Source organism: Amphiprion ocellaris, chromosome 13 (genome assembly GCF_022539595.1).
Source record: "Amphiprion ocellaris isolate individual 3 ecotype Okinawa chromosome 13, ASM2253959v1, whole genome shotgun sequence".
NCBI lineage: Eukaryota > Metazoa > Chordata > Actinopteri > Pomacentridae > Amphiprion > Amphiprion ocellaris.
Genome location: NC_072778.1, coordinates 5,900,444 through 5,972,034, shown reverse-complemented (window position 1 = coordinate 5,972,034; position 71,591 = coordinate 5,900,444). Strand labels below are relative to the sequence as shown.

The window sequence follows — 71,591 nt, the reverse complement described above, 5'->3', positions numbered from 1 at the left end:
ACAGAGAGTTTGTATCGTAGTACTTTCCTGCACAAATTACCCTCCTGAAAAAATAAAGAAGGTAATTTTTTGTACATGTTCTGGTCCTGTAGTGGATTATTGTGCTAACATTTTGGAACAATACAATCACTCGATAACTGGAAGCTGCCAAATGAATATGTTGCAGTGCAATTTATCATATTCTCTTCTTGTTTATAATCTACTATCACCTTGCTTGCTTTAATTTGGCACAAGCAAACCAGACTGTGGAATAAAGAAAAAAACACTACTCTTGTACTTTTGGCATCTACATAGTTACTACATACTACTACTGCTACAGTGGGAAATAAACAATCTGGCTGGTTTATATTTCTTTAAACCAATCGTAGTTGTCTTGGGCAGGGCTAAACGAAGGATGCGGCTTCAGTGTTCTCTCAAAATAGTGACGGGTGGAATTGTTGTGGTGGAACATTTGCATGCAAGGAGATGAACGCTGTCATTAAAATGTATAATTCACCCAAAAAAAACAGCCCTGCTGCATGATGCAAATCCTCCACATAACTTCAGATTTTCAGTGTGACATGTTGCTAGCATGAAGGTGATTGCTAGGGGGATTTTGAAAACAGTTACAGAGAGTGGAAGAAGTCATCTCACGAGTATATAATAGCAGACTTAGTCGTATCCTGCAGCCGGTGAGTCTGACTAGCCTGCTAGTGAATGCATTACCATGAAATGCGATACAGATACTTATTATGCAGGTAAAATCACTTCATGAATTACATTATAGTGTCTCGGCCCCCAATATTTGCACTTGTTAGATCGATTCGTGACAATAATTTTGCAACTGCAATCATAAAATCTTTTCTTGTCGAGTGGCGAGACCTTTGGCGCTGTTTGAAATGTGTTATATTAAAAATAATAAACAGTAACCTGACCTCACTAAAACATCCTTCTTCCACCTCAAAAACATCGCTCACTTCCGTCCATCCCTCTCCTTTTCATCTGCAGAAACTCTCATCCATGTATTCATCACATCCAGACTTTATTACTGCAACAGTCTTCTCTATGGTGCATCATCCAAAATACCCAAGAAACCTCAATACAGCCAAAATTCTGCTGTTCACCTCATCACCCATGACCACACCACCTCCATCTTTTAAAACCTCTGGCTCCCCGTTCCTCAGCAAATCACCTACAAAATCCTCCACAACCTGACTACCCCCCTTCACTTGCATGCTCCTACTCCACTCTGCTGATGCTACCCTCCTACACCGTACCATCCAGACCAAATACTGGACCTTTACCAGACAGGGATTTCTCCATCACCACTCCTATCCTCTGAAACTCACTCCCCAAAAGCATCAGAAAATCCTCCTCACTCTCCAGACGCATGAAATCCATAAACACATCTTTTCAACACTGCCTACAATTCGTAGTCGCTTTTTTGATATACTTCCGCAGTGCAAGCATTATGTATTATACATTTTTGTTATTTCCTCTTACTCCACTGCATCATCTCCCACATTTCTCATCATGTGTATTTTTCTGCAGTTTTTAACAGAGACAGTTTAAATCTTACTTGTTTGGTATTTCTCAAACTGAAGAATACTTTTGAGGCAGGTCAGGTCCTTCCAAGTTTGGTCTTTAAAAGGTCAGGCAAGCCGTTGAGTGCTCCAGTTATTTAAAATGCATCACACAGGAATTCTTGAACTTTCTCTGAATGATTGAATCAGTCCTTGGTAGAACTTGGAGGATCCAAGACATCAGACCATGTTACGGTGAGTGCAGAGGCTCTAGTGCAGGGAAGAGATTACAGACAGAGGAAGTTTTAGAATGCTTTATTTACAGAACAAATAATTCCAAACACTGAAAACTAGGAAATGGAACCGGAAGTATAACTAGCTTGACGCTACAGAACTAAAGAGCCCCTCTAGTGGGCTGGCAGTACTTTTCGTTGTTCACAGTCCCACGTCCAAAGCAGAGTGGCGTCTCAATATAAGGAGGAGCAGGAGGAGCTTGATTGCTTGACTCACACCTGTACACAATCCACCAATCATTGATTACACACAGCTGCAGCAGCCTCCTGCATCAGCACACACCTGAGAGTGAGAGAGAGAGCGAGAGAGGGAAACAATAGAGCTAGAGGAGGACAGAATAGAGCTAGAGGAGGAGAGAATATAGCTAGAGGAGGAGAGAATAGAGCTGAAGGAGGAGAGAATAGAGCTGAAGGAGGACAGAATAGAGCTAGAGGAGGAGAGAATAGAGCTGAAGGAGAGAATAGAGCTGAAGGAGGACAGAATAGAGTTACAGAAAGAGAGAATATAGCTAGAGGAGGAGAGAATAGAGCTGAAGGAGGACAGAATAGAGCTGAAGGAGAGAATAGAGCTGAAGGAGGACAGAATATAGCTAGAGGAGGAGAGAATAGAGCTGAAGGAGGAGAATAGAGCTGAAGGAGAGAATAGAGCTGAAGGAGGAGAGAATATAGCTAGAGGAGAGAGAGCACTGCTGCTGACCACAGCCTCAGGCTGTGGTCAGGACAGACCAATGATGTAGCACCCTAGAAATGCAGCTGTTAAGGATCATTCCTCAACTTTGAGAAGCAGCTACTGACTGTTTGAAAGTGTTCACACACAAACCCGATTTGCTGAAGCAGAGTAAGAGGTACGGGGTTAAAGGGTTAAACTGAAATCTCTGCCATGACTGTGACAGTCTTTTGGGCCACTGAGTCGCCCCACTGGATGCTCTCTGTCCAGCAAGGACAAGAGTATAAAACAAATTCGCCAGCTGGCTTTATTATTTGAACCCATGACCTTGTCTAACCTTCACGTATACATTAGCTTTATGCTGCAGCTGAAGTATAGTGAATCTAGGCTTTGAAGCTCTACCAGCTGTCTGGACTTGTTCTGCAGCTCTGAAGGGAAACCTGTTAGAAATAGAGATCTAAGATCATTCTTTTGGCTTCTGTGGTTATAATCAGCATGGTGTAATCTTGTGACCCAGGCAGAGCAGATTAAACACAGGTTCTGGATGGGCTCTTTATAGAGGTCACATCGTATTTTGGGAATGCAGCCACCCTTCAATCCCTTCCAATCCATGTTACATCAAAGCAGCATGTCCTCTACCCCTCAGCAGTGTACAATACGCTGCAGTGTGCACTGGCCTCCATTCAAACCCCCACTAATTACCTCCAAAGCTTAGTGGGGATGGTCTGTTGTTTGGAAACACTTGTTTCTTTGGTAACTGTGTAAACCATGTATGGTGTGCTAAAATAAACAACACAGAACTCCCTGATCGATGAACAACTGGAGATTACAGATTGTAGAGGAGATTGTGGAAATTACATTCTCTGCTCATGGCTTTGTAATCTGATTTGAGCTCAGTTTTAGTGTTTTTTCAGCAAAAATGTGCCTTGAAGAGTTTTGGAAAGCGTCCAGGTACAGTACAAATAGAGTTCATTGCTGAAAGGAGAATATTAACGGTATCAGTATGGCTGTACAGTTCTCACAGGGACTCTGGGTGTAGTGGAGATCATAAAGAAACGTACATGAAAAGACATCAAAGTGCAATCAATCACAGTGAAAATTTGTGTAGCTGAAGGAACAGCTTCCATGGTCATGTGCTTGTTTAAAATACATACTGATAAATACAAGATTTTTATGTTGAAATATATACACAGGCTCTGCAGATGCTGTGAAAACCAGCTGTATGGATGGAACACGTTTACCTCCTGACTCCAAAACCCACAAGTCCCAGCTCCACACCCAGACGCCTCTTCCTCTCTTTTACAGCCAGACATTCTCCAACCTGTCTGGGGTCCAAGAGTCAACCACCTCCCCTTGATACCAATCCATACGGGTTAATTGACAATGAAAATACCTGGAGGGAAAACAGACATTTTTTCAAGTCAAGATTTAAACCCAGCCATATAGGATTATTATTTAAAAAAAAGCCATGAGCATGCCGCAGAGAAAATAGCTTGGCCTGCAGATGAATAGGTATTCTTTCTTCTGCTCAAATGTGTTGTTTTTCTTTGGGGAGCTTGCGGTCCTGAAGTGCTTTGGACCTCAGCTCAGAGGCAATTTAATGGATGTACAGCAGCCACAGTGTGCAGAAAATAGTATTAAAACGTGTTCCTTATGTTTTGATACCAAATTCATGCTTCAGGCTAACGCACAGTGTGCATCGGTGGCCTTAAAGTAGCCGGCTGCAGTGACAAGCATGGCAGCTTTTTATTTTTTTTATTTTTTGGCCACGGCGATGAGGAACGTCGTCCAACCACTTGCCTCAGCGGCGCTCTTACAGTCGCCCTGGAACATTTGTATCCAGGAAACATTTGAGCAGATTTATTACCCCGATGCTGAAAATGTTGTTCATCTTTCCTGACTAAAAGTTAGTCTTGTGCATTACCACCCTTAAGATTTGGCTTGTGGATTAAATTAATCAACCCAATACAAAGCTAAGACACACACAATGAATATGACGTACATGGAGAATGACAGCTGAATGCACGCTCACTCTGCTCACAGATCCTCTTCCAAATCCTTTATTACTGGAAGACGGATAAACAGAATCTGAATAATGTTTTTTGTCCCTTTTAGCCTGTCATGCTGTGCAGTGTTTTATCTGCTATTGACCCCCACAGTCTGTCCAAAGCACTCTGGGTCCAGATTCAAAAACACTTCTTCTCAGTAGAATTGTACTGAAAGTATTTACTGCAGTGAGGTGCAGCACAAACCACAATGTGACCTTTCCAGCAATGCTAGTTGCTTCTCTGCACGACAAAGTGTCAGAAAGATGGGAAAAAAAAAACCCACACAGCTCTCTACAGCCATCAGTGTTGTTGGTGTTACTCATGAGTTTCTATATGTTAAGAAGTACAGGGGGTCCTCGACTTATGTCGGAGTTCCATCCCCACAGATCGATGTAAGTCGATTTTCGCTGGAAGTCGGAACTCCGGCGAAAATGCAAACAAAGCCATTACATCCATCACAATATCGAAGAGTCTGACTTAAGCTTGGGAGCCATAATGAAGGGAAAAAAGTTAACGAATGTAGCACAATCCAAGGTGGCGTACAACCGGCGAATGTAAATAAAGCCGTTATTATGGTGCCGCTTGACATATTCGTCCGCTCCGCTCCGCTCGCCAACTAGTTCTACGTAACCAGTTCTGACCTAACAATGAAACACCACAGGTCAAGGACACTGTAAACCAAGGACCCCCTGTAGATATATTAACATCTATAGAGTGTTTGCATTGCATATGCATTAATATATGTTAGCATGTCTTTATAATGGTATTTTAACACAAGAAAGAGTGGAACCAGAGTCAAAAAAAACCTCTGCTAATTATCTGCTAATTTCTTCATTCATTTTCACTCACATAGCAAAACAGTCAGCTGGGGGCAAATAGGGTACTGACTGGGAAAACATAAGTGAATAAAATAATTATAATAAAATGTTTAACAAAGGCACTAAACACATATTTCCAATTTCTATGCTGTGCAATATCCCATTGTCATGGTTTGGCTATTTCAAGACATCAGAGAATCTATTAATATACCTATATATATTAATAAATTTACAATTTCACATTACAATTTTTATCCCTTGGCATACAGGCTGACATAAAAATCTGCAAGTATTAGCATACGAAATCATAGGAGATCTTGATGACCTTGACTGTTCTGAAAAAAAAAGACAAGATAAAGAAGAGCTTAAAACTAAATGAAAAGTTGTAAAATTACAGTGGAGCTAGCCAAGGGCTGATAGGGTTAAACATCACCAGAAACCATCCAGCAGCGAGTGGGTCTTTGTTCCCATGCCACTGCAGATACACATTTCTCTCTGTAATCAAGGGTTTACTCACAGCTGCTTGTTGTGACAGCGTTGCGTCAACTGTTTTGACAGAGGCTCAGCTGAGCTAAACTATTCAACCATTCAGCTCTTTCCTTGGTCTGTGTTGTGCTCATCGACGGCATCCTTATTCTTAGAGCTGATCAGCTTTTTGCATACACAGGAGGCTCCAGAAACTAAAAGTACACCAGACATGTTTGCCCTGTTTTTAGGATTTTACCGCATTCTGAGCTGTCAGCAGTTAACATGGAGTTGTTGTTATTTATAGGTGACTATGCTGTGCTTTTACTGGTCACTTGAGATCAAATTGGTCTGTATGTATCCCCTGAACTAAAATGGGTTTGACACCCCTGTTCTACATAATTGAATACAAACAAATAGATGCCTGAAACAAGCAGGAAAATACAGTCACTACTAAATCTAAACCACAGAAACATGCTCTACATTCTGGTAAGCAGTAATGTGAAGTATCTGTGAGTATCTCGATTAGGTCTAACTGCACTCAGCTGCAGAAGGAAAGACAGTTTTTAATTTTCTAAATCCCTGTTGTCCGTCTCAGAGTGACAGAGCTCAGCCGATGTGACAGTGACATGTGTACATTCGATTTTACGGCCTTTAGCTCATCTCACTGTTTGTGTTCTTGGGCCTGCTGTATTTTTGACAGTCCTGACATGTAGACATCATGAGAACACATGGGTTAAACCTGCTGTCCTGTCCCATCTGTGCTCTGAAGAGGCCTGTAGAGTTACAAAACATGAGGTTTTCTTTGGTCAGCTCCAGCGACTCTCTGGTGGTGAATCACTGAAAAGAAGTTAAGACGGGTAGCTTAGAGAAAGTACCATCTTACATCTGCCTCGTCTCACGTCGCTCTGGTTTTTTCTCCGTCCTTCATTCTTTTGTATCGCGGTTGCCATTCGTTTGGAACGTCTCGGGATCGTCTTTTCCATTCCCAGACAGCTGGAGCGAGTTACTGGCGGCCTGGCGATCGAGCCAGCGGGGGAGAAGCAGATGGTTCAATTCTCATGTCACCCTGTCTGCTTGGCAGAGACGTCGGGGAGCAAGTGGAGAAGGATTTACTCACACAAACAGAACGTATACTGGATATACATACAGATGCACACACAAATAGGATCCAGCACAGTCACGGATATGTGTGTGAGAGCTTTCACACACATTTTTTCCATTTACATTGGAGGCTTTCACTTGACGCGCTCATCCAAAGACACTTTAACAGAGCAGCAGCAGAATGAGCTGCAGTTCAAGCCACTAGAATAAGGAGTAGAAAAGGTCTAATCCAGAGAGTCACAGCAAGTATTGTGTCAGATATCACAGACATACAAAGGTATAAACATTTTGCAAGTGTTTACACTGGCAGATCTATTCTTGTCGGGGTGAAAAGGGCACGAAAGCAGCATTTAGACTGTCGTGAAACACAAAAACCCTCAATTGGAAGCCAGAACAATGCAATACCTAAACATTGGGTCACAAAGTAGCTGTGTTTTCTTTGATTGTCAACAATTTCCTTTTCATGGTGGATTAATTTTGGCACTAAAATGTCAGACAAATTGTGAAAAAAGTTGCCGCAACCCACAATGGCGTCCTTAAAATGCTTGTTTTGGTCTAATCAACAGTCTGAACCCCCTAGATGTGCAATTTTCAGTGATTTTACAGAGAAATAAAGACAAAGGCAGCACATTTTTAAATTTTAGATGCTGGAGATTGTCAAAATAGTCCTCAGATAATGTTTTAGAATAGAACAGAATAAACTAGAAGATTATTGTTTTCAATTTCTCAATATATCCAGAACACACAGAGGAACCGAAAAGACATTTCTCTCACACTTTTGTATTACCGCCATACATTTAAAAAAGGATCAAAATATAGTAGAAAAAAATGAAGTAAAACATATAAAAATCAGCCAGTGAACTGGCAATTGTGCAAAATAGGACGGCTCATTAAGTTTTCTGTCTGTTGATCAGTTGCATCAGCTTTAGTTAATTTTTTTTGGTGTCACATGCTACACTCAACGTTAAAAGTTACCAATCAATATCTGTATCAGCAATGAATTAACTTATTTATTATGCAGGGCATTTATTGTTGATTTTGGAAACAGAACTGGACCAAAAAGTTCCATTTAATGTAAACTTTCCAGAGCTTTCAGCTACATCTTGAAGCCTTCATCAGTCCTTAAATGTGGAATTTGGGACATGTGATAAACAGGAAAGTCTCCATCCGCTAGTGCAGGCCACAAGATGTGTCAGATTTTTGTGCCAATGCTGAAAATCTGTCTGCTTTAGTCTTGGGTTAACTTGAAATTTAATGTATTTGTGGTTGATATTTTCATGTATTTCTTCAAATGCTGTCCTTAAAAACACATACACTACTGTTCAAAAGTTTGGGGTCACTTAGAAATGTCCTTATTCTTGAAAGAAAAGCAGTTTTTTCAATGAAGATAATATTAAATGAATCTGAAGGCTAATTGATGATTAGAAAACTCTTGTGCAATTATGTTAGCACATGAATAAAAGTGTGAGTTTTCATGGAAAACATGAAATTGTCTGGGTGACCCCAAACTTTTGAACGGTAGTGTATATTTACTGTACAGTAGGTAAAACACAGTGGATACCAGTTTCTAAATGATCCTAAGAATGAACTGTACACATTTTAACAGTTCTTCTAACTTATGCAAAGAATGCAATTTGCTACATTTTGCAAAACATCTATAAAATAATATTCCCAGTCACAGATTGTGCAATGTGTGTAAATGAAATCTGAAATAAACTGAAATAATCATGTGAGATTTTTTTAGAGGCAGTGTTCATTTTTTCACATTGTTTGTCAAACAGTCAAAAATCTCAGAAATGTTCATTTTCCAATCACAAAAAACACACAAAAGCTGTAAATCTTCACTTTATTCTGTGAAAATATTTTTTTCTTTCATTTTCTGCTTGAAAAACGATCTAAATGATAAATCAGTTCTCCAAAAACTTTCCCACAGAACTTGACGGCAGGTCTACAGTGTTGAGACAAATGCACCAAAAACCTGCTGCACTCCGAGACGTATTAATATTTAGCTAATTACGATCATATTTTTCACATTGCTGCACACGTGCACTTTATTCAGAGCATACTGTTGGAGTCGGTGTGGCTGTGCGGGAGCCAGATTCTGGAAAAGCCCTGAATTACTTTGGAGAGAGACAAAGTTTCAGGATTGTTGAGTTCAACTCAAAGGCTTTTTTCTTTTCCTTTCTGTTTTTTTTTTTTTTGAAATTTTCAGTTTGTTTTTACAAAATGAACCATGTTACGATTCAGGGGCAGCTCAGCTCCAATAATTGTTTGCTGAATGTTTTTAGGTTTGTTGTCATACCTAATTCTGGCAGAAGGGTCGGCTGCATTCCTGCGGTGCACGACTCGGTCATCGTGCTCATCGGGGCCCAACTCCAGCTGGGCAGGAGACTACTGTTTCTGTGTGTGTGTGTGTGTGTGTGTGTGTGTGTGTGTGTGTGTGTGTGTGTGTGTGTGTGTGTGTGTGTGTGTGTGTGTGTGTGTGTGTGTTACTATTACACACACAGTAGGTGGGAGGTATCTGTAGCAAGAAGACCCTGCTGACAGCTGCAGACAGGTGGGAAACCTTACAATAATATTGCACTGGAGTTAAGGGAAGGGGTGTGTGTGTGTGTGTGTGTGTGTGTGATGGAGTGAGTGCATACATGCTCTATGTGCATATGTATCTCGGTGTCAGACTGAGAACTTGTGTTCATAAGTCAGTTGACATATATGATACCAGTTAGCCTGCATACCACATGTACACTACCGTTCAAAAGTTTGGGGTCACCCAGACAATTTCACATTTTTCATGAAAACTCACACTTTTATCCATGTGTTAACATAATTGCACAAGGGTTTTCTAATCACCAATGAGCCTTTCAACACCATTAGCTAACACAATGTAGCATTAAAACACAGGAGTGATGGTTGCTGGAAATGTTCCTCTGAACCTCTATGGAGATATTCCATTAAAAATCAGCTGTTTCCAGCTACAATAGTCATTTACCACATTAACAATGTCTAGACTGGATAATTACTTTTCAATTACATTTGGCATTGAAACTTGTTTTAACATCAAGATTTTCATTTTTACTGCATCAAACTATCAACTATCAGCTTACTTGATTACAGATAATTGGTATAAGTGTCATCCTTGAAAAAATACATGTGGTTCCACCCATTTTGTTGAAACAAACAACAATAACAACCTTTTGAAATTGAAAATATCAGCACAAGTTGTTGCAGTGTTGATATATTTTATGTTCTCTTTCACAAAAAGCAAAGAGAACTTCAGTTTAACTTTAAGTAAATAAGCTTTCTCTGTTTAAATGGAATTAATCAGAAATGACCCTCCAAAAGATGCTGAATCCTGTTGTTTTTCTTTATCTCTGTGGACGAATGAGTCCCATGTTGGTCGTAAAGCTGTGAGGGCTTCCCACAGAGGTGTGAATCAAATTCCATGGGAAACATTGAATTCTTGTCATTTTTCTGCATTAGATTTGTCAGATGTATGGTTGTTGAATATCGGGACATAATACGCATATCAGACTTCAAAGTCCCTGCTGGTCGGAGCGTAACACTTGCATGTGTTTTATCCAACACCCTGCTGCTGAGGAATCTTCACCTGTGCACCGAGTTCATCCTCTCATCTTACCTCTTCATTACGACGTGGAGGCAGCAGCTCTCGCCGGCCTGAAAACTTCACATGCAAGATTACTCAGTCATGCCGACATGAGTCACATCAAAACTGAAGTGAAAAGGATCCCTCAGAAGTGGCTTTTTTTGGGGGGGTGTTATCTGCAACTCTGAATCTGCTTTGCAAATGTGTGCAGGACGTCCATAACTGAGCTGTCCCTCGCTGAGATTTTTATGGTGAGATAAAAGAAAACCAAGGAGGATATCTCCAACTCAGCTAACATTCCAACTTGGAGGATGGTGTTGACTGCAGCCCACTAATTGAAGACACATTTGAAAGATGTATCGCTGTGTGCCAAATGGGCCTTCACTGACCCGGCAATCCCTGATGCAAGAGGGACCTCCAGTGGCCGGGGTGCTCCTGAGGAAAACAACCGTCTGAAATACAGATATAATGTTGAACATGTACCTGTGACTGAGTGGAGTTCACCAGAAATCAAACACAGACGTGCACCTACATCACTGGCCTCAATTTTTACAGAAAATTTTAATTTACAGTATGTTCCGGTGGTTTAAGTTTCAGACAGCTGGATTGTGAAGTTCGGTATTTCCGAAAGACAAACTTTTTTTTGTTATGCATAAACTCAACTCACTAGAAGGCTGTCTGAAGAAAAGAAAAGCATTACATTACAAAGGATTGTGTCTTTTTTTTCCTATGGGAGTATATGTAATTAGAGCAGCGCCAAATAAAACAGGTCAAGCCACAGGTTTATACAAGAAACTCTTCTGAAGTTGAAAAAGGTGCATAAACTAAATAGACAATCCATCCATCCATCTGTACACCGCTTAATCCTCATTAGGCTCATGGGGGGGCTTAAATCTATCCCAGCTGACTTAGGGTGAAGGCAGGAGACAACCTGGACAGGTCACCAGTCTATCACAGGGCTACATATAGAGACACACAATCATTCTCACATTCACACCTATGGACAGTTTAGAGTTACCAATTAACCTCAGCATATATTTGGACTGTGGGAGGAAGAAGGAGTCTAAATAGAACAACAAAATACAGAAACAAAAGAAGAAATAAATGTAAAACATCTAATTTTTGATCATGTTTGCAGCTACATTTCTATATCTGAGGGAATACAGGCAATTTCTGTTTTATAAAAGGGGCAGTGAAGTGGTCTGGGTTTATGAGACTGACTGTTATGATGTGACGCTGCCGCCCACTGATTCATCTGTTGCTGCACAAATTTTCTCTTCTGGTTCATGTCAGGTATAAAAGTGTGAGGCTGAGAGGAGGCTGACTGAACTTTTTAATGCCTGGCTTTACCACAGCTTTCATCGTGGCGTCACATGCTGAGGAAGAGCGTCCTGATTTAAAGAGTCCTGACAAAACTTTCTCTGCACACATGATGTTTGCCCAGCAGGAGCCAGACAGCAGCAGCTCAACTGTAGCTTTGATGGTCAAACAGAGAAAAGGCCAAGAAACACATCCCACCTTCTCTAATGACCTAATGATGTCTGACAAAAACCTCACCCAGGATCCATTGTGGCCTCTCACTTCTTGTCTTTTAAGGTGCCAAACCAAAGGCTTGATGTCTGCAAACAAGGAAGTGAAGAGAAAAGAGAGGAAAGAGAGGAGAAGAAGAAAAAAAAAGCTCCAAAACAATCCTGCCCTGGCACACAAAAGGCATTTCAGGTCTGAGAGAAAATAGATTGCAGCTGTTGCTGCCAAAACCTGAAGAGGAAATGTTTACAACCCCGTGCACCTTGTATATCACACTGGTGCCAGCAGCACGACCTGAAATCTTGCTGGTTTTGCATCCAGGAAGAAAATCAGTAAAAGAGTGACAAAGGCCATGAAAACAAAGACTGCAGGCAGAGTCTGGCATCATGTTGTCAAGAGGTCAGATCTAAATCGAGCTCTGCATCCCTTCCAGGAATAGTCTGACATTTTTGGGAATTTGCTTATTTGCTTTTTTGCAAAGTTAGATGACAAGATGGATGTTTCTCATGTTTTTGTGGTCAATACGATGCTACAGCCAGCAGACAGTTAGTTTAGCACAAACAGTGGAAACAGCAAGTGTGACTCTGTCCAAAGCATTATAGCCAAAACTAAAATTTATTAGATTTTTTTTTATTATTTCAAGCTTACTTCCAGCAACATGCAGTGAAATTGAAACATTATGTTTTTCAGAAGTTAACATTCAAGCAAGCAAGAATAATAACTTACCTGCTCCACATGCAAGACTGGTTACTCATAGACATTCAGTTTATCCTTTTAAAAACTCATTATTTTGTCTTTTGGTTTACACAACTCAACTTTTTGCATGAATGAAGAATGAGAGACACCAACAAACCATGTGATAAGTTATATTTGGTTTGTTTAATGTACACAAAACTGGAAAATGTGATAATTGGTGAGTAATTAGAGATGCTAGCGGGCAGGTTTTTTTTTTATAGCACCAGATAAATCCAGGTTAACTATTCCCCCCTTCTCTTTATGCTAAGTTAAGCTAACAGCCTGCTGGGGACTGCCTAATAGTACCCTTCATCCTCTCATCTGATTCATGACCAGAGATCAAGTGCATTTCACAGAACTTTGCAGTATTTCTCTATAAAGGATTACATTCTTCTTTGGATTTCTCCTGTCAGATATAAATGTCAGAGAATGAGAATCGTCCCACCGTCAACTTTTTACCCTCTTTTCACATTTCATCTGTCTGTGTCATCGGTTCATGAATGAGATCACGAGACGTCAGTTTAATCGCCGAAAATCGAATTACAGCTTTCACCTCCGTTCATCTGGTCAGCAGGTCGTCCTGGAAATCACAACAGCGATTCATCAAAATTTAGCAGGAACACTTGCAATAATGACAGTGTAATAAAATGAGAAACGGCCGTCATAATATCAGTCAAAATGCCTTGCCAATGTAAACACTCAATGGAGTGGAAAGAATATTTCTCAGCGTAAAGCACATCTGTCTTCCAGACCATTGATATTAGGCTTGATACGACAGTAAAGGGAGGCTGTTCCTCCCGGCCGGCCGCAGCTGGAACGACCTTGCCGCTGTGCTTCACCTGTGGACTCGATGGTCCGGGCGGCTTCGGCAGCCGTCTGGGGCTCATCGCTGCTGCCACACACACTCACAGCGTCACCCTTCAGTCACCCCGTGGGCTGTAAAATAAGCCGCCGCCACATGCCAGCCAGGGGTCAACGGCGTGTCAACATCTTGCCTCCGTCAAGCAAGAAGACCCGCATACACACATGTTTGCGTTAAAACACCAACCGGGTTTCCTTCCAGCGCTAAACCACAACTTCTACCTTCAGCTAAACCCAAGTCCAAAGCCATAAACGCTCCTTGAAGAAATGAAGACCGGCCAAAGAGACCTCACTGGAGAAGGAAAAGTCTCACTGGAAAACAAAACAGCCACTCAGACGGTGCTACACCTGACATCCGCCATAATTTGTCCACAGAGAACCTGTTGACTCCATGTTAAGGAAAGCTACCATCTAAAGGGCAGAGGCAAAATGACTGTCCTCTGTTGTCAAACCATTTATAGCTTGTTAGAGGACACACATACTGATGTGCAGTCCTGGTTAACAACATTGTGCCTCTGTATTCTCTGTGCCATCTTTCTATTGCATTAAGACATGTTTAACTTGTTGTCAATAACAAGCAGTGTCTGGAAAAATGTGGTAAATTGTCTTTATGGGCAAGTTACCGTACTTCGTGCAAGGTAATATCAAGTATCAGGTTGGCTATGACTGCAAACAAGATCTATATTCTGTATAATAGTAGAAGTTTGCCTCTTAATGAAACATCTTTCCCCACTATCATTATCCTTAAATCCTACCAAAGCATCTAACATAGCTTCATAGTTGTTAACACCATTGTAAAACTGTTGTAATTTTGTCTGATATAGTTACTTACTAATTTGTCTTTGCTTTGTTGTCTTATTGCAACCATTTGAGCGCTAATTCACATGTGAAAGAATAAGTCTTTCTTCACAGTTCACAAACATTAAAGCAGCTATTATCAACTTTTTTGTTACAGCAAAGTGATCAAAGTAGTGAGGAACTTAAAAATTACCAGCTGAGTCTTTTTAGTGAGTTTCATCTCACTGATTAGCTGTCTAATACGTAGCTTTAAGATCTGATTCATGCTCAACACTTTCACAGTTGCTGTAAATGAAAACAGAGTTTGAAAAGATCCTCTGTACTCTACCTGCTCACCACTAAACAATGCACAGACTCGCTGTGTTTCCATATGATTGTGATGTGAATTAGATGCAAACTTTTGAAATGTTGCAAAAAAAATTTAATTAGACTTGTTTCCATTAACTGCTTTGTAGTAATAAAACTCTAGGACCTGTAGTGAGAACATGGTGCTATGAGCTACGTTAGCAATGACCGTAATAAGACAAGTAGAAGAAGCCAGAAATAAAACCAGCTGTTGGCCAACTGCTAAAAAATCTTGAAGATGAGGAAGAAACAAACAAAACTTTGGCTGTCTACCAAAGCTTGTGTTGGCCACGTTTCATGCTGTCTGAAGACAAACACGTCAGTCAGCTGAGTTACCTTTCACTGTGTCCAAACTTATTCAGCAAAGGTGTTTCCGTCACTCATTAACTCTTTATTTTTAATTTTTTTTTTTTTTGCCATTTCCATTCCAGCATTGTTTTAAAAACATCATAAAGACACAGTTGGAATCTAGCTGCTGAACATAGTGGAGCATTTAGCAGACAAAGAACCAGATATTTCCCTCAGGATGTGGTGGAGACCAAAAACAGAGTTTAAAGAGAGTAAATGTTGGACAGAAACAGCTAGATTCTTCTTCTCTGTGCTTCCCCGGTGGTGGAATGAGTTACCACACTATGTTCCATGTGCAGAATCCCTCTTAGTCTTTAAGAAAAGACTAAAAATCCAGCTTTTCACTGAACACCTTTGCACTTGACAGACTGTAAAAAAAAAAAATCCCATTACCTCCCACATTGCCTGTAGGCACCAAGGTCCTATTATCACACTTGACCTTGTTTTATGACTCTTATCCTGGTTGTTTTCTCTTGACTAGATCCTTGTTTGTGTTGTATCTACTCTCAGATGTATGTGAATATTAATGTTGCTCCACAACTGCTAACAAGTTCAACTTAAAAGGTGAAGACGTGTCAAACTTGCGTTCACAAGTTAATTAAAGCTTCACCACTAATGTCAACTGAACCAAACAAAGCTCACTAATCTGAAAAGCCTCTCATGTGCTGTGTTTGACCCAGAACTTGCTCTTGAGCGCATTGCCAGGTTTGCATCTTCGCTATTTGTTTTGTTTACGGGGAGGATTCCTCCACAGGTGACGTCATTGTTTCTTTAAGGCAAGAAAAGCTGGGTGTTTACGTACAGCTTTGTGTCGCGAGGTTGCTCGCAGTTCTCAGCATCAGCGTCAACACTTAGGATCCTCTGTCGCCAAACAAGGCCCACTCAAAGTCCTGACACCTAACCCCTGAGTGTGTTTACTCACGCCGCCGTTAAACATTTACATGCTCATCCAAACAGTGTCAGATGGAGAGCCGAATCACCCCGCTCTGTTTTACATTAGCATGCAAGCAAGCAGTTCGCCTCCTCCGCCGAAGAGGTAAAAAACTCCCAGAGCATCCATGATAATCAATCCGGCGAACCCAAACAGCAGTACACACAGAGGACACAGGAGTAAACAACTTTCAGCTCACTTGGACTGAAGTCTCGTCTCCACGAGGAGCGAATAAGACGTGACTCTGTGTTCGCAAACGTTTTGTCTTTTAGTTTAAGCTCTGAACCGCAAACAACTTTGTGTATTTTGCGAGCAGAGACAGAGGGGTATTTCTCCAGCTCTCGTAAATGTTTAATAAACACTTTCTATTCACAATAACTGAGCTTTTTCCAAACACATGTGGCACTCTTTTATAATCCATATAAGCCGTGGACGGCACATGCTTGTACCACATAATCTGTGTTTGTATAAGCAAGTGCACAGACAAAAGTCACACGTGGAAATACGAGTCTCCTGGTCTCCATTTTAACAAGTCTCACTTTTTTAATGGGTATATCCTGGTGTTAAATGTCTGTAATGTGTTTTCCCTGGCTGTGACGACGCTCGGACATAAACATGCTATTCTTGCTCTACCTATAATTGTTCTATTAATAACACCTCTAACGTCTGAGTCTCGTTCTGCATGGAAGGGTGCAGCAGTATTTACTGTGTGCGAACGCGACCTGTTTCCAGCTGCCACACGTTGTTAATCTCTGGCTACACCTCAGCCGTTCACAGCCCATTTAGGTCAGACTCTTTTGGCGCTTGGCAGTCAGAGGGCAAGTTGCTGCCGCTGCCACCGATGTCCCTCGTGGTCAGGGGCGCCGCCGCAAATCCGGGGGCCACACCTTTCTGACGAGACGTACAGTGAAGCCACGTCTAATTGAGGACGGCATCGCCTCGCCCGTGTTACCTCTGCCCCCAACCTCGGCGTTACACTACCCTCTAAATGCACGCACACATCGCTTTGCAGTGACATCCAGGCTCTTTCAAGGACGGGGTTCTTAGAGATGCACATGGACCACCCACAGACAGCTGACAGAACGGGTTATTGCAAATTTAAGGCATTTTGTCAGATGCTGCAAACCAAAAAGGTGTACAAGGTATCATTTTTCATGGCAAACTATTGAATACGCAGACTGCAATCTTGTGAGATTATTAACAGAGGATCCATTCTCAGTTTTACATAATACATTAATGAGATGAGTATTTGTGATCCTTGGAGCTATGTTGTCTGGGCCAATAGTCCCTGGTAGGGTCTCCTAAGGTAAATTGTTTCCTGAGGGAGAGACCAGACAAAGAGCGATTCAGAAAGCCTCGATGAAAACACAAGAAGGAGAAGCCGCCACCTCACCCGGGTTAGGGAACTGGGGCCTTCCTCTGGAGCCAGGTCTGGCAGTGGAGCTCGATAAAGAGCATCTGGTGGCCGAGCTGTGGGGTCCAATGGGGCTCAGTTGGGTACAGCCCGAGCTGCTGCTACTTCGCGTCAAAAGGAGACAGTTGAGGTGGTTTGGACGTCTGATTCAGATGCCTCCAGGGAGACTTCCTTTGGAGGTTTTCCACGCCTGGGAGGAGACCCCCCGGGGTAGACCCAGAACTCGCTGGAGGGATTCTGTATCGTGTCTGGCCTGGGAAGGCTTAATGTACACTTAATATGTGACGTGAAAAAGTGAAAGTGACTTCAGATATCTTGGCTCGTTGTCTGTAAACTGCCGTTGCATTTACACCACATGCGCATCATATGGTTTGCATAGTGAACGTCATTAATGTGAGCTAAATAACCGCGCTCTCATTTCAGATGCTTGCTGACAAGAGAAAACCCAGGCGATAAGTGAAAAGATGTGCTGATCAGAGGTAGAGATGTAGCAGGGGGGGAACAATCAGCGGAGCTTCATTTGGGTCAAAACAACAGGTTTGTTGTTTCCTCTGCGCACCAGCTGCTGGTTTTCCTGCGAGGATTCACTGGCAAAACAACAAAAGAGAACATTCTCAGGTGCTTATGCTCTTGTTAGTGGTGCTGATTACAAGGTCTGAATAATGGACAATTACTGAAACATGTGACCAGACAACTCCAGGCACATGCAATGGGCACGTGTGACAGAAAAGGCAGGACAAGCAGCGTGTTGTATGTTTATGTTTTAATTCAGTCGTATATCACTGTGAACAATAGTGGTAGAAATACAATGAATGCGTGGTTTTCACAGGCTTGTTTTTCCAAGACTGTTTGTCTTTTTAAAACAATGACTGGGAGGCGAGCTGACCACACACACAAACATCTAGTAGTTATCGTCTGGTTTGCAGAAGGTGGGAAGAGAAGGTAAAGAGGATTTCAGGCTCCAGGCTTCTGTCCTCATGGAGGTTTTTGGTGTCCGTTGATAGGGCTCCCCGCCTGAGGACAGGAAAATAAACTGTAAGTGAAGATGACCAAAGGCAATAAACAAAAGGGGGTGCAAGAAGAAGACATCCGAGTGAGAAAAGGCCTTCAGGAAAAATGTCCCAGTTAGTAATGAAAGGTCAAAAGATCGCAAATTATTCTTTTATGCAGCATTCATATTCATTTTTTCTCTCTCTATCTTTCTGTACTTTGTTTTTATTGTATTCATAATCAGGTTTTGTTTTTAATAGTATTCTTTTTGTTTCTATGTAAAGCACATTGAGCTCCTCCTGTGTATAAAATGTGCCATACAAATAAAAATGCCTTGCCTTTCCTTGCCTTAAAACTAGGCTTAGATTTAATTCTGGTTCATTTCAGTCTTCGTATTTTGCATTAATGTGTCTTTCAAAGCTGCACAGATCTTTCTAAATTTATTCTGACTCCAGGGTAGAAATTCAAGGAGGTGAGGAGTCACATGCTCCCTGCAGCTTTCGTTTTGCAGCTGATCGTTTTGAATATTTGTTTTTGATTTGCACTGAAACTCTATCCATCCACTTTGTTCCACTCATCCAGTCTTTTTACAGTGGCAGCAGCTCAGGTAAACACTTGAGTTACTTGTTTAACTGCACAACCCTACTGATACACTATACAGTACTTTATCTAAAAATGCAATTAAATGCAACTGTAAAACATTTTAATTAGGTCTAAATCCACAATGGAAGGCAATACAGGCAAAAAAAGAGTGCATTTTAAAAATAGATCATAAATATTGTAATATGGAAACATTATTATGTAAAAAGGATCAGGTATTTTGATATGAAAATACACAGTTTTTTATTTACCAAGTGTCAAGTATCACTGATACACACTGTAGTATTGTAACACCACAAAGAGTGAAAAAATGTATTGAAAATTTAGCGAGTTGGGATGTTTTTGTAATTGTGAATGGACAGACATGCATTAGGAGGTGCAGATGTTTCACAACAATGAGATGGCAGCGTTGACACATAGCTGCAATAAACAACAGCGACTAATGACACACCTATATAACTATATCTAGTGCTGTTAGCCTGTTAGCTGAAGTCAAACCAATTTACAGCAGCTACAACATGAAGCTAAAGATCTCTGATGGTTTCTGCTCAGGTGTGAGGCTTTTTATCCTTGAAATACAAGAAAAGATGGGTTAAAATGATGCTTAAAATGATGCTTCTTATGCTGCTTCACAAAACCAGTGCTGCACAATTGAGCTAACAGCAATCCAACATTTATATTTCAAAGCTGAGCAGGTTAATTAACCTTCACATCACAAGAAGATTAACTTTTCAACCATATTTAGCCCAGATATAATCAAGACTCCATGATATAAACCATCCTGACTGAGATGCACTTCTAATGTCTCTTAAAATGTCAGAAAGCTTTCCGTTTTCCGTCTGTGTCATCTAAGAACGATGCTCATGTCCACACAGTGTGAATCAGCCGTTTGTATAAATTATGTCAGAGCTGGTAATGTGTTCTATCATGGCTGTATCCTCCCTGTCTCCGGCGGTCCCTGCTCCTCCAGCTAAATTTCCTCCCCTCTCGCAGCTCTGCAGGGACTGAAAGGAGGAAAAAAAACACTCAACATCATCTGCACTCAATCAGAATAATTATCCAAAGAAATGCACTGCAGAGCCTGTGAGAGGTGAGGGGAATGAAGCACAGAGGCTATTGGCAACCACCTCCCTCCAGTCATTATTAGTCATCTCTTTGCTGCTTTGGAAGAGGACCCGGACGGCTTGGGAGGGAGCCATGTGCAGCCGACAGACAGACAGTGTAAAGGCCTGATGTGACTCCGGTGCCCAGAAAGTATCAGCCGTCTCTGAAGGCTCTGGCAGGCCGGCAGCTCCTCTGGGGACTGGCAGCGAGTATTAGCCTTATGTTCTGTCTGTCAGGCTTCTTCTTATCCTCAGTTTTTAAAACACTGAAGTTGTCTTTCTGATGATGTAGGGGCTTTAAAAAAAATCCCCAAGGCACCCAGCAAACACCTTTCACTATAAAAATCCTGCAGGAGGATGAAGTGTTGGCGGCCCTGTCAGGATTTGTGAACGCTTCCTGAAGGAGCTCTTTGAGGGACATTGTGAGGTTCCTGTCTGATGGCAAAATGGCTTTGCCACTGAAAGTTCCTCAAAGCCCTCAAACTTTTCAAAGCATATAGCAGGCAGACAGAAAAAATAAAAGTCTGATTCGACTCCAGTGCCCATGAAGTATCAGTTTTATGAATGTCCTGGCAGCCGTCCAGGTCCACAGGGGACTGGCAGTCGTCCTCACCTCAATGCTGCTGTGTTTTGAACCAAAGATTTTAAAAGATTACAGCAGTCACTCTTAAGGGATCATTTCTATAATCCAAAGGCAGCTACTTGCGCACTTTGTCCTTAAAGATAAATGAATCATTCTGACCACAGCTCCTGACAGTCTTCTCAGAACATTTTGAACATTTCCCATTCAGATTCCTTGTCCCCAATTTCTCTAAACTCTTCCGGAGATGGAAGCTGAAGACTTGACGGATGTTCCCAGTTCGACTTCACATGTTTAGGTTTACCAGAGCTGTCCAACAGCCTTTTCCATAATCTGATCCAACACTAGGCAGTGATCAGTTCACAGCTCTGCTCCTCTCTTTGCTCCAAAAAGATGCCAGGTGCACTTGAAGGGTTTGGAAGCAGAGTGGTCTCACCCACTTTCTCAGTTTTTGAGAAAAATGGGTTCAAAGTTTTGTGTTTTCAAGAATGGTCTAACATTTAACATTTGACGCGCCACTGTAACGCTATATTTGGGTTGTGGGTTAGACCACTCTGCTTCTAACCCTTTCACTTATGGGCCACTGTGCCCAACATGTTGTCCATTACGGCCCAGCTTTATCTAGCTGCTATCGCTCCACTTCCTTCCCCACCAAAGAGGTGAAGTTCAACAAACCAGTCACAATGCTGTGGTCAGGATGCCCCGGTGCCCCCATTTGCCTACTGCCTGACTTGCAGAGCACCCAGGATTAAGTGTGGACCTATTCCTTGACTCTGGAGTCTTTATGCTAATCAGCGCTACGCTACACTCTATCAAGCTCACTGGCTGCTCGCTTCAGCTTCATATTTAACAGACATCGAACTCTTCAGAAGAAAACCAATAAGTGTATTTTGCAAAATGTTGAGCTTTCAACAAATGCTCATATGTAAGAGGTACGAACTCTCCCAGCTGAGGTTCCTCGTGACATGTTTTCTAATTGTGTATCTTCCAACAGCCGATCAAAGAATCTTAAAGCAGCTCACAGTGACAATGAAAAGCTAAATCTTTCACGAATAGGGCTGATTATTTTCAGTTTTTAACTATAGAAACTCAGGTATTTAGACGTAACAGATCACATTCAATCAGTTTACATCCAGGTTTATACTTGGTTTTATGTGGCAACACATCAAGGACCAGACAATCACTAAAGTGAATGTTGTCACTCCATCCAGCTTTGAGGCAAATAAGGTTGATTTGCAGTTCAGAAAATTTAGTCCTGTGTCTGAAATCCCCATCAACATCCTCATACAGGCTTTACCTGGCACTTCTGGATGAGTTTACACATTTAGATTTTGGACACTGGAAGTGATATACAGCAAATGCCACAGTAATAAAAAAGAATTACGAATTAGATGCTGTAAAAACTATGATCAATTGTAAACAGGTAATTAGACTAACACCAAGATGCAACAAACCTGTCATAACTGACTTTTCCTAGTGTGGACTGGGTATGCCTGATAGTTTAATTACTACATTGTGTTTCCTACGAGGACTTTATGCTAATGTTTACTGTTTAACCACACCGTTTGGTTTTCTGAGTTGTAACCATAGTAGTACAGACTAAATACGAGCAACAGTCCTTATAGGTATATAGCAGGTCTTAAAACTATAAACAGGTAAAATTTCTATGCTCAATTTTTACCAAGACTAACAGATTGTTTCATCTGTTAAATTAAAAATGTGAATTCCTGTACTTTTTTTTGCTTATGTGTCCTCTGGTGGTGTCATCTTTGGATAACCACACTCCTCTCTGCATGTGATCTGTTTGAATGTATGGACAAGTGTCTCCTTGTTCAGATATACAGCAGCCAGGCCAAATAAAAATAATGATGAGACTTCTGTGCAGATGTCTGAGTTTTCTGGAACACTTCGTGGCACCGCAACACGCCTGCAGTGAACTGGCAGCTGTGCCCAGATGAATATCTAAAAAACGACCCTGTGTTTTGAAATTCTAATGTTTCGCCCCAAGATCTGCACTTATCTCCAATCCAGAGATTTTAAAACTCAGGTAGAAAAGAGAGATCTGGCATTAATTAAAAAAAAAAAAAAAACAGTACCCCACGGCTAGCTTTAGGGATCCTCACGAATAAAATAGCCATGAAAACAGGCTGTCCTTACCAGATAAATAAAAGAACTGTTCGTCAAATCTGAGGCCAAAAAAACAAACCTGTGCAGAGCTTTATTTGTTCGTTAATCAAGCCATTTTTATGTTTATTGTGAAGTGATTAGAGGCAAATTTACCAGAAGAAAATGTGTCCGTTTTGAGGTCAGATTAACTTGAGTAGAACAGGACATCATTTGGCCTCATGATTAACGGTTATATCCCATAATCACAATGTCTCCTGTTCAATTTCAGGCCAAAAGGTCTATGTTGCATGTCATACCCATCTTTCTGCCCAAATAAAGGCAAAAATAATACCTCATAAACATACAGGAACAAGAGGAAAAACACGAGAGACTGGAGGGAGCAACCAAGTTAGCTTACAGTTCATGTATGCATTTTTGGTGCAGCACAGTGACTGTTTCAAGTGGCAAATCAACACAAACACTCAAATTTGCACGACTGAGCCAAAGTTATAATTTACTTCACTGTCCGTCTGAACACATCTTTACAGTGGCGGTCAGTAGGGACGTGACGAGAACCAAAAACAAGGCTGGGCTTGTTTTTCTTTGGGCCACTTTCCACTGCAGGAGCCTGTGGGCCATTTTTAAAACTTCGTGCATGTTCCGACCACAACAGCCGCCCATGTAGAACTTCTTTTAGGGCTGAAAAAGTACCTACCTCAGGGTACTCCCGAGCGGTGCTGAGAAACGGGTGTACTGGGCTCAACGCTGATTGGTTAAACTCAAAGAAGACGACAAACTACAACTTTCTGCCTTCTCAATGTCATCGTCAAGTAGCTCTCTTCAATGTAAAGTTAACAAAAAAAGTAATACAACAAACCTCCATTTTTCTATTTACTACTTGCTTATTGAACTTAAGTTCGGCGAAGTTCAATCGGCATATGTTTGTCCATCTGTTTGTCTGTCCGTCTGTCTGTGCGCAACACTACTCAAAAACGGACAAACAGATTTGAATAAAATTTTCAGGGAAGGTCAAAAATGACACAAGGACCAACTGATTAGATTTTGCAGTGATAGTTATATAAACTAATACAACAAACCTCCATTTTTCTATTTACTACATGCTCATAGAACTGAAGTTTCGTCCAGTAACTATTTGTCGCTGTTTGGGTGCGATCAAAGCTTTCAGATCCTACAACACAATGGAAACGAAAGCCTGAAAGAGCCAATCACAGGGCCACACCTGTAAATGTCTGCTGCCACATTGCAAAACCATCAAGCTCTTACAGTACTAGATATACTGGACAGTAATAATATCAGCATGTACAATGGTGTGCAGATACAGCAACACATTCACTGTAATGTGTGGAAAATAACACACTGGAGTATGCAGATATTTTGTATTTAAGTCAATGATCAGGAACAAGTTATAGATGACTGAAAGCCAGAACACACACAGTATGATCAGAATCTGTGACATCCCCGGAGCTCAGAATGAATGAACGCTTGTTTCTTCTTGAAACGGAAACTACGAGTTTATGGAGATACCCTCTGTTCTTTATAGAACATTCTGCGGTCATCCATTGATTACATAAAGTCTTTAACTCATCATTAAATATCAAAGAACAACAGTGAGAGTATCAGAGTTCTGTGAGGCCTCTGGCTGAACGGCAACTCCTGTAGGGAGTGGCAGTCACGTCCAGATGAATATTAGCTCTGTTTTTTGATTTCAAGTCCTGAGACCAGCACCAGATTTCTTTGAAACTTTTAAAATAAGGATCCACATGAGGGTTAGAGTAATGTACAAAGAGAGCCGTTTGTATTTTCCTAAAACTTTCTGTCAGGAAACTTCAAGCTTCAAAAAATACTCATTGTTGAGCTCGAAGAAATACTCTATGTTTTTGATTTTGATAATAAATTAATCTACTTTCCAGCAAAATGACAAACATTTTGGGGTTATAACTTGTGCTTTTCTTTGACATGTAAGAAACTCTCTTTTCACCGTGCAGAAATTCTACCACTTTTCACTCTTTTCTGACATTTAATAGAAAAACCAGAGCAGAAATGAAAAGGCAAATTACCCAGTAAAGTAATGTGCTTCACACATGAGAAGTTTGTGGAAGTCAGACATGACAGAGCTTTAAATATCCTCCACGGCAGAGAGACAAACCTCATTTAGACATGTTTATCCAAGACACACTCATAATTTGCGGAGGAACTGACAGCACCGTCAGCTCCTCTGGGGATTGGCAGCCGTACTCAGAAGAATATTATTGCTCTAATGAAGCTCTAATATTTCACCCGTAAGGTTTACATGCATCTACTGCGCCAAGATTCAAAGGCTTTAAAAGACACAACAGATGTGCCGTGAAATGTTCTGAGTAACCTTTAGGATGCAGCGATAGAAGATTCCTTCGATGGAACTGGAATTTCTGACCATTAGGCGGAAAAATAAAAGCATTACCTGTTTGAAGAGCTCCTCATACAACATGTTTGAGTTCTCCACTTGAGACTCTAGATCAGTCACTGCATCCCACGGTGTTATGCTGTTTGAAAAAGAACAGCAGGTTAAACTGGTGCCATGTAGAGAAAAATGGAGTTATGTATTGCAGAATGTAAAGTGATATGGATATTCTGTATTAAATGGATTGATTTGGAAAACACACTATGATTCCTGATGAGATCTCTTCAGACTCGTTACCTGACACAGCTCTCAGTGTCCTGCAGAGGGCAGACGAGGCTCTGTGTCGGGCTGCTGTCATGCGAACTCTTCTTCAGTTTCTCAGCCTTCTTCTGCAACATGCTGACCTGTCGCAGGAAAATCTCTCTCTCCTCCAGCAGGCAGTCTTTGAACCTGCGAGAAACAGGCAAGTCAGCACATCTTCATACAAAACCCAGCGAGCGTTGAAACGCAGCTGATTAAACTGTGAAGGAAGCAGCAGTATGAGGTCTGGCTGAAGCAGGACATAAATTGTAGGGTTTGGTTTAAAGCTTTTTCCTGTCCACAAGCAGAAATGTCCTCTAGCAAAACCAGGAACCCAAGCTTACTTCCGAAATGTGAGCTGCTTTAGATAAGATGCTGTTAATTAATGTGAGTTTGTGGCAAAATTCAGATTACATTTACTAGCAAGAAGCAGGGGTCAGAATCTGAATTATGTGCAGCACAGAGGTCACACTTTACTTCTTAAAGTTAATTTTAGGTGAGAGACCTAAGATACCCCATGTGTACTACCCCCTATTATAATCTTTATATTGTTCAATCCTTGAAATATGCAAATAAGGTGTTATAGCTCTAAAAAAAAATGCCCTAATTTGCATTAGTTTCAAGAATAGAGAGAGTCGAACACTGGATGAAGCTCACTTCAAAACTCTTGTTTCATTTTGTTGATGGATTAGAGTTAAAGGTTTTTACTGGGGTAATTTTTGAATCTCTCTTTTCATGACTCCATGAATCAAAGAATGTTGCCAATGCAAAAAAAGATCAATTTTTGCCAGATTTTTAGGAGTGAAATGTTCTATAAATCAGGCTATGAAAGATATATGAACAAACCCTTTGATAGGAAGCCCGAGGACATGGGAATGAAACTGGAAAGTTTGATGTATCTAAATGCTACTGAAGTAAGATTTCTGGCTCAGAGTATGAGAAAAAATAAATCATTTTGAGAAAATTTAAATATTCAGTTCAATTCCATTTTATTTATATAGCACACATTCACAACATACACTACCAGTCAAAAGTTTGGGGTCACCCAGACAATTCCATGCCTTCCATGAAAACTCCCACTTTTATTCATGTGCTAACATAACTGCACAAGGGTTTTCTACTCATCAATGAGCCTTTCAACACCATTAGCTAACACAATGTAGCATTAGAACACAGGAGTGATGGTTGCTGGAAATGTTCCTCTGTACCCCTATGGAGATATTCCATTAAAAATCAGCTGTTTCCAGCTAGAATAGTCATTTACTACATTAACAATGTCTAGACTGGATTTCTGATGAATTTGATTTTATTTCTATTGAAAAAAAATGCTTTTCTTTCAGGAATAAGGACATTTCTAAGTGACTCCAAACCTTTGAACGGTCGTGCTTGTCATCTCAAAGCACTTAGCATAGGAAGCTACAGACCTTACGAATTATAAACAGAGAACAGAAAACCCAACAATCCAAAACTGGCTTTCGATTCCTTATGAACGACGGTGGGATGGAACGAAACAAACCCTGGAATAGGGAGGGAGGGAAAAAAACTCAGACAGAACCAGGCTCGGGGAAGACAGCCATCTGCCTCGACCGGTTAGGGTGAGAGAAAGTGTTTTATAACTGAAATCTACACATGCAAAGAGACAAAGTGTAGTAAAGTTAACACTTAAATGTCTCTTTTGGATGTTTTCTCTCCACTAGTCTGACTGTAAAACATCCAAAGCATACATTTAAATACAACATATGCCAAATATACATATTTTATGTCAAAATCTCAGAATTGATGACAAAAAAACAGTAATTTTGTCTTGACACAAGCAAATTCTATTTGATTTAATTCTGATTTGCAGATGAAAAAACTTGATGTTACTTTTAATAAACAGATTCCATTCAGTAATCAGTTATTTAATGTATTAGTGTGTTTTATGCAGGAGCCCTCACTGATATGGGTCCAAAGCTTGAGGTCTGTGCACATTTCTGTGCAGACTGTAAAACTTTGATCATGTTTTCTGGCAGATAAAAACATACCCACCTCTTTACACAACACATCCAGTAGCGCTGCTGCTGACAGAGCCACTCAAACTGCTCTGCCGTCTCCTGCAGTTTCCTCAGACTGCCCTCGTTCTCCCGCTGCAGTTCCCTCACCTCAGAAAGAAACAACAAGACAGCATCAGTCTATTTCCCCTTTGGCTCCCGTGGCTTTCACAATACTCCACTGCCTCCAAATAAATGTTCTCATTAAGTTTTTCACTGACACTGCGGTCTGTTGTTCAGTTCTCTTGGCTTTGTGCAGACGTCTCAAAGGAAAGATAATTGTGGACCTGGATTGTTTGCTGTTTGATGGACTGGTTGAAGCAGAGGCCAGTGAGGGAGGGAGTCTTTGAAGCCAAGAGTACATAAAAAAATAAAATCTTGACAGTGCAGAGGAATGTTTCAGTAATGCCCAGACCCAACATACACCAACGCAAACCTAATGCCAGCAAGATCTGAATTAAAGCGCTCGCTGAGGTAGTGGTAGTTTTTTAAGATTTGGCCACAGTGCATCATTTTGAACCTTGAGGTTTTATGTTTTATGAAATTAATTATCCGAAATCCAGCAGCAGGTCATTATTCACTGTTTTGAGCTGGCACTCCGCCACGCTGACCTAAATTAGCCTGAAACACCAGCGCGTTAATCCACGACTTCTGATTGGAGGAGCTAGCTGCGAGTTCCACACAGAGGAATGTCCCATATTCATTTGAAAACCATTAAAAGTTTGGTATTTGTTGACTGTATTTGTGTCCAACTGTAAGTCCAGTTTCAAACAAAGTGTCCAATCCCGACATCTGCTGGACAAAAGTGACATTGCAACAAATAGGCAGCAGATTTCCTGATCCACCTGATCACCCTTTAATCCTCAAATGACATTCTGAACTATAAAAACAGTTGATGACAAGTCCTAAACTGCACTTGTTCACAGTTTTTCAAGGTATTTGGCAGATAGGTTGTTCCAAGTATGTGTAAAGTGAGTCTTCTGTCTCTTCATGTAATAAAAGACTGACTCCATGATGCTGAGATCACGGCTCTCTGGAGGTTAAACTACGTGTTGCAGGACTATTTGTTATTATTTGTTGCGGAAGATAGTTTTTTATGACTCTTACTGGATGTTTGGGCTCAATAAATGACTTTCAGAGATGTCTAAAGGTGTTGCATGATGGGTAAGAAACTAAACATGTGAAGTGACAACTAATTTTGCACTTTGCTGTATGTTTGCATTCTATATTTGCCATCCAAAGACGTGTACTATGAAGAAGGTTTAACATAGTCAGGCTTTCTTTGTGTAAGCCAGCTCAACAAAACCTAAGACTGAAGTCAGAGATAATGATTATCACATAAGTAGCAATCAACGTTCTTTGTTAACCAGGTTATCTTCTTCAGTTTCTGCCATTTAAAGCACCATATGACTCTTTTTCTACACAAAATAGACCAGCTGTTTGCTGCAAGGTCACCATTAGTTTGTGGACTAATGTTTTGAAGCATCTTGGTTTCTTGAAACTTAATGCAACGGGTGACGGGTGGACCTGACTGAAAACTCAACAACACAATGCACACAAAAGGCAGCTGTAAGTAAGATGGCTTATTCACTAATAGGTTCAACATCATGCTACAGGATGAATTCCAGAGACATCTGAAGGTGTTGCATGATGCCACTACTTGGTGGTTTGAATCCCAGCACATCCACATGCCGATGTGTCATTAGGCCAGACAGAATCCAGAGGTTTTCCCAGTGGCAGGTGATCACTTTGCATGGCAGCACTGACATTATTGGTGTGTGTTAATGAGAAATACTATAAAGTACTTTGAGTATCTCTAAGGTAGATGTGCAGTTCTAAAGTTGTTCTAAAACATACCCTGCTTCATCATCTAGTTTCCTCTAAATGGGACTATAATTTACTAAATCAACACCAAGCTGCATTGAGGGAAACTTCTAAATATCAACTGAGACCATAAACTTAATAGGAAAATGCTTACTGAGATAACAAATTGAGTGAGAGGGCAGAGAAATTTATTATTAACTTCAATACAACCTGACTTTTTGGAGCCAGAGAAGTTGACCCCTGCTGGCTGTGGGAAATAATGCAGGTTTAAGGCCTCACTTTTCAGACCTGGAGGCTACATCCATCTTTTGTATACAAATATTGCAACCAACACATACAGACTTACACAGAGTTGGACAAACATGCAGGTCTTACAGGGACATTCAGTTCCAGAGATAGAGGCATATTATATGTTAATGCTAGACAAGATGGTGCTGATTTATTCTTTTGACCTTAGGAGGTTGGTTACCTATGTATAACTCATACGGCTATCAGAACAAAGCTCTTGCTAAAAAGAAGCTTTCCGGACGTGGGCAGTCAGCCGGCAGGAAGGGGGATGAGTTGATGGCAGAGTGGGTGGTCCAGGTCTGGTGTGATTACGTATCTCTGTATGAAAGCTGCTGCCCTCCCTTCATCTTTCAAGTCTTTACACTGTTAATAGTGGATACTCCCACTTTTCTTTTACTTTAATGTGCAGTAAACCTTGAACCTGGATCCACATCAGTCCTAAACTTTGTTTCTCACCTCGTCTTGATGAGCTCTGTGGAGGTTCTTCAGCTCCTTTGTCAGGGTTTTGTTGACGTTTTGTAGCTCCTCCAGCTCAGCCGTTTTACTGTTGGTAACAAAAACAGAAAAAAGTCTTTACTTGTATCCAGATGAATTTACTTGAGCAGAGTCATACAGAAAATGCATTATATTAGTTATTTAAAAGGAAATGAAATTCCACCTATATGGCCATTTACATTTTTACACAAAAAGCCTAAATAAACAGCGTACTAATACTGCAACAAAACAGATTTGTTAACAGTATTGAACATGGAATAATTGAAAACTTCTGTTCGTTTGTCTTAAACAGTAAAAAATCTTAATGAATGTTAAAGTGAAATTTACTAAAACGTAGTCATAAAATTATATCTAAAATGCTACAGCAACTATTGTACTATTGCTTATTTTAGTGTGTATACAGGTGTTTTTTTTCAAAGATTTACTCCTTTTTACAATAACATTTCACATTTACTCATCTGCTTTTCAATTTTCAACCCTCACACACAAGCAAATGTCTTCGTCTTGACAAGAATTTTAATGATAATATAAATATGAATATCGCCGCAAATGTCAAGATTTCATTCATCTGTATTCCTGCAGTCATAATGTGATAACATATTCTGAATCTAAGCCATCTCTCTGCAGGGACTGAGCTGCACTGGACGATCACTGCTTTTCTCTGAGCTCCATGTTTTCATTTGATCTTGAGACAACAGTTGGAGATGATTTTCTTCACTGGATTTGCGGACAAGCTGGTGACAGCGTTAGTTGGCCTCAGTTTGCTAGAGGTGGTAATCAAAAGTTACTCATTTTAATGTCTCTTTTCTTCTTCTGACTGCAGTCTTATCATGGTTAATGTTCATTGTTGTATTTTGTTAGGTTTTAACAGTAGAACATGGAGGAATGAGTTCATATCAACAATTAATATCGCTAAGAACAACATGCATCACTGCATCCAGTTTTCAGGTTTTTCCTCCACATCTCAGAGCTTTGACTGGACCAAAAGGTTCATATTTTTTAGTCTAGAAAATCAGAAAACAGAGCTCAACTTGACATCTTCAAATTTCCTTCTACTAAAGGCCCAAGGGGTCAAGAGGTTCATGGGTTTGAACCTCTTACATTTCTACTTGCAAAAGTAGAAATTAGTCAATGAACTACAAAGAGAAAAGAGCAACCACAAAGAGATGGAAACAAACAACTACAAAGAATGCAAGATTGTTACAAAAGGATGTGAAATGACAACAGAAAGACCTTAAAACGACAAAGAGGTGTAAAGCAACTACAAGGAAATGCAACCACAAAGACATGCAAAATTACCACAAAGAGCTGCCAAACAATCACAGAGATGAAAGCATGACAAAGTCAAAATCATAAAACAAATAAAATGAGCTGCAAAAAGGAACCAGAAAACACAAAATCAATCATGAAGAGACACAAAATTACCACAAAAGATGTCAAACGACCACAAATAGCTTAAAGACAACCACAAAGAGACGTGAAACCACCACAGAGACCTAAAAGGACCCCAAAAAACACAAAACCCACTAGAAAGAGAGAACCAAAAAAAGCCTTATCATGCAAAAGAGTTGACAGCTGATATGGGCCTACCTGTGCAGCTCCGCGTGGAGGCTCTCTGTCAGTGCAGCTCTGCTCTGGGCCTCAGCGTGCAGCTCTGCCTGGAGGCCTTCTGCCACTGCGGCTCTGTGCTGGGCCTCGGCGTGCAGCTCCTCCACCAGGCCCTCCAGCTTCACCTCGGAGCTCTGCAGACACAGCAGCTCTGAGCCGACCTGCCGAAGCAGCTCCGCGTCCCGACAGCTCTCCTCCGCCAGCAGGACCAGCCGCTGCTGCAGCAGGTCCACCAGTTCCTGCAGACAGGTTTTACTGTTATTTAATGTCTGTGCTGTTTTCATTAACCACAAACACACTCTTTTGTTGTTTTTTAAATGCTAAATACACATAAATGGCACATAGTTACCATGCATGTTATTCTCAGGTTATTCAACACTGCCTACGTACAAGTGATTTAATGCTAAACACCCGTAAAGGTCAAGGAGTTTAGGACAAGCCCAAACCTGACACAATATCAAATCTTTGGGGGGAAAGTGAAGTGAATATCCAACAAATAACACAGTAGTTTCTACAAGAGCTGATCATATGTTACTGTGCTGCTTCCAAGTGAGACACTGGATAAATGTTAAGCTGCTAAAAAACTGCACAAGTGAATGAAAAAGCATCACGCTGAACACTACGATAAGCTCCTAGGATCCTCTAAAAGTATTACAAAGAGTTCCTAGATGATTAATGGTACAAGAAAAGTGAAAAAAAGGCAACAGCATTCTTCTACAACATTAAAATATGTTGATGTTTTGCTGTGTGAAATATTGAAACTAAGGTTCCAAAAAGCATTAAAATTAAAAGGTTAGAGAAGTTCAAATGTCTCACAGCTCATAGCTCATGCCTGTGTTGAGCAGCCAGGAGCTCAGAAACATGTAAAAGTTCTGCCAAAGCCTCTGCTGTTACACATGTTAACACTGGTAGTCCAATTCCAGTGTAATTACAGTAACTGCAGCATACGTGGGCCGCCATGATTACATGCATCCAAATAAAGGGGCTGTAATGAGGTTAAATGACACAAATTTAAAAAATCACTCTGAATTGCACCGACACCGACCTTTAGGTAGACTGAGACTGAATGTTGGTCTGTGAATCATGATTAACTGAAAAGAGTCGCTGTTATCAACCGGCTCTGCAGAGTTTCTTAACTTCCTCCACTAGAGGTTTTGGTCTCATGCTTCATTTACTGGTAGTTCAGTCAGCAGCTGTTTGCAGTAAGAAGTTGTGATAATTCAACTGAAACTACTGTTCAGCATCAAATGGCAGAAAGAGTCTGAGAGCAGCCGCTGGAGCATTTAGTGGCTAAACATGCAGATATTTGCCTTCGGGAGACCAAACCTGCCACTACAATGGGAGCTAATGCTTCATTCCCGTGTAGTTGGCAGAGTGCTTTGTTTTGTTAGCTACTCTCACTACCAATTTAAATAGCCCAAATTAGCCACTTTTGTAGCATTAGAGCATTCAATTAAAGAGCTCAAATTATGCTCATTGACAGGTTTATAGTTGTATTTTTTTTAGGTGTACTAGAATATGTTTGATTTGATGGTTTCATGCTCAAAAAACACAATTTTCCTGCACGGTACTGCAGCACCTCATCTCAGATGCTTTACATTAATCACCAAGTTTTTAGATGATCGATTAATTAGTTTATGTTAGAAAAAAATCAAAATTCTCTCACTGCATTTTCATAAATGTGAATATTGACAGTAAACTGAATATCATTTATGTAAAGCCATTTTAGAGTAGAAAGAAATTTTCAAAATAATGTGTCCTTTTCACTCCAAGCCATTGCAAAACCAAAACTTTGAGCAAAAGTAAAAGGAACAGCATGTTCATCATCTTCATCGGCCCTGATGTTACTACTAGCATTTGTTAGCATGCATGCTAATGGACTAGAAGTGAAATAAAAGATAATTTGTTTTCAAAAACCTTATGATCCAAACAACTTGTCAAAATGTAGGAATTATTTTGAATTTACAGTTTTACATTTTGTAGTTAATGTGTTCTCTGTAATTTTTGCACTTTGGAAAGTCATCCAACGGCCCTGATTGGACCCTGTGGCGGGCCGCTTTTGGCTCACGGGCCATAAGTTTGACACCCCTGGTTTAGAGTTTTGTTGTTAAAAACAGCTGCCAGTTTATGGTCTAAAGGCTTTTGTCAGTTTTGGGATAGATTAACTGCAGCATCTTCTAGATATTTCAGCTCTCTGACTTCTAACTCAGTCCACCTGCTGCTGGCGGATCCTGCTGATGAGCTGGTCCTGGTTCATCCTCAGCTCCATGTTCTGCTGCTCCTGCTGGAAGAGTCGAGCGGTCGCAGCTTCCAGATCATTCTCCAGCTTCCTCTCCCTGTCTCTGGACAACAGAAACTCTCTGTCCAACACTGCTGCAGAAAAAAAAACACCAGAACACACTCAGGACACACAGCTCTACAGAAAAATTGCAGGTTTTACATGGAGCTCATATGTTGATGGCTAGAATGATTGGTTTTAAGAGGAGAAAGCGTTCAAAATTCAAAATGATCAAAAATCAGCTGCAATAGTTAAAAGGTAAAGCAACAAATCCTCATGTGAGAATCTGGAACTATGAATTATTTGGCACTTTTAAATGAAAAAATAATCTACTAATTAATGAAGCTCCATCTGTATTCCATGTTGGGTAGTTTAATATATAACAAAACATCCTGTTTTATCAGCATTTGTATTTTTTATTTGTATAAATCCTGAACAGTAATAGGCAGGGGCGGATCTACTGGGGTGGCATAGGGTGGCAACTGCCACCCCTAGAAGATGCCTTGCCATCCCAGTTCTGAGCAATCTAATTCAAAAATATGTATATGAAAGGTTGTGGCCGGCCGTAAAGAGCGAAAGTCCAGGAAAGACGAATACCGAGTGAAACTCCGATGTCCGAGTGCTTTCGAATGCACCATGTTGACGTCACGTCCTGTACAGTCTATGCTGCTACAGATACGAGGCGACACGCCCCCCTGAGGGGCTGCTCTTAGACCTCACTCATGTGGATGACAGCTGGACTTCGGTGTGACAGTAAGACACTAGTTAGACTGGGTTACACTACATGCTAATATAACTGTTCACAATGTATTAAACGCTAATAGTGTCTAAATTCACATAAACTGTTTGCTTGCGAGACGAGCCACGGTTTCCAGTGAGTCTGGGCCTTGCTAATTTTTACTTATGTAGCTAGCTAATGTTAGAGAACAGCCACAGAAGGATGGTGGGGGATCGTCTGTGGAAGTTTTTTCTCTTATTTTGATAATTACAACCTGTGGTTCTGACAACAGACTGTAAGTCAAAAGAAATGACACATTCACTAAGACTTTACATGACATTAAAGTGTAACCAAACCCCCAGTCACACCAGGTTTTCATGCACTGTTTGAAAACTACATCCTGCTTGTTTAATGCTGGTTTTATAATTTTGGTGTCAAGGTCATAATAACACCAACATTGATGTGTTTCATCATAGTACAGTCATATCATTTAGTTTACAGCTGAAAAAAACGTTTACATGTTAAGTATCTCTTTAAAGGTTTAAACTGTACACATCAGATTGTATCATAGTTAATAATGAAAATTATCAAAGGAAAAAACATAGTTCAGTCAGTGTGATTCTTGTAGGAGACAGTAAACAATGAAGAGGAAGGAAACCACCAGCAGCTTTTCCCAGCCTAAAAGAAGAGAGGAGGAAGAGCATCCCAGAGAGGAGATGGAGGAGGAAGAGTTCAGAGAAAGAAATGAAGGCATGCAGAGCTCAGACAGCGAAAGGTAAATCAGAGACTATCTGTGGTCCAACTGCTCTACATGCTATGAATATTGCTTTAGTATAATATATCTGAGTAAGAGGTACACCTGTCACAATAATTACCTTTTTGGACAAATTATTATCTGATGTAGTTACTCTTTTAATTTTAAGATGATAAGTAGATTCTTAATTCTTAAGAATATCCAAATATTGGAATTATAGAATTATTGTAAGAAATGTCTCAAATAATGAGCATCAAAAAATAAAACCACAAATCTAAGACAATAAATAAAATTATCTGGACTCTGGCTCTGTTGTAGATGAATTGATAATGTAATCATTGTGGCAGGAAGAACATAAGCATAGAACACACAAATGCAGATTTCCCAAAACAGTGCATAAGAGAGACATTGTCTAGTCTTAATCTAATTTGTTGCTAAATTTAAGAAACATTTTTAACATATCTAGCATTTGGTTTCTTCAAAATGTATAAGGTTGACTTTATTTCAGTTTAAATCTTTTCCCCTTTCTGCTAGACATATCAAATCACATATTGTTATTGGCAGCTAATAAGAACAACTCATGTTTAGGATTAGCTGACAAATACAAATGATATTTACTTATTTAACATACTTATTTCAGCCAAGCAATTAATCAATAGTAATCAGCAGATGAAAATTATCATTAGTTGCATCTAAAACAATTCATTTAAAACTAGCTTCTTTAGTCTTAGTGGCATTAGTAGTAAGATAAGATACAGTGCAGTACAGTACAGTACAGTACAATAAACAAAGGTTAGTTAAATACACACAATTACAGAAAGGATAGCAGTTAAATAGAAATCCAAAAAGAGCACAAAGTACAAAACACAAAGTGTCTGAGTGGATGCCAAGGAATAGTGTTTTAAAAATCTAATAAAAGAAAAAGCTACAAAATGTAAACTGTAAACTAAATAACAAGAAACAGATAAATAACAGAGAATGAATTGAAAGTAAATGGATGTATTGCACATAAATATTGCACTTGACAATGATTGTGAGAATATTGCACGTTGATATAGAAAAATCTGATAACATTGCACATGAAATGATGTATCCCTCCTGCAGAAGGGGGAGGAAATACACTACCATTCAAAAGTTCTAGTGCTAACATAATTGCACAAGGGTTTTCTAATAATCAATTAGCCTTTCAACACCATTAGCTAACACAATGTAGCATTAGAACACAGGAGTGATGGTTGCTGGAAATGTTCCTCTGTACCTCTATGGAGATATTCCATTAAAAATCAGCTGTTTCCAGCTAGAATAGTCATTTACCACATTAACAATGTCTAGACTGGATTTCTGATTAATTTAATGTTATCTTCATTGCAAAAAAATGCTTTTTCTTCAAAAATAAGGGCATTTCTAAATGATGCCAAACTTTTGAACAGTAGTGTATACAGTGTTTAAGTACCGCTTTCAGTACTTCTGCACTGTACGTGGATTATTTATACATTTTAACTGCATGAGCTGATTTGCACTGAGTATTTTTACAGTGTGGTTTTAGTGCTGCTATCTGGCCTGAGTACTTCCTCCAACGCTGATGAAGATCATAAAGTTAATTAATGTTTTATTGAGCTCAAAGCGAAACTACAGTTCTATAGTCCAGGCCTTTGACAGCAGTGAGACAAAGCCAAATACTAGAAACACCTCTCAGTTTAATCAACATTACAACCTTTATTAGAACTTCTTATTAAAAACTGGAAATAACATAACAGACAAAGAAGGAAAGAGGAGTAGCACCTTTCAGACTGAACCAGTGTTATGTTCCTTTATCCGGGGGGTCAAAGCCTTGACCTTCAGGACTTACCTTTGTCATGAGCCAGGCGGGTGCACTTGGCCGTCAGATACTGGATCTGACTGTAGTCCTCTTCCCTGTGCGCTCGGAAAAACCTCCTCATGCTCATCTGCGTCTGAACTGCTCGCTCCGACCTAAAGCCAGCTTCCCATGATCCTCAGGGCAGAGCGGGTGTGTCCCACATGGTCACAGAGGGCACGTTTCCCACAATATTTAACTCCCCTGCTGCATGGAGCACACCTACACAGGGCGGGTTTAAGCATTAATCCAGGCTGTTTCCATAACACGGAGGTGAGACATGCTGCTGCTGCTGCTGCTGTGTGTTTCTGTGTGTTTTCTTGCCATCTGGCCCGCTGGTTGAATAAACAGGGAAGCTGTGACTCCTTCCGTGCACAAATTAAAGGGTTGATCTGGCGTTATATGCAAAAATTGGTGTTGAAATTCTGCCCCCGAGGCGGCGAGAAAGCTGAGGGAGTCGGGCATGTTGTGTCTAGCAGGCAGGAGTCTTTCTAACAGCAGCCTCAGGTTAGAACTTTATAAAATAGGGTTGCATAAGACACTTAAGAGAAGACATTTAATAGCATCTTGTATTTTATTCATTGGGTCTGTTAGTATTTTTTTTTAAGTCCTAGTAAGTGGTTTAAGTCTATTATTTTTATGTTTGCTGTTATTTGTGTGTCACTGCTGGTGATGTAATGTAGATCGGATACAGATGAAAACTTTCTCAACATTTTTTGTTACAAGAAAATTTCTAAAAATCCTCTCTGTGAGGGTTATTTTACCTATTTAATGACTCATTATACAAGGATTTCTTTTGCAATAAGATGTTATCTGTAGAAAGGTCACACATTTAAAGGAAAAGTTCTACTTTTTGGGGTGTATTTGCTTTTTGGTGGCGCATTAGACGAGAAACAGGCACCGCTTTCATGTTTATGTGGCAAAGATGAGGCTAAGATTAGCTTAGCTTAGCATGAAGTAGGGGAAAATGGTGCTCCTGGCTCCAGCATGTTCCCTCATTCAGCCAAAGCTGCAACCACCAATCAATCAGATGTGCGTTAAATTAGTTGCCAACTATTTTGCTAATCACTTAGTTGCTTTGAGTAATTTCTGCTGTTTAATCCAGCTTCTCAAATTTGAGTATTTTCTGGTTTCTTTCCTCCTGTATAACAGGAAACTGAATATCTTTGGGTTGTGGGCAAAAGACATTTGTCTTATCATGGGCTTTGGGACATATTGATCTACATTTTTCACCATTTTCTGACATTTTATAGATCTAACAGCTAATCGAACAATCCAAAAAAATAACTGAAAGATGAATCAACAACGAAAATAATCATTATTTGAGGCACTTATCCTGGAATCTAGACTTTTCAAGGATTTTTCCATCAGGATGAACAATTTTCCATACATTGATTTTCCAATATAGTTATTAAATGACAAATATTCCATATATATATATATATATATATATATATATATATATATATATATATATATATATATATATATATATATATATATATATATATATATATATATATATATTATATAGATTATATGTACTCCCATTTCCTACCAGCAGATGGAGACAAACTTTCAATAAAGGAACCTTTAATTATGTCACTTTGGTCGATTTTTCATATAAGATCAGTTATGTTTTTGTTTTTGAAACTTTTGCATCCAATGGACAGACAAAGATGGTTAATTGTCCTACAATACTATGTGTGGTTAAAGCTGAAATGTCATTAACTGAAATTGACATGTACCCAACACAAGCACAGCTTCAAGTATCTTTAAGTAGGCACTCTTGCATAACTGTGAGAAACTCAAACAGTTATTCGGGGCAGAAAGTGAATTGGTAGTTATTTTGGCAAGCAAATAAATCATTTATAATGACAAATAATGAATATTTCTGGTTTTTAACCTCTCAGAAATAAGTATGGGATGCTCTTCTTTGTCACACATGATTTTTAACTGAAGATTTGGGCTGTAGGTGGACAAAACAAGACTAGATTTGGATGCCACTGTACATATAAAGGGCATTTCCACTGTTTTTAGGCGTTAATAAAATAAAAATATTACCTGGCATTATGTTTAATGAGATGAGTTTAGTAATGTGCTGATTCTCCAGAGAGCTTCATATCAACAACATGAACTAACTAGGCCATTCGGATGGTATCAGTGAAGTATGTTTCCAGTGAGGTGTCCATCTGATGCAGTCTTGCAAAGTGAAGTGAAATCCAGCTGTAGTCATTCAAAGGAGAGGATGTTCAAAAATGGCGTTTATTTTAAAAAAAAGAAAAAGAAACCACCATGCTGACTTCTGCATCTTTAACACAAATGTTGTAGATAGAAAATGGTGTTGGACATCGACACAAAGCGTCCCACAAAATAAATAAATACAACATCCTCACAATATCTGCGGAAGAAACAACAAAAAAAGAGAACAGAATCGTAGAGAATCCCATCCCACAGCTACACACCAGACTGCGTTACATCGGGGAGTTTACACCAGACAACAAGAACAGAAAATTGGAGAACTTTCGACATATTTAGCTTTAAATTCAGTGTCATACACACACCTCAGGAAAACAATATGGAGTTACCCTGCTTGTCCAATCACAGACAGGCTCACAGACTGTCACCAGAGGGTTCGTTCAGATTCAAACAGGAGCTAAAATGTGCACGAATCATGTCAGTAGTTTCAACAGAAAGTAAAAAGCTGCCGTCACGGGGTGGTTTTAATACAAGCAATCAGGTAACAGACAGAAAGGTTGACTATACAGGAGCCTTGCAGCCTCAATGTTAAATTTAATGCACTGACAGCCAGTTGATGTTTTGAGTCCTGTGAATTTTTAATTAATGCAGAAAACACGGTTTCTGTTCCTGCTAATTTGACCTGTTCATTTTCAACTTTTCAAAAGGTGAAATTCTCATGTCTGGGCTTCACGTATGAAGCTACAGTGACTAGAAAAAAGGGGGTGAACAGCTAGCCGGGCTCTGTCCAAAACAAATAAAACCATGTTAGCATCTCTAAAGCTCACAGATTAGCAAGTCGCATCTCATTTGATTAACATGTGCACAAAGAAAAACGTAAAACTGACAGTCTGTGGTTTTGGAGGGAGTTACTGGTTTCGGAAATGTCTTTAGGAAATGATAATGGAGAGTGGGGTCATCGATCAAAAATCACAAGTCTACGTGTGCAGCATTTGCATCATGCTAGTGGAATGTTATCTCACTCTTTCTGAAGTCTTACTGGACATTTTGAGAATCATATTGCAGGACAAAAAAGGAAATATTTATTCGATGATTTCTTTCTCAAAGGCTCTGCAGTAGTCACACTATCTGATGATTGTTCTTTCAAGTCACACTTGATGAGGCTGTGGTTTACCTCAGTGGTTGAGGATTTGTTACTCAATGAACAGCTAAAAACTTTTTGTGCTCAGTTTGTTAAAATTTACCCTTTTCTAAAAGAAATTAGATTTTTGTTTTTCTAAGTCATAACAGAAGTTAGCATTGTGTGCTTCTATTTTTGTTCACAATACTTAAAAGCACAAAACTCCCGCTAAAAAGTACAAATTTTCAGTTTTAGATTTCTGTTTGCGTACAGATTAAACAAAACACCTGATATTTAGTGAGCTTCAGAGTTGTTTGTAGGCCTGTTTTTGAAATTCAGTCTAGCGTTTCCTTGTGTCCAGTCTTCAGGCTAAGCTAAGCTAATCTCCCCCCAGCTTAATACTTAGGACTTCTAACTATATATATGTATCAAATATTTACAGAAGGGTTGAACTGTTCCTCTAAGAAGAATTATATTTGTTGCATGTGTGGTGATAAAAATCATAAAAAGGCAATTGAAAAATGGCAATTGTGGGGCAAAATATGTGAATAAGTCTACTGTGTATGGAAACCTGAGAAGGAAGTACCTTCTGGGCTCAAGACGTAAAAACTAAAAACACTTTATTCTTGTAATGAAAGGGAAAATGTAAGTAAATGACAATATTTTCTATTCCAGAGAGCACATTTTCAAATTGCGAAATCTACAGAAAAACAGGTAAATTTAAAAAAAAAACACCTAAAACTAAAACCTCCATCACAACACTCCAGCGCTCCCACAAGGCAGCAGATGCTTAATTCCTTATTTAGCTTCCACTAATGCAACAGACTGGAGCGCTGCACTTGACCGACTGCAGGTCCTGCTTATCCAAGAACCAACAAATAAACCTAGAGTTAGTACTCAGAATTGAATCATACAACTTTAGCGTGTTTTTTATGGAAATGCTGGTGTGAGGGAATGTGTGTGTGCCAGGTCTGGATGTGAATTAACACTGAACTGAGCACAGTATGAGGGAGTCACAATTAAAAGCTTAAAGGCTGTTAGTGACTGGTTATAAGTAGCACAGGTCTTACGGTACCTTGGATGAGTTTCAAACGAGCAAGGCTGCTCTCCTCAGGCTAATCCTACTGGCTGGGAGCTTCTAGAGGCTTCTCATGCTTTCTTGACCTGACAAGGTGAGGCTACCTCGGACATACAGTGAGGTAAGGGCAATCAGATGCAGAGTAACACGGTGAATAAGCAGCCTGGAAAATCACTGCGTGAGGTTAATTTGATCCCTGCAGCGACAGCGAGGGTGTTTGAATGAACTCAAATGCTCCTGAACACTATCTCCTTATCTTTTTGGTGAGAAACAAAGATTTAAACCACATTTACACATGAAACAGGATTAAAAAGATGTGTGTTGTTGGCGGCAGTAAAAGCCAGGTATGTTCATAAACACACTCATCTTCTAGCAAGTTCACAGCTTAGTGTTGGTCACATTACATGAGCTGACAAAACTCTGCATTATATCATCAGAATTTTCACACTTTAATGTGACAAAACAAAGAAGAACACAGTTTTATAATCCAATAAGACCCACTTCAACGACAGACATTTTGTCTAGTTGTGAGTGCTGAAACTTGAGTTCATATCGTGCAGATTTTTCATCGGTTTTCTGCTGCTTTAAAACTCAGATCAGCATTTAGGCTGGAAATTCACATCCATCAGTGCTAGTAAAGAAAAAACAAAAGAGTTTTTAGAGTATCTGCTAATTGGAAAAAGGAGGCCAGACAGCCTTGATGATTCTGGACATTCAATCGGATTCCTGTTAGCATATTTTTTACAGATAGCAAAAGCAGCTGTTCACCAGATCAGCTCAAAACAACTCAAATGAAAGTGACCACACAGATGGAGAAAACTCACAACAGAAGTCAGAGAGCAAAAGTTAAAAAAATAAAATGAGTCAAATCCAACTGAAATTCTGCATTTTCCATCCCACTTGTGTCAGTTCAGTATGATGCAGGCGGTAAAAAAAAGAAAAGAAAAAGAAAGTATTGCACTGGTTTGGTGTGAGTCTATGGATGGGTGGTCATCATATAAATAACAACAGCAAGAACCAAACAGTAATACCATAATAATAACGGTAATAGAAACAGTTCTGACTAAGGGCCCCCTCCCTCTGCTGCTTTACCACTGCTGCCAACTGAAGTCGTCGTTGGATCCAAACACGAGGAAGAAGCCCAGGATGGTCCCGAAGATGACTACGTTACCCGTTAGCACAAGCGCACACGCCCCCCAGGCGATCTGTAAAGCAGCACATTAATAATTCAGGTTAACAAATGCTGCTGCAGAGCGGATTTAGGGCAGAATCTCAACAGACGTGTCAACAGAAACAGTTTATAGAATGAATTCCACACGCTGCTCGATGCTCAGATTTATCTCTCCGCTACCTCTACTGAAGGACTTTGTAATTTTTGAGGTGATTTTGTTTGTTTTTTTTTCTCTTTATGGCTCAACTGTGTGGAACAAACCCAGCAGAGGGAAAGAAATACTCAGCTAAATGATAAGGTTCCTTTACTTACTACACTTTGTGCTTTTGCATTTTAATATATTATTTCCTACAAGTCTGGTGATATTCAGAATATTGCAGCAAAACTATGCACACACGGGTGTTTATTCTCTCCAACAGTTCTTAAACTTTTTGGCTTGAAACCATTTGAATCAAAACAGCCTGTTTTCTCATTGTTTTATGTGAATTGTTTGATACTTAAGGTTGTACCTCAGCTTATCATAATCTCTACACAATGACCTGATCACAATTATTGGCTTTAACCATGATCATTTCACATGAACCTCTGAATCATTTACTTGTATAAAAACAGCTGGATGAAGCAAACAGAAGCATCATGCTTATTATTTGCATGTTGTTATTCCATAGTTGTTCTTCTTTTATTTGAATAGCACCAACTGTGTAACACCTAATTGTTTTATTTCGGTGAGGATCGATTAGCATTCATGCTACAGATTTGCCAGATGTGCAGCAAAAACGGGGTGTTCAAAAACAATAATTTAAAATTAATAGAAGCATAAAACCAATAGAAAACAACAAAGTAAGTCATTCATCACAATTAATGGTTTGAAAATTTATGGTCAAGTAAAATTTTACGATCATGTCGTCATGACCTAGTTCCACCAGCATTTGCGCATAAAGTCTACTAGAAATTCTCAAATCAGTGAATTACTAAATTGGGTTGCACCGGTCAAACATAACAGATGTTAAATCTAGTAGCGTCTTGTGTAAAACAGCTAAATAACTTCTGCACCAGTGTCCAATCAGAAAGCATTCAACACTGCATCAACTGCAGCAAAAGTTCCATCACAACATTAAGTGTTTTGAGTCGATTGTAATCTTGAGGCCCCTTTCATTACATTTCTAACTGCACCTGGCAACATGAGAACACCTTCTCTTGTGTTTAGTTTGGTACTTTTAACTTATCAAAAGAAACACTAGGGGTGTCCAAGGCAACCCAGTGGCTGAGTGACTAAGGCAAATACTAGGGAAAATACCCTCATTAGCCAAGTCTGGTTTTTCTCTTCAGCAGCTCCACCTACATTTCTACATTTGGTCTGTCTTTACTACGACTATCCAATACAGGAAAATTAGCATGAACCAATAAACAAACTAAGAAACACAAGACTGGTGCTGTCCCAGATTCAGGGTAATAATAAGCTAGCATTCTACAGTGAAGTAAACCGTAGCGTAAAACATGCGAGCATACTACCCTTTGATAATTTTCCCAACTAGTTAGCTTGTCAGCGTAAAACTGGAGGCGTTGTACATGAAACACTTAAATTCTTTCATGTTTTATTGGTGTTGGAGAGCTGGAAAGAGAAACAAAGAGGTTTCTTCCAAATGATCATTGGATTCTGAGTAACCACCAGAGAAGACTGTAAAACTCGATTAACTAAACTTGATGTTCTTTGTGAAATAGAATGTTGGTACCGTTTGTTAAGCACTGTTCCCAATCTGCTTTTGTAAAAGGCGGCTGAATTGATAACATCCGTATTATTGTAAAGGTAAAGTCAATGCAGCCGCTCTTTCATTACTTGCTGATAGCGAATATGCTCCTTGTTTTCCAAGCTATACAGCTGATTCATGTAAAAATCACTAAGAGTAAATATTTAGCAACAACTAGGAACTATGGAAGAACTAGCTTGTGTATTGCAGCCTGCTGTAATTAACTGTGGCTAATTTAGGACATAGAAAATACAGCCAAAAGTCAGACAAATGAAATTACGCCAACCATCTTCCAGCCCATTGGAGTGTTCCCGCCCCCAATTTGGATCCACCACTCCTCATTATCAGTATGAAGAGCGATAATAAGCTGCGGCAACTTACTACGTCAGCTCTTGCAAAGACGATGGGCAAGCCGAAGGCTGAAATGACGATGCCTGTCGTGAGAAAGATGGCCAACTCTTTGCAGGCGTTACTGGCCGAGTCTGTGTCATCAACCACCCTCCGCGAGATGCAGTAAGGGATGGGAGAGAGGATGTAGAAGAAGAGGAGGAACAAAGGCCAGTATTTGCTGCAGAGAGAGGGAAAAAAGAGAGGGAGAGAAATGGGGAAGTGAACGAGACATAAACACCCACATGCTGTGATGATAAAGGAAGCAGTGAAGTGAATTGAAGGATGAAGGAGCAAAACGCTGTTCAGGTGTTTTCAGAGGATGAAGCTACAATTCTATGATCTCTGGAGGGTAACATCGATATTTTAAAGTTAATATCTATCCATATGTGCTTTTTGATATGAACACATATTTTGGATAAGGCTTCTATTATATTCAGGTTATTACGGAGCTGCATTTAAGATGGTGTGTGTACGACATTTTACAGTAGAAAAACAAACAGAATGTCAAAACAGCAACACAGGTAAACGCGTAACTACACTATAATAATTTTTTTAAAAATGAATAAACAACCCAGTATTATAAACCTGAGACATTTAGTATAAAATAGAGACGTGGCTGAACTAGAAATGAGACTGCAAGAGGCAGATTGTTGGCTGTGCACCTCTATATCTGAGACGTGTGTTTGTGTAAAACTACACAAAGCCAAACAGGTTTTCTTCTGATACAGTCTCAGGAGTACGTTTCAGTTCAACTTCCACCCTTGATGGGTTTTGTACATTCACAAAATTGAGTGGGCTAGATTGGATTCACCCTGATTTATTGTTAGCCAATGGAGTTGTAGTAAATTCAAGAACTGTATCTTGGTTTGAGAATGTGCTCTGCCAAAGCATGATATCCATCGTCACGATATATGGCTTTCAAATGTGTGATATCTTTATTATCTCAGCTGATATTTTGCTTTCATGGTGGCTTGGACCAAGAAATGTAAGCTGTCACCCACATCTCGGGTTTCTTCGGTAATTCAAACATGTCTAGTGTTTGGTCGTCTTCTCGTACAGCTACAGTAAATCTGTAAACCTGACTACTTACATCTTGAAAAATGTAAAACAGCAGAATCAACAACCCTTAAATCATCCTATCACTGTGATTATCATGAAAAACATGTCGACTTCTACCTATAACCGCTCCTGCAGCATCTATGTTGACTGACAATGATGCTCAAACAAAACATAACTCCTCTTCCCCATCAGAAATTATCTAACATGTCAATTTGTGTAAAAAAAAAAAAAAAAAAAAAAAAGAGAATCAAGTGTGTTTTTTGAGATTATTAAACCATGAAACACCTTCACCGCTGAAAACACTGAATTTAAAACACCTCCTGACGATTTTAAATTCATTGGAGGTGTTTTCGGAGCAGCGAATCCTTACAAACAGCCAGCTGGATCACGATCAAGACGTTTTAGAATAAACCCCAATTGTGAACTAGTTTTCCAAGTCCAACTGAATTAATTCCAATTAGCTGAAGAATTACTATTTTAAAGTTATTACTGTAATGTCAATGTTGACGCATCATCTTATTTGATTGTAATGAACCTCACCACTAACTAGCATTTGGTCTGCATACATGCAGAGCAACACAGACGTGGCATTGGAGTATAAATCAAGGTTTGGTCTGCTGACAGTCTAAAAGACATTTGAGGAATTGGCTCGGGGTTAGTAGTGGGGGGCCCAGGCACCTCTGAGAAGGTTTATCTGACCATACATCTGCAGCTGTGTTTAAAGCTGTAAATCTGAGATGGGATCAGCACGGGTGCACCTGAGTATCACGTGTGAACAGCGTCTTACCCCCACTCTCTCTCTCTCTCTCTCTCTCTCTCTCTCACACACACACACACACACACACACAGACACACACACACACACAATCCCAGGCTCACATAGTGTGTGGTGGCTGTACTCACTCGTACACGGGGAGGGCACATCCAAGCATGAGGAACATGAGGCCGATGGCCCCTCCAAAGGAGAGGCTGATGAGAGCTGGAAGAGAGGCAGAGCTGGTTTGTAGCTGCAGTGTGGAACCACAGACCATCACCAGTGTGCAGCAGGGCCCCCTGGATGCTGAGGCTACCATGTGATGAATCAGCTGATTCACGTGAAGCGGCTACATTAGCAGGCTTAGCCGAGCTATTACATGTTGAACTCGGAGAGAAACGGTCCATGTGGCTGCCCGTTAACAGAAATTAATCCCGGGAGCTCGGCAGCAACAAGCGCAGCATCTCAATGAGCGCCCTAAGTTAAGGTGCAGCTAGCTTTAGCATCACAACGGTAATTACTACGTTGTTATAGCAGTGAACGAGAATGACACTAAATACGGAGTCATTATGCTGCATTACTTGGTTGCGGAGTGTTAAAAAGAAAACTAAACACTCCATATAATGATATTAACCATTTTAACTCTACAATAAAGAGTGCAGCTTATTCAGCCAGCTAATGCTAATGACTGTGTTGGCCCTGCGGCTAACTATTGCACCGTTAGCTAGCGGGACGTGACAAACGCAACCGTCCGTCCGCCGCACATTTACACACGATTGCATCGACTGATGCGGAATTTAGAGGCTTTCTGGAGTCGATGAAAAAGCGGGCACTGCTTACCTTTAATCCCGGCCATTTCTCCTGGACAAAAGCTCGACTCACAGCCCTGAAGAGTGACAACAGTGTCCCCTCCTCCGCTGCCGAGTCCGACTGAACCTCCAACCCTGCCCGGCCTGCTGCCTTCATGTGCAGCCAGAAAGCTAGGAATTAATCACGCTCACACAGAAACAACTTCATAAAAACTACTGCTGCAATAATAGATTGATCAAACTGATGAATCATTTATCGAACAAAAATGTCCACCTTTCCCCAGTTTTAGTTTTGCATTTGAAATGATTGGCCTTTTTTGTAATAGATAGTGTAATAACGATTATTTTCACTGCAGACTAATTTGAAGAGTATTTTTTAGATGAGTTATTTAGCCAAGAAAATGTAAGAAAATAGTAAAATATGTCAGTGAGATTAGTTTTCCAACACTCAACAATAACATCATATCATTAGCAATATTACTTTTTTAAATAGTCTGCAATTTCACTTTCAGTATTGTATGTAATGTCTCGGTTTGCTATACAATATTTTATTATCATATGCAATACTACTTTTTTTTTTACATCAAATAACTCAAAGAAAATCAGTTTACTGTCATGAAGAAGAAAGAAACCATAAAACAATAATATTTTAGAAGCTGGAATCAGACAATTTAGACCGCTTTCTTTTTTTAAAATGCTCAAATTGTTGAATTGATTATCAAAGTAGTTTCCAATTAAGCTGAAAGTTGACAATTGATTGATTAATTGTTGCACGAGTACTAGGGTTGGAGACTTGTGATATTGACTTATCAGTTAGAGATGCAATGATCTGTCGAGTAACTTTGAAAGTAGAATCATAACCTCACCTTTTTTCCCCAGGAAAACTGAGAATTATTTGCTAGTTTCAGTGAGGATATGATTCATTTCTTTACTGCAAATCATGTTAAAAGAATTTTTTTTTAGCTGATCATCAGATAAAACAAGGCATTTAAATGTGTTATTATCTGTCATTTCCAGATTTTCCAATTTATTTTATCCGACAAACAATAAGCAGATTAATTGATAATGAATATAATTGTTAGGTCCTTTGGCATAATGGTTATTTTATTAATTATCTGACATCTCTATGATTCCATCATCTTGAATGTGAAGATTTACTTGCTGTTTGTAAATAGGTGAAAAAATTATTATTGGATTTTTAACAGGTATTATTCAGTTCATTGTCAAAAAAAGCAGAAAACATTCATATTTAAGAATCTGAAATCAGAGAATGTAGTTTTGTTGTTTCTTTAAAATCTGCTCAAATTGATTAATCGATTATCAAAATAGTTGGTGACTGATTTAATAGTTGGCAACTAAGAGGTTACATGATTAGTTGTTGCAGCTGTAAATGTTAGATGTTTGTATTTTGGACTGTTGGTCAGAGAAAAGGAGCAGACATCACCTCACCACTGAGAAAATCATCAGCAGAATAACTGAGAGTAACTTTATGAGGTTAGCTTCTGCCATATAATTATTTGATTGTATTTGTAATTTTTGTATAGTTTTGTTGTTGTCGTGAGTGTGTATGTGCAGCGTGTCCTGGAGTGGATCTGCTTTCTCCGACTCTGTGCAATGCCCACGAAGGCATCATTTGGCTGCGCCACCGCTTAAATAAAATAATAATAATAAAATATCCCAACGATGTCAAGTCTTCGTAAACACTGAAACCGCATCGAAATTTACGACTCGTGTGTACTTATTCGGTTAGTTATAATTTTAAAAATAATTAATACTGTTATTATTGTTATTTACCCGGAAGTGAACTCTTTCTGCTTCCTCCGTCCCGAGCCTCCATTCAGCGAAGATGGCGAGCGGAGGATCGTCCGTGGCTTCGCTATGGACCGAAGTGAACCGCTGCGGGCAGAATGGAGACTTCACCAGGGCCCTGAAAGCTCTCACTAAAAGTAGGTGCTCGTGTCCGTCAACGGCGGTTTTGAAAACAGGAGCAAAGCGGCGGAGAAACAGCGGACTGACGCCGTTTTTCTTCTGCTCACAGCTAGCATGACCGTATGTTAGCATACGGCTAAGCTAACGGCAGATATGCAGTTCTTAGATCTGAAAAAACAGCGAAGCCGCTCCCAGTATCAAACTACTGCTCAATGTAGTGTTTTTAAGAACTGTAGGTAGCAACTCAGCTGCTGTCTGCGTCTTTTGTGTCTTAAATGAATATTATTTTGCCACATAAGTGCACCGTTGGTCTGTGATTACTGACGTGTCCCAACCCTGACAGCTAGCTTATGATTAGCTAAGTCGCTCTCCTCAAGACTGGTTGAGTCTCAATAAAAATCACTGGACTTCTCTTTTTGTTTTGTTTTTTTTTAGGACAATATCAGTATTTTCTGCATATCGTAGAGTCCTGTGCAATATCTATAATTTAAACATAATTGAAGAATCTTGTGCATTTTACATATTGAAGTGTCTGTGTTATGTTTTTCTAAATACAGCCGATTGTGCAACATTAATACTTCAATGTGTAATATGTGCAAGCACTGTCTGGTTTCCCTTGTCACTACTGGTATATTTGTATTATTAAATTGTGTATTTATATTTTTGTAGTAATTTTTTATTATGTTTTTGCTGTATCCCTTTTGCTGCTGTAACAGTAGATCCAGTTGTTGATATTTGAATCAGTTTGTGGTCCATTTTTGTTAATTTGCATTACTGAGCGTGTTTCTGTTTTTCTCCAACAGTTTTGCACGAAAACAGGGATGACGTGACGGCCCTTCATTGTAAAATAGTTTGCCTTATTCAGAATGGGAGCTTCAAAGAGGCGCTGAACGTCATGAACATGCATGCCAAAGTGCTCGGCAGGTAAACAACATGCTGTCGCTCACCTGTGCTTGTTTTCTTTGGGGTATTAATAGTTGCTTTATTCATATCGAACTTCCCAACACACAGCTATGAGGTGCTTTAACGTAAAAACAAATAATCACAGAAATATAATTGGAAGCTTAAAATATAAATGCATTCATTATATATAAACCTGGTCGACCAAGAGGCAACTGCTTATTCTGAAATGTTCACCTGGAAGTAATGTGAGAACGCAGTATTATACAAAATTTAAGCTGGACGACTATTGATTAGTTGTGAGGTAGGCAGGGTCAAATAATGCTGGCTTTACAGAGCTCTTTTAATAATATGATCGAAGAGATTATAAATGCTGATAGAGCAGAAGCTAGCAATTGTATTTAGAATTATTTTGAATTCTTAACTTCACTCAAGCGCAGTTATGTGATTAATTAGCTTGTAGACTGGTGGAAAATGAATCCACAAAGTTGTAAAAATGAATTTGCATTTAGAGTTGCAATGATTAGTGCAGAAATTTTGGAAACTGAATAATTTTAGGTTTTTTGTTTTTGTTATTTGTAAGAAAAATTCCGATATATTTGCTGATTCAAGCCTCTCAAATGCAAGTATTTAATTTTCTGCTTTGTTTTTTATGATATTGAATTAAATATTTTTGGGATTTAGAATGTTACATGTAGCAGTGAATTTACTTTGAAATTATTTGAGAAAATAATCAGCAGATTACTCAAGAATTGTTAGACCATTTTGTCATAGCATTTTTTACATTATTAATCAAGCATTTGTTTTAGTTTCAACATCTCAAATGTGTGAATTTTTGCTGTGTGTAAATTGCTGTAAACTGACAGTCATTTGATTTTGAGACAGATAGTTTTACCCATTTGTAGACTAAATTTATCGACAGTTAAAGTTTGGTTGCGGAGCAAAGTGTTTTTCAAAAGCAATTCACAGGACTTTCCTAAAGCAACTCTCATGCACAAACAGCTAATTTAGCTAAACTAAACAATTATGTTTTAAATTTGACTTTTAAAACACAAATAAATCTGCTGTAAGGCTGTTACTTCATTGCACTGTCTCCAGATTTGGAATTGTTTAAATCTATGTACATTCAAATGCATATACGGCAACAAGTAGTTAAGTGCTTTATAGACCAGGAGCTTAATGTCCAGATCATCTTGACAACCAGAACACAGCCAGTAGAGATGTTTGAGAATCATAATGACGTATTCAGACTCAAGACATTATCAGCACATTAATTTCTGTTTAAATTATCCATTTACTACAAACCGTGGCATTTAATATTATAACTGCGTACAACTTTTACGGCATTCCTGGCTTGCTTTTCCTGTGATGTTCTCCCCTTTTAAGAACATTATTCATCTTTTTCCTCAGTGAGGTTGTGTTTGAGAAGGCGTACTGCGAGTACCGGCTGAACAGAGTGGAAAGTTCTCTGAAGACCATCGAAGGAGCTCCTGAGCAGACAGACAAGCTGAAGGAGCTTTACGGTCAAGTGGTGAGTTTCACCAAATTCTGATATTAGTGTCTTCTTTTATTCTTGTATATTATAGTGAGTATTTTCTGTTTGGGTAAGAGGAGTCAGTGTTATTGGCGACCTTCCTTTCAAAGAAGCACCAAAACTCTCTGTAAAAATTAGTGTATCACTAATGTGAGCCCTTCTAAGTTGCTGATTATTGATGTTTGCATCATATAATATTAAGCATCATGGCTTTTGCAGCGTCAGATCTCTTACTATATAAAAAATATAGAAATGAAGTGCTGTAAGATACAAGCAAGTAACTAATATAATTTCTTTCAGAACAATTTGGAATATGGTGCCACTGTAACACAACATGATTGCATACAAATAGATCAGTGGTGCAGTAGAGGAACAACACTGAAGATGATTAATATTGTTGTTCTTCATCTATCAGCTTAATATTTTGAGTTTTGTAACTGTGTTCTCACAACAGTTCTTGTTTTGAGAGGGTCAGAACATCTGCTGAGCTGACCTGGCTGTGTTTTTCCTGTCTAGTTGTACAGACTAGAGCGCTACGATGAGTGCAAGTCTGTCTACACAGATCTGATCAGGAACTCCCAGGACGAGTACGAGGAGGAGAGGAAGACTAACCTCGCTGCTGTGGTGGCTACGATGAGTCAGTGGGAGAAGGCTCCGATGGTACACACCTCAGTCTTTAATCTGATGCTCTTCTAAATCCAAAAGAGTAGACACGTCTTCACTCAGAACTGGAATCAGACTGGGTTTTGATTTGAATTTTTCCTGTTCATTTAAGATTGTGTGTTTTGTTTTTCCACTGCAGGAAGATCTGGGTCTTCCCGAGTCCACGTATGAGCTCTGTTACAACACTGCCTGTGCTCTGATTGGCCAAGGACAGCTTACAGAGGCCCTCAATAAACTACGACAAGCAGAGGGTCAGTCCATTTACGTTCAGTCTCCTGCGTAAAGCTGCTGTTTGGTCCAGTTTTTTCAATGATGTTTGACATGAAGTGATTGTTTCCTTTGACAGAGCTTTGCAGAGTCTCACTGGCAGATGATTCTGTAAGTGTTTGAATTTCATTTCTAACATTTCCATCCATAAAACTGTGAAAATTGTATGTTTTTGTGAATAAATATGAACTGTAGGATTTGACGAGCTTGTAAAAGGCACAGTCCAGTGTAAATATTGTGTTGTCTGTGAGTGAAATTGTGCAGTGAAGTCTTTCACTTTCCAAAAAGATTCAGGATGTTTTGAGTTTAGCTGTAATGGAAGAATGCTGATATTACAAGAAACTAGCAGTTAAACAGCCGGTTTGTCCCCATCAGGATGTGACTGAGGAGGACATCGACTCGGAGCTGGCTATCATCCATTCACAGATGGCGTACATCATGCAGTTACAGGGTCGGACAGACGAGGCTCTGCAGCTCTACAACCAGGTCATCAAGCTCAAGTGAGTCAAGGTTGCATTACGTCAGATTTAGTCCCAGCAGAGATGATGGAAATGCTGTGGCAGAGAGCATTGGACATACAGAGGGGCGTTTTTTCTAGTTTTATTTCGTATTATGATGTTAAATTTGTACAAGAAATAAATAAGACCGTTTACCAGGCGTCCAAATTAAATACTTGCTTCATAGCGTGCTGTAATTGTCTGCTTTAATTTCAGGCCATCAGATGTGGGTCTGTTGGCTGTGACCGCCAACAATATCATCACAATAAACAAGGTGAGTCAAGAGCTCGCCAGCTTTAAACTTTCCTGACATCAGTAGCATTTAACAGCAGAGGTAACATATGCTGACTCAAGCCAGATATTCATTGCAATTTTGCATACTCAAGACTTGCTTGTCTAACATGATAAAAGACTTGACTTGGACTTCATGACTTCAGACTGGACTTAGTCTTGTAACGGAGGACTCCAAAGGACTTGAACTGTTATTTTTCATTGAGTATGTGTATGTCAGGAGTTGTAGTGTTTTTGGATGATCAAGTTTAAGTTTTTCTAAAAGTTTCTGATATGCATGAACTGTATGTCGTTGTTTTAAAGCTAAAGGTTAGTTGGTTTGTAAACATTTTAGTTGAATACATGATATTTCCAACCTTTTGATCACCGTAAAGCAGCCTCAGGATCAAAAATCATCCCAAACTCTATATTTTTGTGGGACACTTCAAATGCAACTTTTTAAAACATTGCTATTCATCTGACTCACCATCAGTCCTGGTGTGTTTGCCCATAATCATATTTTTACACTATTTTCACACCAAAAGAGGTTAAAAAGGTGTGACCCTCCTGAAACGAAAGTTGGGGCAGGAGGCTTAACACTGTGGTGTTAATTATTTTGGTTAATACTTTTCACTTTTGACACACATCTTATAATTTCCAATTTGCAGCCTCTGTTGTGTTCCTTTAAGAGGCTTGGTATTATTTCCTGCCTGAAACTGACAAATATCAATCATTAAGTCTCGTAAGATCAGCAGGCTGTCAGTTAATTTTTGAAAATACAACTCAAATTTTGTCTTTAAGCTGATTTAAATGTGGAATGTGAAGTGAGTCATCAGAATATCGTATGACGAAATTTCGTGTGACTCGATTTGACTGATTTTCACCTCAGTAACTTGCTTGTGACTTGAACACGCACAAGTTACTCTCACCTATTTTCAACAGTAAATGTACTTCAACATCAGTCAAGTCACGATTCTTAATGCTATATCTCTCCGTCTGTCTTCCCTCAGGACCAAAATGTGTTCGACTCAAAGAAAAAGGTGAAACTGATGAGTGCTGAGGGCGTTGAATACAAGCTGGCAAAGAAGCAGCTGCAAGCCATCGACTTCAACAAAGCCCTGCTGGCCATGTACACTAACCAGGTGCGGTTGTAGCATGAAACCATCTGTGACTTGAAACATTTCTATCATTTTGCATTTTAAAACTGATCAGTTTTTGTTGTTGCTTTGCCATTTGCCCGTCAACAGGCTGACCAGTGCAGGAAACTGTCCTCCAGTCTTCAGTCTCAGAACCCAGGTCACCCTCGGCCGGTCCTAATCCAGGTGGCTCAGCTGTGTAGGGAGAAGCAGCACAGCCGGGCCATCGAGCTGCTCCAGGTATCAGTGACACACTGTTGCTTGTTGTCAGGCTAATTTACATTCTCCATCTTCAGTCTGAGCTTGTTGCAGTCCCAGTTAGGCAAAAAAACAGCAGTGGTAAAAGTACCCAAGTATAAATGTGCTTAAACAGGAATGAAAATTCTTAGCAGTTTTCATAATCTTTACTGGGCAGTGTTGTTCATCAGTAATTGATTAACCAATAGCATGAACTGATTACAGTGTTACATTATTCCACATGCTGATATAGCTATTATTGATATGAGCTGCTAAAATGGCGTATTGCATACAGCATTTGGGTCATAGAGCGCTTTCCCAGCAGAGTTCAACTCATTTAGAAGCTGTGAACTCTGCCCAGTGGGTATTAACTATCACAGAAGCTATCAATTACCTGTTAATCACTAACTTGACTAGGTGAAAGTATTAAAGTAATCATGTCAGTAGAATGAGCCCTGTAACTTAAACACTATCATATACTATACTGTTCATTTTATATTAGTGTGTAAGCAGCTTTTTATTGTTGTAGCTGGCTGATTTGGAGAAGATTTTGACATTTTATTTTATTGATCTGCTTCATTTGTTAATTTAGTTGTAGTTAAAGTTGATTATTGTTTGTAAAAATTCAGAAAATACTGAGAAATGTTAATTTTTCCTACGTTTGTAAAAGTCCTGCGTAAGGATTAGCAGTAAATTGTAATGGAAGTATCAAAGTTTTAAAAAACATAGCTATATTAGCTATTGTGTAAAATCTTCCTCTCAAAAGTAACTAAAGCTATCACATATATGTAGTGGAATGGAAGTAAATGAAATGGAAATAGTTAAATACCTCAAAATTGTGATTAAGTGCAGTACTTGAGTAAATGTTCATATTTTTGAAGTCACTCAGCATTTCTCACTATTTTCTGTGCACAAAATTGAAGGATGCTTTAAAACACTCAGCAAATGGTTGAAAAATGATGACGTTGTTGGTGAAATTTAAGCATTGTTTGCTAATTGACTTTTGTTTTCCAGCAATTCTCAGATCAAAATCCAGAGAGTGCATCTGGCATCAAACTGACAATGGCACAACTCTATTTAGTACAAGGTAAAGACACATTTTGATGCTTTTAGACTGACTCTCTGAGGACATGATAGCAAATGAAAATGTTAACGTTTGCAGCTTGCTATAAGAAACACGTTGATCTTTATTTGAACTTGTTTGTCAGTTGGTGGTGTCCCATAATCATTAGTGCTAAAATGTTCATAAACAAGAAGTACAATATGAAAGGGAAAAGTTTCTATACCTTAAAACTGAGTTTTATCAAAGTCATTTTGATTAGATTAGCTTTTTCATGCTTTTTTTTCTGGTTTTTGGTCTTTAGGTCATGTAACAAAAGCCTGTGATGTTCTGAGGTCCATTGAAGAGTTCAAGCACAAATCAGGGATGGTAAGACCACAATAAAAACTGTATTATACAGAAGTTTATCACAACTGTTTCCACTATTTTTGTATTATTATGTTGTGTCTGTAACATAACGGCTTGTTTTATCGCAGGATCTTGGTTACTATCTGATGAGTTTTTCTCTCAAGCATCCATCTAAATTATGTTTTTGACTTTTCAGATCTCAGCTCTGGTAACGATGTACTCCCACGAAGAAGACATCGACAGCGCTATTGATGTTTTCAAACAAGCTATCGAGCATTACCAGTCTGAACAGGTTTGTGTTCAGCATTTTCTGAGTTGATTTAAAGTTGTTTTCGAAAGAAAATCATCGTCAGCACATTAATAACTTTGTAGAATTTGTAGCAGAGCTGTTGAATAGACTGTACAGCTCTACTAAAGGTGCTAAAGGTTACACTGCATATAATATTTTCATTTGAGGAGGCAGCAAACACACAAACTAGTGTCACATATCTGAACATATTTCAATGTGTTTCTCCTCCACAGCCTGGATCTGCTGCACACTTGGCTCTTGTACGAGAAGCTGCCAATTTCAAACTGAAGTACGGACGGAAAAAAGAAGCCATTAGCGATCTGGAGCAGCTTTGGAAGTGAGTTAAATCCTCACAAAGCACTTGACCAGCTCAGCATATGTGAAGTTTGTTAAAGTTAAAACAACAGAGCTGCATTTTGTCCTTCTTGCCAGCTAATGTCAAGCAGATCAAATATTTATCAAGCTCTATCAAATACTGACAAATATTTTTTATGGTACATCTTTTAAATACATTTGCATTTATTCAGTACATCTGTAGCTGTTTGACCATTCTATTTTCTGTTTTCATTTTTTTAGAATTTGTTCTTTACAGCAAATAAACTTACCTTTTTATCTGTCTTAACACAGACAAAACACCAATGACGTCCACACACTGGCTCAGCTCATCTCTGCCTACTCCCTGGTGGACACGGACAAAGCCAAATCGTATCCTTTCACCTGAATAAGTGTTTCAAATGGAAGAGCTGAAACGGTGGCAGGTGCTTGTTTGTTTTATCGTAATAAATAGCAGACTTTCTCTGATTTTTAAATGCAGAAATTAAATGTTTTTATGTGTTGAATTGATGGTCAGATAAAAAAAAGGTGGTAAAAATGTCACCTTGATCTAATTTTCCACAATTTGTTGCTTTTTTTGTTTGTTTTAGACGAAAAAAAAGATTAATCATAAATTATTTAAAGTACAAACCAGTAATGAAAACAAGTGCTTCCCTAGAAGATCACAAACACACCTATTGTAGATTGGTGTGAAATTCAGAAACCTGCTGTTAGGTCCAAAAGGTGAATGAGCAATGCAAAAATCATTAGTTTATAGAAGAAAGTGTTCCATCCTTAGCGCTGGTCTACAGCCTCAGCAAGCACCTACCGTCTGCAGACACCATGTCCTTCAACGTGGACGTGGACGAGCTGGAGAACTCCCACGGAGCCACATACGTCAGGAAAAAAGCTGCTAAAGTTGTAGGAGAAAGCCTTCCCAAAGAGCAAGGGTAAACCCTCGTTATACTACATTGGTTTTGCAATGTCCACATTTCCTTTTAATGATCAGAGAGGGAAGGAGGAGCTTAGGTTGCTACATATTCAACTTTCTGCTTCTCTGTTGTCTTTACAGCCAAGACGAAATCAAAAAGAAGAAGAAGAAAAAGAAAGGTACAACTGTGCTTCAACTGTGGATCAAAGAATTTAAGTAAAACAAATGATTAGTGTTCAGAAAGTCTTTGTTTCCTGTTAACAGTCTGAATTCCCAAGCAGTTCCTTTACTGTCACATTTCTCCTCGTTGTGGACTCATTTGTCACTTTAAATAAAGTCCTGCACCTGTATAGAAACAGAACAACAATGACTAGAAGTAAAGGGGACTCAAGTCTGTCTTTTGTGCAGAATGGCACCGTTACAATGCCATAAAAATCATCAAAAAAGGAAAGTTATGAACGAGCATTGAAAAAAAAACTGGAATGAACATGTGCAGGTTTTTTTCCGAATAGCTACAGGTGTTAATACTGGAAAGAAATAGTGACTCCACATACTGGAGATATTGTACCACTAAAGGATTTTGATGAAATAAACTTAGGTTTGGCTGTTTTTCCTGTCAGCACAGTACATTCACAGAGTGTTGAAAACTTGAAAATCTGGTGATTCTTCGTGTTTGTACAGTTTCAGACTCTGATAGTTTTTGTGTTTGTTTTTTATTTTAAACCCACTGTTAGTTTTTGGTTGTTAAAACTGTCAAAATGACATCAAAAAAGTAGTAGTGGCTTTAATTTTTTTATTGACACTTTAATGATATTTTACTATAAAATCTACCTTAAAAAAGAGGTGCAATATAATAATGTGTGACCACTGTATTTTTCTACCTGATGGGTAGAGCAATGTATCCAGAACTTTGTAACTCTTAGAGAAAAGGTGCCTTTTAGAAATATAACACACCTTTATCCTTTGAGACGACCAACTCTTTACTTGCTCTTCAAGTTATTTCATGTTTGTAGTTATTGACTTACTAACTGCCTCATTGACCTTCATTTTAGGAAAATTACCCAAGAACTACGACCCCAAAGCGACCCCCGACCCCGAGAGGTGGCTTCCAATGAGGGAGCGGTCCTACTACAGAGGCAAGAAGAAGGGCAAGAAGAAGGAGCAAATCGGAAAAGGCACGCAGGGAGCAACCGCAGGAGCTTCAGCTGAGCTGTGAGTAAACTAAACAATCACATGCAAGTGCAAACAGAGCCGTTTTGTAATTGAAACCTAATAATTAAATCCACTAATGGTGATAAAGTCCCTGAGATCGTTCTGTTGTTTCCCTGCCAATAAAGCCTCCAGAAACAGCTTTCCTGTTGTTGTAGCTACAGTATAAATATTTCTCAGTCTCACCTGGAGGAAAAACTAATCTGACAGAACTCACTAAACTGCTTTGACATTAGAATGTGAGGGAGTGTGGTAGTGTCGGTTTATCTCATTTCTCAAATCAAGACACCTATTAACTTTGGTAGACACCACTTTCCAGATGATTATAATGAAGTCTTCAGATCATGTCAGTCTTCGGTTGTTAACCCTGTAGACCCCAGCGTAGCAGGGGTGCTATGATTGCATATTCATTTTTGATTGGCGGTAGATTTAATACCAGATAAGATCGATCTTTCTTTTTTCATATAAAATCTGGTGAGTTAAACTAATAATTCACATATTCACCAGGTCTCAGAGCGCTTTTTCGTTGCAGTGATGGGTTTGTAAAAATATGCATTAAAGCGAACATAACAAAAACCTTCGAACAAAAAAATGTTTGTTTGGTTTTTTTTTAGGTTTATTGCACTTTTAAGCAGTTTGTTGCAGTTGTTAAGACATAAGTCAATACATGTTATTAAAACTTGGGATGTAAGGGTTATATTGATGTAAAACAAGTGAAAATACTCAAAAATTGCACTACAGTATGTAAAAATGTAAGAAAATGTCCCGGTGGACTTGCACAATGGTAGGTCTTTAAGGGTTAATGATCCATGAGCCATGTGAAAATCCTCTTGAATAAAGGTGAAATGTCTTCAAGAGCCAAATATGAGTTTCTCTTGCTTACTACTGAAGATCTTAGGATTTGCATTAAACCTCTGAAGAGACAGAGACAACTTCTTCTCAGTGCAGCTGTTGTCGTATGATTGCTGTTTCACATCTGTACAAACTGTAAAAGAAGAGAAAAACTACAGACTGAAGGAAAAATGACTCTCTTAAAGGTCATAATGGCCTTTAGACAGACAGACGCTGCAGGAGATTACATATAGTCTATTCTGATGTGACTAAGCAGACGAGTTGTCTCCATATTGGTCTGTAATCTAAATCTGACCTTCTCCTAACTACAATATATACCCAAAGATCAGAGAGAATCCTCAGAACTGATGCTGGCATTGCTTGCATGTACTGCTGCTCTGTTAGTGTCACTTCTCCTGATATCAGTAAACCTGAATCTCACCCTAACCCATCTGAGTTTCCAGCGTGTCTCTCTGTGTCTGCCTCGCTCAACTTCCACAACACAGACTACAGCAGTTTGAAAACAAACCTCTAAGAGGAGTTTGGTATTTTCTCTCTTCAGGGACGCCAGTAAGACCGCCAGTAGCCCCCCTACCTCCCCGAGACCAGGCTCTGCGTCCGGCTCATCTGCAGCCCCGGCCAGCGTGGTCCCCCCACGACAGCAGAAACCCGCAGCCTCGGGGGCCACCCGCAAGAAAGCACCACAGAAGAAGAAGAAGGGAGGCAAAGGAGGCTGGTAGTCGGAAGGAAACGACGTGAGGAGGAGTGGCTGAGAAATCAGAAGCTTTTTGTTTGTTATTTTGTCTTCTCTGTTCGGGTCATTTTGCAAACACGTGAAACCAAAATCTCCCCATCGCTCTTCTACACCATTAATTTGTAATATTTTGTGAAGTACAGCAGAGAGAATATTTAAAGGACAGTTCCACTGAAATATTAGAACTTATTGTTGCTCTGCAGGAACAGTTTTTGATTCTCTTTAACTTTGGTGTATTGGGGTCACAGTAAAATGATACTACAGATGCTACTCATGAATATTTTTCATTAAATTTGCAATGAATGTTGTTCGTTGGAGTATTTTCAGTGACTATACGACTGTTTTACTGTATTTTACACCTTCTTCAAGGGATATCCAGCAGCATATGTCTATAACACATTTCAATGTTTGAATCAAGTTCTTGAATAATGTCACTTCTGACATTTAGATCATTTTGTGGGACCTTTACATTTTAGTTACACTTTAGGAAACTAAATCCAGTGTTACGTCATTATTGCATTTTTAGAACATGAATTATTTACTTTAAAATAACTACAGTCAGGATTGTCTGAAAACTGCTTCTGCAGAGTAATGTGAAGTTTAGAATTTTGGGGGAATTGTCCTAAAATATGTAAGAGTCTGAATATTCAGATGTCGAACTCTGGCTGTCTGCGTCATGTTTCTTTAATACGTCCCTTTTATTTTCAATCAGCTGCAGAGAAGTAAAAGATATTTATTTTTGAATCCCTGTGTTGACTTCAAGCGGAAGAGTTTTAATTCTGTCAGATGCATGTTTTAGAAAGACACTATTTTGGCCAAGCAGGAGTCCCATTTTGTTAAGTCTTAATAAAACTCTGAACAGCGACATGCCTCCTGTGTTTCCTGTAATCATCTAAATTGAAATTTAAAATCTGGTTTAATGCTGATTATCTGCAGGTCTCAGAGCCATAAGAGGCACTGAAAGCACTCAAGTTTCCTTTAACAAGATACTAAAGTTCTTTTTTCTTATTTCTTAAAGTTTTAAGCAATGTCTCAGCATTGTTTTGTTTTTTTAAGTATGTTTTGATCGGTCAATCAGTCAAAATTGTCATTGAACATAATGTGTGACAAGAAATGTTTTAACCAAGCACAGGTTAAAAGCTAAAGCAAATGTTCAGCATCTTTATATAAGATTTTGTTGCCACTTCCTTAGATTATATGCAAAGGAAGCATTGCAACTCATGTTATATTGATAATATAGGAACTATTGTTTAAAGCAGCTTTAAATCTGAAGTAATAAATACATTTATTGCATTTTATTATAAATAGTTTTCTGGGAACCATTTCTTCACCACTTGTTCTCTTGATTCTGTATGAATGACATGATGAGAAATATCAGTGAAAATATCTGACTTCTATACTCAGTGGCTCCTGTTTAAAATTTCAAAATGGAGAAAAAAAAACGTGTTTAAGCTGTGCAAATTTTTTCAAAAATTATCTCGGAAAGTACTTAAATATCCATGGTTTATGATAAACAAAAAGTTCCAAGCAAATCTGACATTCTGGAGCAGAAGGCCCCTGATGATTTGGAGTAACCTCATCTCATGTCAACTTAATGAGAGTTATGTGTGTTCACTCTGAGGGCTGTTTGGTTTTGTGGTTATTTTATCTTTTTGTTGTGGGGCACACAGTCCATGCATAATAATCATTATTTAAAATATGTTGATTAAAAAAATGCTCCCACAATTACAAGAGATATCGATGAAAAAAAATACAACCAAAAAAGGAGATTTAAATTTTATTTTAACTGTTTTATTTGAGATTCAGTTTGGTCATCAGGGGGGTGGGACAAGAGAACAACATCATTTTAGGGGGAACTCTAGACTTATTTGGTATTAAAAAAAACATATTTAAACATTATTTTCTCCTAGTTTTTTCGATTTGGTCTCAGGACAAGTAAATTTATACAACAACTGCATGTTTTAGTATTTTGTACATGAATTATTTGAAATTTGAAGTAAAATGTCCAATTCTGGAATGGTCCATTAACCTAATTGGTTTAATTGATTAGTCATTAATTCCTCCTGCCACTTGTGGGCGCTGTTGCTCTGTAATTATCCATGTTGACACACACCTGCAGTGTGAACACCTGAGCAGCATCATCATTCTGTACCTGCCGGAGCTCCAGGAGACACCATGCCCCATGCGCCGCCTCCTTACTCGGACTTCTTCGACGAGCTTCTGACGGAGGACGTGGAGGAGCTGCTGGGCCGCTTCCAGCTCTCGGACTCGGTCAGATATGAGGTGTTCGCGGACATCTGGAGGCAGATGTGCTTCTCGGATGTCTTCAGAGGAATCCCCAGCCTGGCAGAGCTCAAGAGATTCAGCAGGGTCGCTCTGGCCACAGCCGTCAGCTACTTCCTGCCTCCGTTCAGCTTCCAGATCAGAGTGGGAGGTTTGTACCTGATGTTTGCTTTCTACCACACGCAGCTCTGCACACCCCCGGTCCGGATCAGGCTGGCTCTGAAGGACTGGGTCTACATCAAGAAGTTCCTCAGAGATTGTGCAGACGCCGGGCACCACGACGTGCTTTACGTCTACCGGAAGCTGGATGCGGCCAAAGCCTTCCACTACACCGCCATGCCGCACGTCCTCACCTTCCAGAAGCAGCGCAAACCCAAGAAGGCCGCTGTGTGTGCGGAGTTCCTGGGCAGAACGACCGCAGTGCAGGAGTTCATGTGTGCGGACATCCTGGAGGAGCTGGGCAACCTCCAGGGCCAGTACGAGCAGCTGAAGGAGGCCTGCCCGGAGGTGAGAGGTCAGGCGGCCATGACGCACCGAGACCTGGCCTCCCGCCTCACAGACTGCGTGTCGGAGTTCATCAGCTGGCAGCAGAAGAGCTTCTCCTCTCTGTGCGGGAAGGAGAAGAAGGTGGCGGGTGAAGATGGAGAAGAAGAGTCCAGCCGCGGCAGCAGCAGAGCCAGACTGCTGTCCTCCATCAAGCAGAAGAGCTACAGTTGCTACCAGGAGGCGCCCAAGTCTCGGAGGCACCGGCAGGCGGAGACGGCGGAGTCGCCGAGCTCCGGGTCCGAGCAGCTGCAGGAGCCCGCCGCAAGGCAGAAGAAGAGGCCTCCCTCTCTGCGGGCCCGGACCCAGCAGAGCCTGGGGGAGAGCCTGGGGGACAGCAGGACGCAGGCCTGGCTGCTGAGCGTCCCGGAGCAGAAGGAGAGGCTCCCGATGAGGAGGACCAAGCAGGCAGCGGCCCAGTACGCCTGAGGACCAGGGCAGGATGTTCTCCTCTTCTCTGGTAAACAGACAACCTTAGTTTATCTGGTTCATTATAACCCGCCCAGTTTCTGTTTTAACTGGAATCATTTGTTCATAAATTTAATAATAAATCGTTGTTAAGTTCTTGCACTTGTTCCACAATTTTTTATTAATCTGATTAAGTTCCAAAAGCCCAACCAGTTGGCGTTTGAGTCTTTTCTTCAAGTCAGCAAATTACTCCAATGTAAACCGAGTTTTACAGGACAACAAATATATTCCTCTCCTTGTTTTGTTGCAGTTTTGAGCCAAGTTATAACAGACTCCAAACACATAACAACCCCAAAAATGGATTTTTTTTGCCGAATGGGACCTTTAATATCCAGCACCTTTTAGACATACACTCCTTTCTAATAATTTGGCAGCAACTAATGTGTCTGATCTATTCCTGAGTGAGGGGCCGGGTAAGAGTTTTTGGTAAAAGTTGTAACAGTAGTCGTACTATGTTGGACCTAGTAATATTTCTGTATCACTTTTAACACAACACACAACTAAAACATGGTATCTGACCTCAAAGTCTTCAGTTTGCAGTCTGGATTCTCCAGAAACCCACACAGATGCTTCACTCCTGAATCTTGCAGCTTGTTTGCACCCATGTCCAGAAGTTTCAGATGGGAAGGGTTGGACTTCAGAGATGGAACCAGAGAATCACCACTGACCTCTGACAAACTGCAGAGCTCCAACCTGAATAAAGAAAAAAGCATGTAGAGAAAATCATTGATGATCCAAAGATGTGTGAAGCTCAACATTACTATAAACTGTCAACTCTTCAATTCACCTTTTTTTTCCATGTCATGAATCACAGAGAGCAGACCTTTCAAGAACTTAGCTAGATGTTACCATCCTTGTTACTAATGTTGATCAAGCCTAGACAGGTGCTACACCTCTAGAGCATTACTCCAGCCAATACTGGCTAGCAGTCATGACACTTGTGTCAAATAAGTACCCCAAAAGGGACTGACATAGTGTCGCTCGTCATTCAGATTCCTCTGACACAGCTTCAGCTACCTGACCACTGATACAAGTGGCTAGCTTGACAGTACAACTAAGCTTGTTAACAGCATGGCTGCCAGATACTTTAAAACTGGGTTGGACAGAATGTATTAGATGCCACCTAGCACATAGAAGTTAGTGCTTCAGTTTTTTTGTTCAAAGTAACAGCAATGCTACAGCGAAAGGTCATTGAGGAGCACAGTAGTAGGAGTGATGCAACCCACCATATGTCACTGTAGCCTACCGTGGCTGTACAGCCCAGACTTAACTTATCGTTAAGCTATCTACACCAAGGTAGGTGGAACAGAAAGCAGACTTTCATTCAGATTTTGACCCCATGGTTGCAAATTTTCAAGTTTTGACATTCATGATGTGTGCATACCCAAGGATAACATCGAGTCGGCCACACATGGCACCTGCTAGGGCAACAAAATGGATTCCTTTCTCCCACTGATAGACGATGCTGAGGCTAGCTGCAAGGCTGTTATGTTGGAAAAGATCAAGGCCAATGAAGAGCTTCTCCCTAATTTCTTCACAGGAGTGTTACAACAGGTAGTGTTGGGTGAAGAGGACAGCATCCCCCTCAGGTGATCTGAAGAGGACAACGTTCCCTTCAGATCACCTGGTGGAGTCTCCTTGGAGGGAAACTTTTGTTCCCTCCCTCGGCTCATGTTTATGGATCACATGAGCACAGCTGCTCTTCCTCTCTGCACTTACAGGAAACCACACGTTTATGTTACATTATTAACTTTCACATACTATTTGAGTCAAATTTGACCCATTTTGACATTTGATTGCAGTAAAGAGATGAATTTTTATAATGTTAGCCTAAAATTTGGATGAATTTTCCCAAAGTAACCCCTAATGAATAGACTGTATATACAGATGTTTATATATAAGATGCTTATATAGGCTGTTCTCTCTAAGCTGCGCGCGTGCGCAATTGCACACTGCAGACACGGTCTCCGCGCACAGAAAATCTGCGCTGCACAAAAAAATCCAACCTAAATTGTAAATAAAATAAACACGTAACAATTCATTCTGTGCTATTTTTCAATGTGAGTCAGTGAGTGATCGGTGACTGGCTGCTGCAGCCAATGATGCGATTCACATACGTATTTACCATAGACTGTATATAATGGTATTTACGCAGCTAATCAACGTCAGGCGTCCTTATGTGCAGCTACCGTTGTTCTCATAGATATGAATGAGTAGATAGGACACGCCCCTTTGAGCTACGTGCTACAGCGAGGCTAAGCTAGTGGGTGCAAAGTTTTAGTGCATTCCGTTGATGGAGACGGCGTGAAAACGGAAACAAGAAGTATGCCGGCTCACTGTGCTGTATACAGTTACACACTGCGTCGTACGATTGAGACAAGGAAACTTGGAATGACTTTTCATAGGTAAGAATAGTTTTTGGCTCTTTTTTCATTATGAAATCTTGTTGAGAGCTTCCAGTCTATGAGAGCTAACTAGTTAGCCACTAGCAAAACGCTAAGGCGAGCTAGCAGCTTGACAAGCAAATACCAGACAATTAATAGTAGCTGTAGTATAGTTGTACAAGCAGTAGTAGTAATACTAAAAGTACAAGCAGCAGTAGTAGTATAAACAGCTGTCAGAGTCGTAGAAGTAGTATCAACATTTGTAATAGTATTACAAGTTGTAGTAGCAGTGCCAGTATCAGCAGCAGTAGTGTACTATCACTACTACTAGTAGTAGTCACATTGCTATTACTACCACCAATACTACCAATAGTAGTTATAAAGCCTAACTCATGTATATCCAGATTACCATCTATGTTCTTCCTCCAAACCCATTTTATGATTGAGATTACAGGCAGTTCTTTAGGACTGCTCTCAAATAATTGAAATGTTACTAAACAAGGTTATACTTATCAAATTAAATAGCTCTGGTCTCCAGTATATTGGCGAATTTGGTTATTTGTACTTAATTTATTAGCATGATTTCTTTTTAATATGTTGTGTACAGACTTAATTACTTCTCTGTCTACTTTTCTTACTCCATGTAGATTTCCCAGAGACTATGGGTTGAGGAGGAATTGGAAGTTTGTCGGTTTAGACCTGGTGTCATTCCATCAGTGTTAAACTTCCCGGCTCATCTTGGAAGAGTACGTGCCAGAAAGACCACGACCAAGCAGCCTTGAGATCTTAGGCAGCGTCTCCCTCAGGTGGGTGTTGACGGTGTTCACGGTCAGGTCTGTAGAGGGGGGAGGCCGCCACCCACCTCCCCACCTACTCTCCGCCCTGACTCCACCCAGACTCCGCCTTGGCTCCACCCATGTGGTCACTTTATTAACTACGATGCCAAAGGGACGACGAAATTACTTCTTTTCATCTGATCTGTAGCTCAGTGAGTTAAGGGTTTACCTGTAGAGCTGCAGGTCGCTGGTTCAAGACCAGACCCTTCTTAAATTTTATCAAAATCCTGACAAAGACAAAGAAAAATGCCAGTAGTGGGTCTTGAACCTACTACCTTCCACTTGGTAGTCTCTCTTCCTATCCCCTGAGCTACTCGCTCAGATACTAATTCTTCTTTTTTTTTTTTTGTATTTATCATCTATTTTTTTTTTTGCCATTTTCGAGTTTTTTTTAACTTGAGTCTCGACTCGACCGTTTTTCTCAGGAGGTTGGACTTCAGCCTTTTTGCTGGAGGGTTGAACCCTCAGTTCCAAGACTTTCAGAGCCTCCAGACCTCCCGAGTCCTCAGGACCTGAGCTTTCACACAGTCTGAGGGCTGAAATTTTCTAAGTCCCACAGTAGTTCTCTGTTAGATTGAATTTCCAGACAGTCCAAGGACTGATATCTTCTAAGTTCTTGAGTAGTTCTCTGTTAGTTTGAACCTTCACACAGTCTGAGGACTGAAATCTTAAAAGTTCTTGAGTAGTTCTCTGTTAGTTTGAACCTTCAGTCTGAGGACTGAAATTTTAAAAGTTTCTCAGTACTTCTCTGTTAGTTTGAACCTTTAGACAGTCTGAGGAATGAAGTTTTAAAAGTTTCTCAGTACTTCTCTGTTAGTTTGAACCTTTAGACAGTCTGAGGAATGAAGTTTTAAAAGTTTCTCAGTACTTCTCTGTTAGTTTGAACCTTCAGACAGTCTGAGGAATGAAGTTTTAAAAGTTTCTCAGTACTTCTCTGTTAGTTTGAACCTTTAGACAGTCTGAGGACTGAAAACCTAAAAGTTCTTCAGTAGTTCTCTGTTAGTTTGAACCTTCAGACAGTCTGAGGACTGAAATTTTAAAAGTTTCTCAGTACTTCTCTGTTAGTTTGAACTTTCTGGTTAACAGAAGCCTTAAAACTTGTGACCATGAGTCTTGATTTCACATTTAGACCATCAATCTGAGGTCTTCTCAGACCTTCACCTGTGGGTTTTTAGAAATCCTCAACAAACTGATTCTCTTCACTGTACAGTAAAGTCTGTGGAGATCAGAAGGTAACATTAGTTTGATAAATGCCTTCAACTACTAGTAGACTTTATCTGGAAAGCAGTTTTCTGAAATGAGTTCTTAGTAAATCTGTCCACAATCAAACCAACAACATAGAAAGAGGAAATGTTTGAAGAAACAACTTGATGCTTTCGTTTCAGACTAGAAAACGCTTTAAGACTTTTAGATCTGTTTTTGCTCTTCTTGATCGTTTTATTGTCTCTTCTGTTTAATTTGATCTTCTAAAGTCTAACTGGTGTCTTTTGAAATGTTTCATCTTTAGTTTGATTCTTCTTAAACGTTTAGTTTTGCTCTTTTCTCACCTTTTATTCTTTTCTAATGTCTGATTTGATTTCCAAATGTTTTGTCTTTTTAATGTTTAATTGTTTTTTCAAATGTTTTATCGGCTTGTTTGAGTTTCTTTTTCTTTCCCAATACTTAATGTTTCGATTAAATCTTTAAGGTTTTTCTTTTTAAATGTTTTACCAGCTTTTAATGTTTAATTTTCTTTTTAAATCCTTCATTGTATTTTCTGTGTAATTCCTATTTGAACTTTTATTGTCTTTAAGATATAATTTTCTAATTAAACATTTAATTAAATGTTTTGTCTTTGTCAGCTTTTTATTGGATAGGCGTAGTGAGAGACAGACAGGAAACGGGGGAGAAAAGTCGGGAGAAGACTTGCAGCAAAGGGCTACTAGCGGGACTCGAACCCGGGACGCTGCATCGGAGACCAGCCTCTGTACATGGATCACCCGCTTAACCCGTTGAGCTATATGGGCACACATGTTTTGTTTGTTTAAGGGTTTAATAATCTGATTAAATGTTTTGCATTTTTTAAACCGTTCAACATTCTTCTTGTTTAATTGTATTTTCTAAATGTTTAATGATGGAAAATACTTTATCTGTAATTTCTAATATTTGTATTTTAAAAATTTTGTTTAATTTCATAACGACATGTATTGTACGTTGTTGAATGATCTCATTCAATATTTGTCTGTTTAATGTAATTTAATGTAATTTAATGTTTAACTCTATTAAACAGACAAAATATTGAATGAGATCATTCAACAACGTACAATACATGTCGTTATGAAATTAAACAAAATTTTTAAAATACAAATATTAGAAATTACAGATAAAGTATTTTCCATCATTAAACATTTAGAAAATACAATTAAACAAGAAGAATGTTGAACGGTTTAAAAAATGCAAAACATTTAATCAGATTATTAAACCCTTAAAAAGACAAAACATTTAATTAAAAAATTAAATGTTTAATTAGAAAATTACATCTTAAAGACAATAAAACTTCAAATAGGAATTAAACAGAAAATACAATGAAGCATTTAAAAAGAAAAATAAACATTAAAAGGTGGTATATGTATATATAATTTAATTGTATTTAATGTTTAACTCTATTAAACAGACAAAATATTGAATTAGATAATTCAACAACATACAATACATGTCATTATGAAATTAAACCAAATTTTTAAAATACAAATATTAAAAATTACAGATAAAATATTTTCCATAATTAAACATTTAAAGAATTAAACAAGAAGAATATTAAACATTTTAAAAAATGCAAAACATTTAATTAGATTATTAAACCCTTAAAAAGACAAAACATTTAATTAAAAAATTAAATGTTTAATTAGAAAATTAATTCTTAAATTTCCTAAATCTTTTTAATAATAAAACTTTTAAAAAGTTTTATTGTATTAATTTTTTTCCTTTAATTGCTTTTTGTTATGTAGTTTATTTCTTTAATCTTCTTTTTCTGTCAAGATTTGAACCCCAACCTTAAAAATGAAATAAACCCTTAAATCACAATGAAAATACTTCTGTTGTCACAATCATGAGTTAGTCAGTTATTCAGTTTATCAATTCAACTTTATTTGTTTAGCACCTTTTACACAGATGACAAAACTAAACAAGCAAGGAGAAAAAAAATATGCTAAAACTTGGATTAAAACTCAAACATTTAAAAAAAAAAAAAAAAAAAAACATTTAACATGGCAATAACATATGTTGTGTCCAGGGGATGGAGGGAGTTTATTGAAGTCTTCTTGGGCTCACATGGTAAATCATTTAACATATAAACTTGATATTCAGTCTCAGGAAACTGGAAACTGCAGAGTGACAGAAGAAGCAACAATATCTCCTGTTTTCTCCTTTAATAAGTCAACTCTTCTTGTGCTTTCAGACCAAAGAACTACAGATTCTTCACAACCTGCTCAAACTCTTGGTACAGGACCTCACCACATGGGTCAAGAAGGTTTCCGTCTCATTTCTACTCTGAAGCTCACCTTCTCCTGCTCAAACTGCTGACAAATGTTTCTGCTGCTCTAAAGTCTGGTCTCCAGAACTTCCTAAAAACTCTCAAAGGCTCTTCTGCTGCAGGTTGCTTTGTAGAACTGTTCCAGAAAACCTCACTAAACCACATGGAGGGGCCTCAAGATAGTCGTCCAAATGAAACCATACAAAAACCAAACTAGAACAACCCAAACGCTAAAGTCTCCTGTAGCCTACCAGAGAACCTCTGAGAACAGAGAATCAGGACAGGAACTCTTACCTTCTGGACAACCAACATTGGTTCACAAACAAGAATACAGAATGTGTCTGACCAAAAACCTCTAAAGACTCACGACAGTCAAGATAAAGACACAACTCAGCTGCACCAAATCCACTAATCACTGCAGACATTATCACCATGTGATAACTGTGGCTAAAGAACCTCATTTACCAAGACAACTATCCAGTACAAAGCCCTAAAACACACCAAGAAACACATTAAAGTCTATTTTACTGCTGGAAGCTGCAAGCCAACGCCTAAAGAACAAACTAAAGGAACAGAACCAAACCCGGTTCAGTGGTGGAGAGAAGCAGAGGAAATGTTTGTCTGCAGCTAAATAAAGCAGGAAGACACTGAGCTGCTCAGGTGTTCCTGATAACACCAAGC

The 71,591-nt window shown here is 39.4% G+C and overlaps 4 protein-coding genes across 5 annotated transcripts; 2 read left to right on the top strand and 2 right to left on the bottom strand.

Annotated features, from left to right (window-relative positions):
• Window positions 1-18,206: 18,206 nt before the first annotated feature.
• On the bottom strand, window positions 18,207-37,750 carry LOC111579893 (myosin-9). Of its 2 annotated transcripts, none has more exons than XM_023287404.3 (8): window positions 37,385-37,750; window positions 34,001-34,155; window positions 31,768-32,024; window positions 30,139-30,226; window positions 27,569-27,681; window positions 25,538-25,690; window positions 25,301-25,382; window positions 18,207-18,474 (listed from the first exon to the last, which is right to left on the bottom strand). In XM_023287404.3, exons 1-8 carry the CDS (start codon window positions 37,479-37,481, stop codon window positions 18,436-18,438), a joined length of 984 nt encoding a protein of 327 aa, XP_023143172.1. In that variant the 5' UTR covers window positions 37,482-37,750; the 3' UTR covers window positions 18,207-18,435. The 2 variants fall into 2 exon arrangements, with proteins under 2 accessions (XP_023143172.1, XP_023143171.1); XM_023287403.3 differs by having other exon boundaries at window positions 34,001-34,158; window positions 37,385-37,746.
• Window positions 37,751-39,636: 1,886 nt separating this feature from the next.
• leprotl1 (leptin receptor overlapping transcript like 1) lies at window positions 39,637-47,862 on the bottom strand. The gene is made up of 4 exons (XM_023287402.3): window positions 47,750-47,862; window positions 47,059-47,134; window positions 45,088-45,274; window positions 39,637-42,992 (listed from the first exon to the last, which is right to left on the bottom strand). The coding sequence occupies exons 1-4, from the start codon at window positions 47,763-47,765 to the stop codon at window positions 42,876-42,878; spliced, it is 396 nt and encodes a 131-aa protein (XP_023143170.1). The 5' UTR covers window positions 47,766-47,862; the 3' UTR covers window positions 39,637-42,875.
• A 1,686-nt stretch (window positions 47,863-49,548) lies between these two features.
• Window positions 49,549-61,750, top strand: srp72 (signal recognition particle 72). Its single transcript, XM_023287399.3, has 19 exons — window positions 49,549-49,664; window positions 50,451-50,571; window positions 51,958-52,078; window positions 52,598-52,741; window positions 52,884-52,995; window positions 53,091-53,122; window positions 53,387-53,511; window positions 53,725-53,782; window positions 54,789-54,920; window positions 55,026-55,154; window positions 56,166-56,238; window positions 56,516-56,580; window positions 56,756-56,851; window positions 57,082-57,185; window positions 57,476-57,553; window positions 57,973-58,110; window positions 58,233-58,270; window positions 59,144-59,303; window positions 60,694-61,750. The coding sequence occupies exons 1-19, from the start codon at window positions 49,565-49,567 to the stop codon at window positions 60,869-60,871; spliced, it is 2,004 nt and encodes a 667-aa protein (XP_023143167.1). The 5' UTR covers window positions 49,549-49,564; the 3' UTR covers window positions 60,872-61,750.
• A 1,254-nt stretch (window positions 61,751-63,004) lies between these two features.
• On the top strand, window positions 63,005-64,278 carry LOC111579890 (snRNA-activating protein complex subunit 1-like). The gene has a single exon (XM_023287400.3). It carries the CDS (start codon window positions 63,061-63,063, stop codon window positions 64,138-64,140), a length of 1,080 nt encoding a protein of 359 aa, XP_023143168.2. The 5' UTR covers window positions 63,005-63,060; the 3' UTR covers window positions 64,141-64,278.
• Window positions 64,279-71,591: the final 7,313 nt, after the last annotated feature.

Coding starts and splice junctions, on each gene's coding strand:
- LOC111579893 (XM_023287403.3), bottom strand. CDS start 37,481: ATGAGCATGAGGAGGTTTTTCCGAGCGCACAGGGAAGAGGACTACAGT. Junction 34,159..37,384: donor CCGCCTGGCTCATGACAAAG/GTAAGTCCTGAA, acceptor TTTTTTCTGCAG/CAGTGTTGGACAGAGAGTTT. Junction 30,227..31,767: donor CTCCACGCGGAGCTGCACAG/GTAGGCCCATAT, acceptor TGTTACCAACAG/TAAAACGGCTGAGCTGGAGG.
- leprotl1 (XM_023287402.3), bottom strand. Junction 45,275..47,058: donor TGTGCCCTCCCCGTGTACGA/GTGAGTACAGCC, acceptor CTCTCTCTGCAG/CAAATACTGGCCTTTGTTCC. Junction 42,993..45,087: donor TCTTTGCAAGAGCTGACGTA/GTAAGTTGCCGC, acceptor GCTGCTTTACAG/ATCGCCTGGGGGGCGTGTGC.
- srp72 (XM_023287399.3), top strand. CDS start 49,565: ATGGCGAGCGGAGGATCGTCCGTGGCTTCGCTATGGACCGAAGTGAAC. Junction 52,742..52,883: donor AGTGGGAGAAGGCTCCGATG/GTACACACCTCA, acceptor TTTCCACTGCAG/GAAGATCTGGGTCTTCCCGA. Junction 52,996..53,090: donor TAAACTACGACAAGCAGAGG/GTCAGTCCATTT, acceptor TTCCTTTGACAG/AGCTTTGCAGAGTCTCACTG.
- LOC111579890 (XM_023287400.3), top strand. CDS start 63,061: ATGCCCCATGCGCCGCCTCCTTACTCGGACTTCTTCGACGAGCTTCTG.